General features: G+C 42.1%; 1 protein-coding gene, 1 long non-coding RNA gene and 17 other non-coding genes across 21 annotated transcripts; 12 read left to right on the forward strand and 7 right to left on the reverse strand.

Annotated features, from left to right (window-relative positions):
• Positions 1-59: 59 nt before the first annotated feature.
• On the reverse strand, positions 60-133 carry trnat-agu (transfer RNA threonine (anticodon AGU)). The gene has a single exon. It is a non-coding gene; the product is annotated as a tRNA-Thr (tRNA).
• Positions 134-311: 178 nt separating this feature from the next.
• trnal-cag (transfer RNA leucine (anticodon CAG)) lies at positions 312-394 on the forward strand. The gene has a single exon. It is a non-coding gene; the product is annotated as a tRNA-Leu (tRNA).
• Positions 395-993: 599 nt separating this feature from the next.
• trnam-cau (transfer RNA methionine (anticodon CAU)) lies at positions 994-1,065 on the forward strand. The gene has a single exon. It is a non-coding gene; the product is annotated as a tRNA-Met (tRNA).
• Positions 1,066-1,342: 277 nt separating this feature from the next.
• Positions 1,343-1,416, reverse strand: trnat-agu (transfer RNA threonine (anticodon AGU)). Its single transcript has one exon. It is a non-coding gene; the product is annotated as a tRNA-Thr (tRNA).
• Positions 1,417-1,594: 178 nt separating this feature from the next.
• On the forward strand, positions 1,595-1,677 carry trnal-cag (transfer RNA leucine (anticodon CAG)). Its single transcript has one exon. It is a non-coding gene; the product is annotated as a tRNA-Leu (tRNA).
• A 599-nt stretch (positions 1,678-2,276) lies between these two features.
• On the forward strand, positions 2,277-2,348 carry trnam-cau (transfer RNA methionine (anticodon CAU)). Its single transcript has one exon. It is a non-coding gene; the product is annotated as a tRNA-Met (tRNA).
• Positions 2,349-2,625: 277 nt separating this feature from the next.
• Positions 2,626-2,699, reverse strand: trnat-agu (transfer RNA threonine (anticodon AGU)). Its single transcript has one exon. It is a non-coding gene; the product is annotated as a tRNA-Thr (tRNA).
• A 178-nt stretch (positions 2,700-2,877) lies between these two features.
• On the forward strand, positions 2,878-2,960 carry trnal-cag (transfer RNA leucine (anticodon CAG)). The gene has a single exon. It is a non-coding gene; the product is annotated as a tRNA-Leu (tRNA).
• A 613-nt stretch (positions 2,961-3,573) lies between these two features.
• trnam-cau (transfer RNA methionine (anticodon CAU)) lies at positions 3,574-3,645 on the forward strand. The gene has a single exon. It is a non-coding gene; the product is annotated as a tRNA-Met (tRNA).
• Positions 3,646-3,922: 277 nt separating this feature from the next.
• On the reverse strand, positions 3,923-3,996 carry trnat-agu (transfer RNA threonine (anticodon AGU)). The gene has a single exon. It is a non-coding gene; the product is annotated as a tRNA-Thr (tRNA).
• Positions 3,997-4,173: 177 nt separating this feature from the next.
• Positions 4,174-4,256, forward strand: trnal-cag (transfer RNA leucine (anticodon CAG)). The gene has a single exon. It is a non-coding gene; the product is annotated as a tRNA-Leu (tRNA).
• A 599-nt stretch (positions 4,257-4,855) lies between these two features.
• On the forward strand, positions 4,856-4,927 carry trnam-cau (transfer RNA methionine (anticodon CAU)). The gene has a single exon. It is a non-coding gene; the product is annotated as a tRNA-Met (tRNA).
• A 278-nt stretch (positions 4,928-5,205) lies between these two features.
• trnat-agu (transfer RNA threonine (anticodon AGU)) lies at positions 5,206-5,279 on the reverse strand. Its single transcript has one exon. It is a non-coding gene; the product is annotated as a tRNA-Thr (tRNA).
• A 178-nt stretch (positions 5,280-5,457) lies between these two features.
• trnal-cag (transfer RNA leucine (anticodon CAG)) lies at positions 5,458-5,540 on the forward strand. The gene has a single exon. It is a non-coding gene; the product is annotated as a tRNA-Leu (tRNA).
• A 596-nt stretch (positions 5,541-6,136) lies between these two features.
• On the forward strand, positions 6,137-6,208 carry trnam-cau (transfer RNA methionine (anticodon CAU)). Its single transcript has one exon. It is a non-coding gene; the product is annotated as a tRNA-Met (tRNA).
• A 278-nt stretch (positions 6,209-6,486) lies between these two features.
• trnat-agu (transfer RNA threonine (anticodon AGU)) lies at positions 6,487-6,560 on the reverse strand. Its single transcript has one exon. It is a non-coding gene; the product is annotated as a tRNA-Thr (tRNA).
• Positions 6,561-6,738: 178 nt separating this feature from the next.
• Positions 6,739-6,821, forward strand: trnal-cag (transfer RNA leucine (anticodon CAG)). Its single transcript has one exon. It is a non-coding gene; the product is annotated as a tRNA-Leu (tRNA).
• Positions 6,822-36,670: 29,849 nt separating this feature from the next.
• On the reverse strand, positions 36,671-39,323 carry LOC117439223 (uncharacterized). 2 transcript variants are annotated; one of them, XR_004551135.2, is made up of 4 exons: positions 39,204-39,323; positions 38,142-38,233; positions 37,568-37,760; positions 36,671-37,399 (listed from the first exon to the last, which is right to left on the reverse strand). It is a non-coding gene; the product is annotated as an uncharacterized lncRNA (long non-coding RNA). The 2 variants fall into 2 exon arrangements; XR_011642514.1 differs by lacking the exon at positions 39,204-39,323 and adding an exon at positions 38,588-38,608.
• LOC117439222 (uncharacterized) lies at positions 38,610-59,116 on the forward strand. 2 transcript variants are annotated; one of them, XM_034075032.2, is made up of 23 exons: positions 38,610-39,096; positions 40,220-40,422; positions 41,104-41,208; positions 41,446-41,541; positions 43,367-43,477; positions 49,962-50,085; positions 50,195-50,621; positions 51,075-51,142; positions 51,222-51,459; positions 51,584-51,762; positions 52,107-52,347; positions 52,442-52,590; positions 52,744-52,835; positions 53,258-53,415; positions 53,496-53,641; positions 53,918-54,170; positions 54,246-54,593; positions 55,226-55,365; positions 55,460-55,706; positions 56,119-56,237; positions 56,747-56,999; positions 57,117-57,223; positions 58,297-59,116. In XM_034075032.2, the coding sequence occupies exons 1-23, from the start codon at positions 39,069-39,071 to the stop codon at positions 58,302-58,304; spliced, it is 3,840 nt and encodes a 1,279-aa protein (XP_033930923.1). In that variant the 5' UTR covers positions 38,610-39,068; the 3' UTR covers positions 58,305-59,116. The 2 variants fall into 2 exon arrangements, with proteins under 2 accessions (XP_033930923.1, XP_033930922.1); XM_034075031.1 differs by having other exon boundaries at positions 39,082-39,139.
• The last annotated feature ends 5,884 nt before the right edge of the window (positions 59,117-65,000 follow it).

A 65,000-nucleotide genomic window follows, 5' to 3' on the forward strand; every position in this document is an offset into this window, starting at 1 on the left:
CTGTAACCTTTATAACTTATTCAAGTAGGCCAAAGAGAGAGCATATCTGTGCTACAATAAGGCGCTGCTGGGATTTGAACCCAGGATCTCCTGTTTACTAGACAGGCACTTTAACCAAATAAGCCACAGCACCCTGTTAAATATGCCTTTTTTTTAATCAAAGCAGGGGATATTCCAGTTTGCTTTACCCGTGGAAGGAGGTAAAACAACGCGGGAAGTGGGAGGGGCTGTTCATTAATGGGCCAGTTCATTAATGAGCGTTTCTGAGTTTTATTTTTCAGACAAAATGTACTGTAGAATTGTCTTTTTCAGTCAGGATGGCCGAGCGGTCCAAGGCGCTGCGTTCAGGTCGCAGTCTCCTCTGGAGGCGTGGGTTCGAATCCCACTTCTGACAAATGGTGTTTTTCACTGTAACCTTCAGTGAGACATGATCTTGGGAAAGAAATGTAAGCAGATTGTTACAAGACGACAGCCCATGACCAAATCCAGTGTCGCAAGAGCTGTATTGGTTGAATGCTAAATGCTAAATGCTGCTGCTGCTGACTTGGTTACCACAAAAAAAAAAGACACAGAAAAACCTACCAGGATCTACACGGTCACTCTAAATAGACCGAGAAAAACAAGCATCTGCAGACTTTTTATTTATTTAGCCCAAACCTGTTCATTTTTTTTCACTTCTATTCTGCCCGGCAACAGTCGAAAAATAGTCATATTGAGTAAAGTAAAGCAACACGACACAAATAACCTGGGTTTGGAACATTAACATAATATTGTTAATATTGTGAAAAGAAGTCATATTTTTCAATGATTACTGTTTCTTTCAGTTGCTAACACACTACAACGACACGTACAGCACATGGTTAAAACACACCTGTTAACTATCCTGGTTCCAAAATCCAACATGTCAGCTGCTGAAATGTTGGTTCTCCCAGGTTCCAAAGATTCAAACAATCCGTCATCCACATTTTTGACAGCGTTGGATTCAAAGAGATGAGCAGAGTGGCGCAGCGGAAGCGTGCTGGGCCCATAACCCAGAGGTCGATGGATCGAAACCATCCTCTGCTAATTGCAAAAGCTTTGGGTCACTAGAGTCCTTGTCCTTTCCATCCTTATTCCGAAGGAACCACGTTCACAAGACTCAGCATCCATTATCGAAAATGTTAAATTGCTCAACTCTTTAGTGCCAAAGTGGACACCATATTGTGTCGCAAGAAGCCTTTGCAAACATTGTTGCAATACCGAGGCTTGACAACTTTTTGCTTTCAATGAACCCCTTTGGGTATCTGTAACCTTTATAACTTATTCAAGTAGGCCAAAGAGAGAGCATATCTGTGCTACAATAAGGCGCTGCTGGGATTTGAACCCAGGATCTCCTGTTTACTAGACAGGCACTTTAACCAAATAAGCCACAGCACCCTGTTAAATATGCCTTTTTTTTAATCAAAGCAGGGGATATTCCAGTTTGCTTTACCCGTGGAAGGAGGTAAAACAACGCGGGAAGTGGGAGGGGCTGTTCATTAATGGGCCAGTTCATTAATGAGCGTTTCTGAGTTTTATTTTTCAGACAAAATGTACTGTAGAATTGTCTTTTTCAGTCAGGATGGCCGAGCGGTCCAAGGCGCTGCGTTCAGGTCGCAGTCTCCTCTGGAGGCGTGGGTTCGAATCCCACTTCTGACAAATGGTGTTTTTCACTGTAACCTTCAGTGAGACATGATCTTGGGAAAGAAATGTAAGCAGATTGTTACAAGACGACAGCCCATGACCAAATCCAGTGTCGCAAGAGCTGTATTGGTTGAATGCTAAATGCTAAATGCTGCTGCTGCTGACTTGGTTACCACAAAAAAAAAAGACACAGAAAAACCTACCAGGATCTACACGGTCACTCTAAATAGACCGAGAAAAACAAGCATCTGCAGACTTTTTATTTATTTAGCCCAAACCTGTTCATTTTTTTTCACTTCTATTCTGCCCGGCAACAGTCGAAAAATAGTCATATTGAGTAAAGTAAAGCAACACGACACAAATAACCTGGGTTTGGAACATTAACATAATATTGTTAATATTGTGAAAATAAGTCATATTTTTCAATGATTACTGTTTCTTTCAGTTGCTAACACACTAAAACGACACGTACAGCACATGGTTAAAACACACCTGTTAACTATCCTGGTTCCAAAATCCAACATGTCAGCTGCTGAAATGTTGGTTCTCCCAGGTTCCAAAGATTCAAACAATCCGTCATCCACATTTTTGACAGCGTTGGATTCAAAGAGATGAGCAGAGTGGCGCAGCGGAAGCGTGCTGGGCCCATAACCCAGAGGTCGATGGATCGAAACCATCCTCTGCTAATTGCAAAAGCTTTGGGTCACTAGAGTCCTTGTCCTTTCCATCCTTATTCCGAAGGAACCACGTTCACAAGACTCAGCATCCATTATCGAAAATGTTAAATTGCTCAACTCTTTAGTGCCAAAGTGGACACCATATTGTGTCGCAAGAAGCCTTTGCAAACATTGTTGCAATACCGAGGCTTGACAACTTTTTGCTTTCAATGAACCCCTTTGGGTATCTGTAACCTTTATAACTTATTCAAGTAGGCCAAAGAGAGAGCATATCTGTGCTACAATAAGGCGCTGCTGGGATTTGAACCCAGGATCTCCTGTTTACTAGACAGGCACTTTAACCAAATAAGCCACAGCACCCTGTTAAATATGCCTTTTTTTTAATCAAAGCAGGGGATATTCCAGTTTGCTTTACCCGTGGAAGGAGGTAAAACAACGCGGGAAGTGGGAGGGGCTGTTCATTAATGGGCCAGTTCATTAATGAGCGTTTCTGAGTTTTATTTTTCAGACAAAATGTACTGTAGAATTGTCTTTTTCAGTCAGGATGGCCGAGCGGTCCAAGGCGCTGCGTTCAGGTCGCAGTCTCCTCTGGAGGCGTGGGTTCGAATCCCACTTCTGACAAATGGTGTTTTTCACTGTAACCTTCAGTGAGACATGATCTTGGGAAAGAAATGTAAGCAGATTGTTACAAGACGACAGCCCATGACCAAATCCAGTGTCGCAAGAGCTGTATTGGTTGAATGCTAAATGCTAAATGCTAAATGCTAAATGCTGCTGCTGCTGACTTGGTTACCACAAAAAAAAAAGACACAGAAAAACCTACCAGGATCTACACGGTCACTCTAAATAGACCGAGAAAAACAAGCATCTGCAGACTTTTTATTTATTTAGCCCAAACCTGTTCATTTTTTTTCACTTCTATTCTGCCCGGCAACAGTCGAAAAATAGTCATATTGAGTAAAGTAAAGCAACACGACACAAATAACCTGGGTTTGGAACATTAACATAATATTGTTAATATTGTGAAAAGAAGTCATATTTTTCAATGATTACTGTTTCTTTCAGTTGCTAACACACTACAACGACACGTACAGCACATGGTTAAAACACACCTGTTAACTATCCTGGTTCCAAAATCCAACATGTCAGCTGCTGAAATGTTGGTTCTCCCAGGTTCCAAAGATTCAAACAATCCGTCATCCACATTTTTGACAGCGTTGGATTCAAAGAGATGAGCAGAGTGGCGCAGCGGAAGCGTGCTGGGCCCATAACCCAGAGGTCGATGGATCGAAACCATCCTCTGCTAATTGCAAAAGCTTTGGGTCACTAGAGTCCTTGTCCTTTCCATCCTTATTCCGAAGGAACCACGTTCACAAGACTCAGCATCCATTATCGAAAATGTTAAATTGCTCAACTCTTTAGTGCCAAAGTGGACACCATATTGTGTCGCAAGAAGCCTTTGCAAACATTGTTGCAATACCGAGGCTTGACAACTTTTTGCTTTCAATGAACCCCTTTGGGTATCTGTAACCTTTATAACTTATTCAAGTAGGCCAAAGAGAGAGCATATCTGTGCTACAATAAGGCGCTGCTGGGATTTGAACCCAGGATCTCCTGTTTACTAGACAGGCACTTTAACCAAATAAGCCACAGCACCCTGTTAAATATGCCTTTTTTTAATCAAAGCAGGGGATATTCCAGTTTGCTTTACCCGTGGAAGGAGGTAAAACAACGCGGGAAGTGGGAGGGGCTGTTCATTAATGGGCCAGTTCATTAATGAGCGTTTCTGAGTTTTATTTTTCAGACAAAATGTACTGTAGAATTGTCTTTTTCAGTCAGGATGGCCGAGCGGTCCAAGGCGCTGCGTTCAGGTCGCAGTCTCCTCTGGAGGCGTGGGTTCGAATCCCACTTCTGACAAATGGTGTTTTTCACTGTAACCTTCAGTGAGACATGATCTTGGGAAAGAAATGTAAGCAGATTGTTACAAGACGACAGCCCATGACCAAATCCAGTGTCGCAAGAGCTGTATTGGTTGAATGCTAAATGCTAAATGCTGCTGCTGCTGACTTGGTTACCACAAAAAAAAAAGACACAGAAAAACCTACCAGGATCTACACGGTGACTCTAAATAGACCGAGAAAAACAAGCATCTGCAGACTTTTTATTTATTTAGCCCAAACCTGTTCATTTTTTTTCACTTCTATTCTGCCCGGCAACAGTCGAAAAATAGTCATATTGAGTAAAGTAAAGCAACACGACACAAATAACCTGGGTTTGGAACATTAACATAATATTGTTAATATTGTGAAAAGAAGTCATATTTTTCAATGATTACTGTTTCTTTCAGTTGCTAACACACTAAAACGACACGTACAGCACATGGTTAAAACACACCTGTTAACTATCCTGGTTCCAAAATCCAACATGTCAGCTGCTGAAATGTTGGTTCTCCCAGGTTCCAAAGATTCAAACAATCCGTCATCCACATTTTTGACAGCGTTGGATTCAAAGAGATGAGCAGAGTGGCGCAGCGGAAGCGTGCTGGGCCCATAACCCAGAGGTCGATGGATCGAAACCATCCTCTGCTAATTGCAAAAGCTTTGGGTCAGCTAGAGTCCTTGTCCTTTCCATCCTTATTCCGAAGGAACCACGTTCACAAGACTCAGCATCCATTATCGAAAATGTTAAATTGCTCAACTCTTTAGTGCCAAAGTGGACACCATATTGTGTCGCAAGAAGCCTTTGCAAACATTGTTGCAATACCGAGGCTTGACAACTTTTTGCTTTCAATGAACCCCTTTGGGTATCTGTAACCTTTATAACTTATTCAAGTAGGCCAAAGAGAGAGCATATCTGTGCTACAATAAGGCGCTGCTGGGATTTGAACCCAGGATCTCCTGTTTACTAGACAGGCACTTTAACCAAATAAGCCACAGCACCCTGTTAAATATGCCTTTTTTTTAATCAAAGCAGGGGATATTCCAGTTTGCTTTACCCGTGGAAGGAGGTAAAACAACGCGGGAAGTGGGAGGGGCTGTTCATTAATGGGCCAGTTCATTAATGAGCGTTTCTGAGTTTTATTTTTCAGACAAAATGTACTGTAGAATTGTCTTTTTCAGTCAGGATGGCCGAGCGGTCCAAGGCGCTGCGTTCAGGTCGCAGTCTCCTCTGGAGGCGTGGGTTCGAATCCCACTTCTGACAAATGGTGTTTTTCACTGTAACCTTCAGTGAGACATGATCTTGGGAAAGAAATGTAAGCAGATTGTTACAAGACAGCCCATGACCAAATCCAGTGTCGCAAGAGCTGTATTGGTTGAATGCTAAATGCTAAATGCTGCTGCTGCTGACTTGGTTACTACAAAAAAAAAAGACACAGAAAAACCTACCAGGATCTACACGGTGACTCTAAATAGACCGAGAAAAACAAGCATCTGCAGACTTTTTATTTATTTAGCCCAATCCTGTTCATTTTTTTTCACTTCTATTCTGCCCGGCAACAGTCGAAAAATAGTCATATTGAGTAAAGTAAAGCAACACGACACAAATAACCTGGGTTTGGAACATTAACATAATATTGTTAATATTGTGAAAAAAAGTCATATTTTTCAATGATTACTGTTTCTTTCAGTTGCTAACACACTAAAACGACACGTACAGCACATGGTTAAAACACACCTGTTAACTATCCTGGTTCCAAAATCCAACATGTCAGCTGCTGAAATGTTGGTTCTCCCAGGTTCCAAAGATTCAAACAATCCGTCATCCACATTTTTGACAGCGTTGGATTCAAAGAGATGAGCAGAGTGGCGCAGCGGAAGCGTGCTGGGCCCATAACCCAGAGGTCGATGGATCGAAACCATCCTCTGCTAATTGCAAAAGCTTTGGGTCAGTAGAGTCCTTGTCCTTTCCATCCTTATTCCGAAGGAACCACGTTCACAAGACTCAGCATCCATTATCGAAAATGTTAAATTGCTCAACTCTTTAGTGCCAAAGTGGACACCATATTGTGTCGCAAGAAGCCTTTGCAAACATTGTTGCAATACCGAGGCTTGACAACTTTTTGGCTTTCAATGAACCCCTTTGGGTATCTGTAACCTTTATAACTTATTCAAGTAGGCCAAAGAGAGAGCATATCTGTGCTACAATAAGGCGCTGCTGGGATTTGAACCCAGGATCTCCTGTTTACTAGACAGGCACTTTAACCAAATAAGCCACAGCACCCTGTTAAATATGCCTTTTTTTTAATCAAAGCAGGGGATATTCCAGTTTGCTTTACCCGTGGAAGGAGGTAAAACAACGCGGGAAGTGGGAGGGGCTGTTCATTAATGGGCCAGTTCATTAATGAGCGTTTCTGAGTTTTATTTTTCAGACAAAATGTACTGTAGAATTGTCTTTTTCAGTCAGGATGGCCGAGCGGTCCAAGGCGCTGCGTTCAGGTCGCAGTCTCCTCTGGAGGCGTGGGTTCGAATCCCACTTCTGACAAATGGTGTTTTTCACTGTAACCTTCAGTGAGACATGATCTTGGGAAAGAAATGTAAGCAGATTGTTACAAGACAGCCCATGACCAAATCCAGTGTCGCAAGAGCTGTATTGGTTGAATGCTAAATGCTAAATGCTGCTGCTGCTGACTTGGTTACCACAAAAAAAAAAAGACACAGAAAAACCTACCAGGATCTACACGGTGACTCTAAATAGACCGAGAAAAACAAGCATCTGCAGACTTTTTATTTATTTAGCCCAAACCTGTATTTAGCCCAAACCCTTCTATACTGCCCGGCAACAGTCGAAAAATAGTCATATTGAGTAAAGTAAAGCAACACTAATGTTTTGTCGTCTTCATAAGTGCTTCTCTTTGGGGTTGTCTTGAGGAATTCAACAGAAATATTGTTTCTCAAATGCTCACAATGTGTTGCATCTATTTGTATCTGATTCCATCACATACAATATCATTTCAGTCTTCAGAGTTCAGATTTGGTCATTATGATAACCTTTACAAAAACACTAACTTTGTTCCAATTGTAGTAAGTGCTTTTGTTGGGGTAGTTTTGCTGACCCAGCATCATCCAGCGTGTTATCTATATGTTCATATGCAATGTTACATTTGACGTTTTCTTTAAAGACAAAAAGACAAGTCAGAGAAGATGGTGGATATCCCCACGTGGAAACTCATAAGCCATGGAGAGGTGCAAGTCTTTGATATTGAACCAACTTGAGCATTTGTCTGAGTCTGAATTCAATAAGTGCTTCTCGTTGGGGCGGTTGAACATGACAAATGCTACAGACTGTAAAGGCCCTGTCACACTGTCCCGAAATTGACACCCGATGGACACACGATAAAGGAAATGTTCAAATTCGGCTCTGATCGTAGCAACATCGGGCCATTCGTGAGGGCATCTTAAGCCATCGTATGACCGCCGGTGGAGTTTCTCAGGCTCCGGCAGCAACTTCATGAGCGGCAACTTCGTAAGGCACTCGTGAGGGCATCTTGTCAAATCGTGTCATCTTCGTGTTATCATCGGTGCATTCACCCTCACTCTGATCGGGGCGAATGCCCGATGGCACCGATGATAACAAGATGCCCTCACGATGGCCTTACGAAGGGCAAAATTGACACACGAATTCAACACGAAAATGAACCTTCGCAAGGTCCTTCGGCAATTTTTTGGCATGCCAAAGATGTTGCCACCGCTCACGAAGTTGCTGCCGGAGCCTGAGAAACTCCACAGACGGTCATACGATGGCTTAAGATGCCCTCACGAATGGCCCGATGTTGCTACGATCACAGCCGAATTTGAACATTTCCTTTATCGTGTGTCCATCGGGTTGTTTTATTGCACAACAAAATCATGTAAACATATTATGTAAATAACCCAATTTGTGTTACTGTGAAACTAAAAAGGATATAATATATTATTTTGAAGGAGAGTTGACAGGAAGTTGTTGTTGCTATGGAAACAACATTACGGAGAAAACGTAATATTTTCTACATATAAAGACGGAGAAAGTAAAGAACAAAGTCTGAAAATATCAGTACAGTATCATAGTACTGTAACATAATTGTTTTTGGTACTTTCATTGCAGTTGTATGTCTTAAATGTAATGTAAATGTTGCCTTCGTGTGTGGTTCGGGGCCATCTTCGTGCGAAATTCACAATTCCATATTCGTGTGTCAACTTCGGGACAGTGTGACAGGGCCTTAAAGGAAAAAGTATATGTCATTGAAATCTCATTCAGATTACCCTAAAGCAAAACACTAATGATTGTTTTCTCCATAAGTGCTTCTCTTTGGGGTTGTCTTGGTTGTGAGGAATACAACAGAAATATTGTTTCTCAAATGCTCACCATTTATTGCATGTATTTGTCACCAAAATTACCCAAACACAGGCACTGACTTGAGTGTAATGCAGTAAGTGCTACTTGTTGGGGTAGTTTTGTTGACCTTTATTTCTCCCAGTGTGTTAGTTGTACGTTAGTAGTCAACTTTAGTAAGATATGCACATTTCAACTGTAGTCTATGTCTTTGAGTATGGACTTCTATTGTCTTCTCGTTGGGGCGGTTGAAGGGGACAAATGCTACAGACTATAACTAAACATGTCATTGAAATCACATTCAGATTACCCTAAAGTGTTACGACTGGAGCACACAAAAACTGATGGGACCCAAATGCACGACTCTAGACAAAAGATGATTCAAAAAAAGGTTTTACTGTGATGATAAAACAAGGTAATCCATTCACAAGGTTCAAAACGATCTGGCACTTGGCACAGGGAACACACAGAATATATACAGAAGCAAGGGACTCCACAGGTGCAAACAATAAGGGCGGGGCAGGTAATCAGGTCCGTGGACAAACAGGCAAGGTAGGAATCGAACTACCTGAAATGAGAAATGACAAAGTAAAACAGGAAATGGCAGACACGGACTTGACAATATAGACTCACAGAGAAATAATACTAACAGATCTGACGGGACACAACAGTACCCCCTCCTCTACGGCCGACTCCGGACGGCCCAGAGTCCTGTGGATTAAGTCTGAAAAAGTCCTTTATCAGTTTCTGATCCACAACAAAACTTGCTGGTACCCACGACCGATGTTCTGGACCGTATCCTTTCCAGTCTACAAGGAACTGTCGGCCGCGTCCTCTCTTCCTGACTGCTAGCAGTTTCTTGACGTCATATATCAGACCGCCGTCTAACATCCGGGGGGGAGGAGGAGGCTTGGATGGAGGAACCAAACGACTCTCCCGAACCGGTTTGACTTTGGCAACATGAAAGGTCGGATGGACTCTCAAGGACCTGGGCAGGCGCAGGCGAACAGCCACCGGGTTAACAACTTTCGTTATGGGAAACGGACCCACAAACCTCGGAGCCAGCTTCCTGGAGGCCACACACAGGGGCAGATCTCTTGTAGATAGCCAAACCTTCTGCCCGGGTTTGTAGGCAGGTGCCGGACGACGATGTCGATCTGCTGTCTTTTTCATGCGAGCAGCACTCTTCAGGAGAACCTGGCGAGCTCCTGCCCAGACTCTGTGACACCGCCTCACCAGGGCATGTGCTGACGGTACAGTCACTTCCTTCTCTACTTCTGGAAACAGAGGAGGTTGGTAACCATAGGCGCAGTGAAAAGGGGAGAGACCCGTGGCAGATGTAGGTTGGGTGTTGTGGGCATACTCCACCCATATCAGCTGCTTGCTCCAAGTTGTGGGATTCTGGGACACCAGACACCGTAAACACGTCTCTAGTTCCTGGTTGATCCTCTCTGATTGACCATTAGCCTGTGGGTGGTAACCAGATGTGAGGCTGGGAGTGGCTCCTATCAGGCTGCAGAATTCCTTCCAAAACTGGGAAACGAACTGCGGCCCACGGTCTGACACCACATCTCGAGGAAATCCATGCAGCCTGAAAACATGAGACAAGAGCGCTTCTGCTGTCTCTTTAGCAGAGGGAGATTTGGGCATGGGGATAAAGTGAGTCATTTTGGTGAATCTGTCAACAACAGTGCAAATGGTGGTGTTACCTGCAGAGGGCGGCAGTCCAGTGACGAAATCCAGCGAGATGTCAGACTGGGCGGCTTGGAATGGACAAAGGTTGCAGTAGACCCATAGGAGACTGGGTAGAGGTCTTATTCCGAGCACAGGTAGTGCAGGCTGCCACATACTCAGTAACCTCCTTCTCCATTTTAGGCCACCAAAACCTTTGCTTTATCATGTACATAGTTCGTTTGATACCTGGATGACATGTTAATACAGATGTGTGAGCCCAGTGAATCACATCAGAGCGGACAGATGGGGGAACAAAGAGACGGTTAGGGGGGCCACCACTGGGTACGGTTTTTCCCTCTAAAGCTTGATTTACCTTAGCCTCAATTGGCCATGTCACCCCTCCCATCACCTGAGTGGGCAGTAAAATGGACTCTGTCTCCTTGGAAAGAGCCTCTGGGTCAAAAAGCCTGGATAACGCGTCTGGTTTGGCGTTCTGTGAGCCAGGACGGTAGGAGAGAGTGAAGTTAAACCTATTGAAAAATAAGGTCCATCGTGCCTGTCTGGAGTTTAACCTCTTAGCCTTGCGTATGTACTCCAAATTTTTGTAGTCTGTCCACACAATAAATGGCTGTTTTGCCCCTTCTAGCCAGTGCCTCCACTCATCCAGTGCTACCTTCACGGCTAATAACTCTCTATTGCCTACATCATAGTTCCGTTCAGCCGCAGTCAACTTACGGGAAAGGTAGGCACATGGATGGAGCTTACTGTCTTTCTCTGCCCTCTGTGAGAGGACCGCCCCGATGCCCTCGTTGGAGGCATCCACCTCCACCGTGAACTGCCGCTGGGAATCCGGGATGGTAAGTATTGGAGCTGTAGTGAAAACTTTTTTCAACTTCTGGAAGGCCTGGTCTGCCTGTGGGGTCCACACAAACTGAACAGAAGGAGAGGTGAGTACATGCATAGGAGCGGCAATAGAACTAAAATTCCTAACAAACTTCCTGTAGAAGTTAGCAAATCCAAGGAATTGTTGGACTTTTTTCCTGGAAGAGGGTGTGGGCCATTCAGCCACAGCGCTCACTTTAGCAGGATCCATCATTATCTGGTCAGGACCCAGGATGAAACCCAGAAATGAAGTGGAACTGACGTGGAACTCACATTTTTCAGCCTTAACATAAAGTTGATTGTCCAACAACTTTCTTAATACCTGACGAACATGCGAAACGTGTGAACCTTCATCACGGGAAAAAAAAAAAAAAAATCAGGATATCATCAAGATAGACAAAAACAAAATGATTCAAAAATTCCCTCAACACATCATTTATGAGAGCCTGAAAAACGGCAGGTGCATTTGTTAGACCAAAAGGCATTACCAGATACTCATAATGTCCGCTTGGAGTGTTGAAACCAGTCTTCCACTCGTCCCCCTCCCGTATCCTCACCAAGTGGTAAGCGTTACGCAGGTCAAGTTTTGAAAACACTCTAGCTCCTTTCAACAGTTCAAACGCTGAGGTCATAAGCGGGAGGGGATACCTGTTCTTGATGGTTATGTCGTTTAGGGGGCTGTAGTCGATGCAAGGTCTTAGGGATCCATCTTTTTTCTCAACGAAGAAAAAACCAGCTCTGGCGGGAGATGACGAGGGACGGATAAGACCCGTTTTGAGAGAGCCGTCTATGTACTCTCTCATAGACTCTCTCTCTGGAGCTGAGAGAGAGTACAGTCTTCCCTTGGGCAATGGGGACCCAGGCAGGAGATCGATGGCGCAGTCATAGGTGCGATGAGGAGGAAGGGATGTCGCTTTAGTTTTATTGAACACCTCCTTGAGATCTCGGTAGCAGCTGGGTACGTTCGAAAGGTCAGGGAAGTCTGAGTCTTGATTATCTTCATGTTCCCTGTCATTGTCTATAATGGGCTCTGACAATTTCAGCAGTCTTGCCCCTGAAACACGAATGAGAGCATTCGCTTCCCCACCCCAAAACCTTACCAGTCCGCCAATCAATGTGAGGGTTATGTTTGCACAACCAGGGATAGCCCAGAATTACTGCATGCTGTGCAGAATTAAACAGATGAAAAGTCATATACTCTGAGTGTTCATGATCAATGGTTATTTTAAGAGGCATGGTTCTATGAGTCACTTTGCACATGAGAGTACCGTCCAGAGCGCTCGCTTCAAGTGTCTGAGTCAATGGCACGGAGGCAATTTTCAAACGTTTAGCTAACCCCCAGTCCATAAGATTAGCGTCAGCCCCTGAATCTACAAGTACTTTCAAAGCTATGCTGTGCTCATTATTACTAACCTCAACCTGGGTCATGGATCGTGAAGGGAAATCTGCGGTTGTCAATCGGCTCACCAGCACCCTCCGTCTTACTGGTAAGCCCCGTCTTTTAACGGGCAGGCTCCCAGGAAATGTCCCTGCTTCCCACAGTAGAAACATAAACGCTCCCGGAGGCGCCGCTGCTTTTCCTCTGGAGACAGCCTGGCCCTTCCGAGCTGCATGGGTTCCTCTTCTGTGTTCCCCGAAGCAGGTTTCACGGTAGTAGAGGAATTGTGGGTCCGAAATCCGGGTCGTAGTGGAGATCGTGCAGGAGGTGGCGCTTTCCTGGCTTTCTCCCTCCGTCGCTCTTGCAGCCGAGTGTCTGTGCGTATAGCCAAGGCGATCATACTGTCCAAATCCGGCGGAAGATCAAGAGGAACAAGAAGATCCCGCACAGAGTCACTGAGTCCGCTCAAAAACATATCGTATAGTGCATCTTCATTCCAACCACTGTCCGTGGCCAAAGTACGAAAATCAATGGCGTAGTCAGACACACTCTGATTCTGCTGGGAGATCTGTGTCAGGGCTCTGGCAGCTTCTCTCCCCGGTGTGGTTCGGTCAAAGATCTTTTTTATAGTCTCAGTGAATAGTTGGAGAGATTTACACACCGGAGACTCCCGTGCCCACTCCGCCGTAGCCCAGGCTTCCGCTCTTCCCGTGAGGTGGGACACAACAAACGCCACCTTGGCTAGATCACTGGGGAAAGCAGCAGGCTGGCAGGTAAAATGTAGGTCACACTGCGTTAGGAATGGACTGCAGTTACCGGACTCGCCCGAAAACTTCGCTGGAGGAGCAAGACGAATCATGGAAGCTGGCATGGAAAAAACAGCTGTAGGCTCTGGGGCCGGGGCAGCCACGTTGGAAGGAGCGGCAGGCACACTATCCAACCGTGTGAGTACATTATGGAGCTGTTCAGCCAGGTGATTAATTTGTGTTGCAACTACGCCACGAAACTCACTCTGGCTGCTAGTCAGGGTCATTACTCCCTGGTTTATGTCCTTCATTTCTTCCTCCTGCTGCCGCAGACGTTGAGCCTGAGAGCAGAGCGCTGCCCTCAGGGTTTGAGAGTCGGCTGAGTCCATTTGTTGGCCAGATCGTAATGTTACGACTGGAGCACACAAAAACTGATAGGACCCAAATGCACAACTCTAGACAAAAGATGATTCAAAAAAAGGTTTTACTGTGATGATAAAACAAGGTAATCCATTCACAAGGTTCAAAACGATCTGGCACTTGGCACAGGGAACACACAGAATATATACAGAAGCAAGGGACTCCACAGGTGCAAACAATAAGGGCGGGGCAGGTAATCAGGTCCGTGGACAAACAGGCAAGGTAGGAATCGAACTACCTGAAATGAGAAATGACAAAGTAAAACAGGAAATGGCAGACACGGACTTGACAATATAGACTCACAGAGAAATAATACTAACAGATCTGACGAGACACAACATAAAGCAAGACACTAATGTTTTGTCGTCTTCATAAGTGCTTCTCTTTGGGGTTGTCTTGAGGAATTCAACAGACATATTGTTTCTCAAATGCTCACAATGTGTTGCATCTATTTGTATCTGATTCCATCACATACAATATCATTTCAGTCTTCAGAGTTCAGATTTGGTCATTATGATAACCTTTACAAAAACACTAACTTTGTTCCAATTGTAGTAAGTGCTTTTGTTGGGGTAGTTTTGCTGACCCTGCATCATCCAGCGTGTTATCTATATGTTCATATGCACACTTTATTTTTACGTAATATATTAGAAGACAAAAAGAAAAGTCATTGGTCTGAGTCTGAATTCAATAAGTGCTTCTCGTTGGGGCGGTTGAACATGACAAATGCTACAGACTGTAAAGGAAGAACTATCTGTTCAGATTTGGTCATTACGATAGCATGTCTGCATGTAGGGGAGGAAACTTATACAAAATGTACACCACCCCAAATTGATCATGTTGTTGATAGTGCTATAGATGCGCTGCGAATAAAATTAGACTCTGTTGCTCCTTTGAAAAAGAAGAAAATAAAACAACATAGATTAGCTCCATGGCATAATGCCGAAACCCGCAAAATAAAGCAAAAGTCTAGACAACTTGAAAGGATATGGCGTTCCACTAAACTTGAAGAATCTCGTTTAATTTGGCATATTACTCTCAATGAATATAAGAAAGCACTGCGTAAAGCGAGAGCAGCCTACTACTCTTCATTAATAGATGAGAATAAGAATAATGCAAGATTTCTTTTCAGCACTGTAGCCAGGCTGACAGAGAGCTACAGCTCGATTGAGCCTTCTATTCCCTTAGCACTCAGTAGTAATGATTTTATGTGCTTTTTTAACGATAAAATTGTTACTCTTAGAAACAAAATTAATGACCTCTTGCCTTCGACCAGTATAGTGTTATCAACAGCTCCCGGAATCGTAAGTTCTAATATTACACTAGATAGTAAACTAGAATGCTTTTCAGCCATTAACCTTGAACAATTACATTCAATGATTCTCTCTTCTAAACCATCAACGTGCATGTTAGACCCAATTCCAACTAAGCTGTTGAAGGAAGTTTTTCCATTAATTAGCACTTCTTTATTAAATATTATGAATATGTCTTTATTATCAGGCTATGTTCCACAATCATTCAAAGTAGCAGTGATAAAACCGCTTCTTAAAAAGCACAACCTCGATCCAGAGGTTTTAGCCAACTATAGACCTATTTCTAATCTTCCGTTCCTCTCAAAAATTCTTGAGAAAGCGGTCGCAAAACAGTTGTGTGATTACTTAAAAAACAATGATTTATTTGAAGATTTTCAGTCTGGCTTTAGAACACATCATAGCACAGAGACAGCTCTGGTTAAAGTCACAAATGATATTCTAATAGCCTCAGACAAGGGACTTGTCTCTATTCTTGTTTTGCTCGATCTTAGTGCTGCATTTGATACTATCGACCATGATATCCTATTGCAAAGACTAGAGCACTTAGTTGGCATACAGGGAACTGCTTTAGGCTGGTTTAGGTCCTATCTATCTGAACGCTCTCAGTTTGTACGTGTTAACGATGAATCTTCCACGCAAACCAAAGTTAGCCATGGAGTGCCACAGGGCTCAGTGCTCGGACCTATTTTGTTCACATTATATATGCTTCCGTTAGGCAATATTATAAGGAATCATTCTGTAAACTTTCATTGTTATGCGGATGATACTCAACTATATTTATCAATCAAGCCTGATGAAATTAATCATCTAAATAAAATTCAAGACTGCCTTAAGGACTTAAAAACGTGGATGACCTTAAACTTTTTGATGTTAAACACGACCAAAACTGAAGTTATTGTACTTGGCCCGAAGAATCTACGAAACAAATTATCTAAAGACATACTAACTATGGATGGCATTAATTTGGCCTCCAGTGAGACTGTAAAGAATCTTGGTGTTATATTTGATCAGGATTTATCCTTTAACGCCCACATAAACTCAATTTCAAGGACCGCCTACTTCCATCTACGTAACATTGCAAAAATCAGGCATATCTTGCCTCAAAACGATGCAGAGAAACTAGTCCATGCATTTGTTACTTCTAGGCTGGATTATTGTAACTCTTTATTATCAGGGAGTACCAAGAAGTCAATCAAGTCGCTTCAGCTGATTCAAAATGCTGCGGCTCGTATACTAACCAGAGTTAGGAAAAGGGACCACATTACTCCTGTTCTGGCTGCCTTACACTGGCTCCCTTTAGAACACAGGATAGAATTTAAAATTCTTCTTCTCGCCTACAAAGCCCTTAATGGGCAGGCGCCATCTTACCTTAAAGAACTCATTATACCCTACTGTCCTACTAGGGCATTGCGTTCCAAGAATGCAGGGTTGTTGGTTGTTCCTAGAATCTTTAAAAGTACAATGGGAGCCAGAGCCTTTTCGTATCAAGCTCCACATTTGTGGAATCAGCTTCCAGTTTGTGTTCGGGCGGCAGACACCCTATCCGTTTTTAAGAGTGCGCTTAAGACCTTCCTTTTTGATAAAGCTTATAGTTAGGGCTGATTAGATTCAGCCCCTAGTTTTGCTGATATAGGCTTAGTTTGTCAGGGGACATCTTACTTCTTCCTTCTCTCTGTCTATACCCGTGTACACTCATGTTCCGATTAACCCAGCTTCCCCAAATGTCTTTCTTTTTGGTGTCTATATACGCTGGGATCCGGAGTCATGGATGATCCTGCGGTCCTGTGTCCTGGATCGCGAGCGCTGGATCTTGAGTCGTGGCTGTGGTCCTGGATCATAGGTCCTGGATGGATATCCTCGTGGATTCATCTTCCTATTATACACACATGCATTTCCCAACATTTGGACTACCTATGTTGCAAATGTATTATCTTTTCAATTTACACACGGCATCTATTGCACGTCTGTCCGTCCTGGGAGAGGGATCCCTCCTCTGTTGCTCTCCCTGAGGTTTCTCCCATTTTTCCCTTTAAACTGGGTTTTCTTTGGAAGTTTTTCCTTGTACGATGTGAGGGTCTAAGGACAGAGGGTGTCGTATTGTCATACTGATATTCTGTACACACTGTGAAGACCACTGAGACAAATGTAACATTTGTGATATTGGGCTATATAAATAAACATTGATTGATTGATTGATTGATTAATTGATTGATTGATTGATTGATTGATTGATTGATTGATTGATTGATTGATTATGATAACCTTTACAAAAACACTAACTTTGTTCCAATGGTAGTAAGTGCTTTTGTTGGGGTAGTTTTGCTGACCCAGCATCATCCAGCGTGTTATCTATATGTTCATATGCAATGTTACATTTGACGTTTTCTTTAAAGACAAAAAGAAAAGTCAGAGAAGATGGTGGAAAACCCCACGTGGAAACTCATAAGCCATGAAGAGGTACAAGTCTTTGATATTGAACCAACTTGAGCATTGGTCTGAGTCTGAATTCAATAAGTGCTTCTCGTTGGGGCGGTTGAACATGACAAATGCTACAGACTGTAAAGGAAGAACTATCTGTCATTGAAATCTCATTCAGATTACCCTAAAGCAAAACACCAATGATTTTTGTCTTCATAAGTGCTTCTCTTTGGGGTTGTCTTGGTTGTGAGGAATTCGACAGAAATATTGTTTCTCAAATGCTCACCATTTATTGCATGTATTTGTCACCAAAATTACCCAAACACAGGCACTGACTTGAGTGTAATGCAGTAAGTGCTACCTGTTGGGGTAGTTTTGTTGACCTTTATTTCTCCCAGTGTGTTAGTTGTACGTTAGTAGTCAACTTTAGTAAGATATGCACATTTCAACTGTAGTCTATGTCTTTGAGTATGGACTTCTATTGTCTTCTCGTTGGGGCGGTTGAAGGGGACAAATGCTACAGACTATAACTAAACATGTCATTGAAATCACATTCAGATTACCCTAAAGCAAAACACTAATGATTTTTGTTTCTTCATAAGTGCTTCTCTTTGGGGTTGTCTTGGTTGTGAGGAATTCAACAGACATATTGTTTCTCAAATGCTCACAATTTATTGCATCTATTTGTATCTGATTCCATCACATACAATATCATTTCAGTCTTCAGAGTTCAGATTTGGTCATTATGATAACCTTTACAAAAACACTAACTTTGTTCCAATTGTAGTAAGTGCTTTTGTTGGGGTAGTTTTGCTGACCCTGCATCATCCAGCGTGTTATCTATATGTTCATATGCACACTTTATTTTTACGTAATATATTAGAAGACAAAAAGAAAAGTCAGAGAAGATGGTGGAAAACCCCACGTGGAAACTCATAAGCCATGAAGAGGTACAAGTCTTTGATATTGAACCAACTTGAGCATTGGTCTGAGTCTGAATTCAATAAGTGCTTCTCGTTGGGGCGGTTGAACATGACAAATGCTACAGACTGTAAAGGAAGAACTATATGTCATTGAAATCTCATTCAGATTACCCTAAAGCAAGACACTAATGATTTTGGTCTTCATAAGTGCTTCTCTTTGGGGTTGTCTTGGTTGTGAGGAATTCGACAGAAATATTGTTTCTCAAATGCTCACCATTTATTGCATGTATTTGTCACCAAAATTACCCAAACACAGGCACTGACTTGAGTGTAATGCAGTAAGTGCTACTTGTTGGGGTAGTTTTGTTGACCTTTATTTCTCCCAGTGTGTTAGTTGTACGTTAGTAGTCAACTTTAGTAAGATATGCACATTTCAACTGTAGTCTATGTCTTTGAGTATGGACTTATATTGTCTTCCTGTTGGGGCGGTTGAAGGGGACAAATGCTACAGACTATAACTAAACATGTCATTGAAATCACATTCAGATTAGCCTAAAGCAAGACACTAATGTTTTGTCGTCTTCATAAGTGCTTCTCTTTGGGGTTGTCTTGAGGAATTCAACAGAAATATTGTTTCTCAAATGCTCACAATGTGTTGCATCTATTTGTATCTGATTCCATCACATACAATATCATTTCAGTCTTCAGAGTTCAGATTTGGTCATTATGATAACCTTTACAAAATCACTAACTTTGTTCCAATTGTAGTAAGTGCTTTTGTTGGGGTAGTTTTGCTGACCCAGCATCATCCAGCGTGTTATCTATATGTTCATATACAATGTTACATTTGACGTTTTCTTTAAAGACAAAAAGAAAAGTCAGAGAAGATGGTGGAAAACCCCACGTGGAAACTCATAAGCCATGAAGAGGTGCAAGTCTTTGATATTGAACCAACTTGAGCATTGGTCTGAGTCTGAATTCAATAAGTGCTTCTCGTTGGGGCGGTTGAACATGACAAATGCTACAGACTGTAAAGGAAAAATTATATGTCATTGAAATCTCATTCAGATTACCCTAAAGCAAGACACTAATGATTTTGGTCTTCATAAGTGCTTCTCTTTGGGGTTGTCTTGGTTGTGAGGAATACAACAGAAATATTGTTTCTCAAATGCTCACCATTTATTGCATGTATTTGTCACCAAAATTACCCAAACACAGGCACTGACTTGAGTGTAATGCAGTAAGTGCTACTTGTTGGGGTAGTTTTGTTGACCTTTATTTCTCCCAGTGTGTTAGTTGTACGTTAGTAGTCAACTTTAGTAAGATATGCACATTTCAACTGTAGTCTATGTCTTTGAGTATGGACTTCCATTGTCTTCTCGTTGGGGCGGTTGAAGGGGACAAATGCTACAGACTATAACTAAACATGTCATTGAAATCAAATTCAGATTAGACTAAAGCAAATCACTAATGTTTTTGTTTCTTCATAAGTGCTTCTCTTTTGGGTTGTCTTGAGGAATTCAACAGAAATATTGTTTCTCAAATGCTCACAATTTGTTGCATATATTTGTATCTGATTCCATTACATACAATATAATTTCAGCCTTCAGAGTTCAGATTTGGTCATTATGATTACCTGAACCATGGCAACTGAACTTTTTTACGGTCATCATTATAACAATCATGACAAAGCTACCAGGTGCATGCTTCAAATCATTGAAGGAGAACTACAATCAATGACCACGGCAATGCGCTCAACGATTGCACTTTTGACAGACAAATCAAGCAAGGCAAGAAATCCCTTTATATTTTCAATTGTTACCAGACACATTTTGAGCAGAATGAAAAGAAAGTCATTGGTTGCAGAACTGAAGTACCCTAAGCATAACTGCTATTAACAACCTTCAGTTGTTCATAGGACGACAAGCCTCTTCGATTTGAATACACAGAGAGCCAAAGCCGTACAATTCAAAAACCATGCTCAACAAACAATTGTCTTGCTCATCCAACAATTGTCTTGAAAAGACTCCACATTCAACTGCCATATTTCTGGAAGTGCTTTTTAGTCTTAACTTTTCTTGGTTGAGTTCTTTGAAGTTGATCAGGATCAAAGAAGAGTGTTTCTGCCCGGTTTTGAGCCAGGGACCTTTCGCGGGGACCGGGTATAGTAAGGCTTAACTCCCTTAACTTTTACCATTCATTCTCTATGGTAGTTCTTACACTGTGACTGCAATATATTTCTGGCCACAAGCGAGAAATTGGGGGCGCTGTTGCACCCTTTTGGTAGAAGTAAGGAGACCCGTTTCCGGTGACAGAGTGAGAGAGACGGAGCAACAACAGCAGCAGCAGCAGCAGCAGCAGCAGCATCTTACAGATAGAGAGACGACATTAGCGACACAATTCTAGTTCTAACATCACGTTAAACTTATCAAACGTAAGTGGGGCTTTTTTTTCTACGACTGAATTAACACTTGTGATATTGTTACACTGTTTTTGCAATAGTTGTTAGTTGTTAGTTTGTCTTTAACTGTGTGTTGTTAGCGCTGAGGTACTGTAACTTTTGTTAGCTAACGCTATCGTCATGTATTTACAGTAAATGTCAGCTTTAACAGCAGCTGATTTATTACTCATTACACATGGCAACATAGCTGTCAAATGTGTTGTACAGGTGTATCTTGTTAACACTGATCCAAAATACTGCATCATTTCACTCTTTTCATTGCTGCAGCTCTACTTACTACAGTACATTTTAATCGGGTAAATACTACAGTATTCAGTCTTAAAACTGTTGTTTTGCTATCTTCTATTATACTTTTGTTATTATTTTATGGCTAAAGATCTTACCCATCTGCTTTTCAGTCTGTCTGTTCATGTAATAGAAAAGTTGTTACCTAGGCATTACAAATCCCAATTAATGTAAACATGAAATAAAGTGAGTTCACTCACATTGACAGGCCAATACATAATAAATCTTCCTGCCCACCTGCCCCTCTGTTTGTTTGTTTGTTTGTTTGTTTGTTTGTTTGTTTGTCTGCCTGTCTGATCATGTAATATAAATGTGTTACCTATACGCATCCTGGTTAACGTGAATGAATGAAATGAATAACTCTGCTAATATAACAGTATGATGATTTGTGCACTTCTTAATATATATGTTGCATTGTGTTTTTCTGTGTGCAGGAGATAATGAAGAAAACCATATTCTTCCCAGGAAAGATGAGAGTGTCTTTCAGGAACGGTCCATCTGGCCACCTGAGACAGGACCCTTCAGAGGAGGGTATGATAATTAAAAAAAATCCTTCCCTTCAGGACAAGTCTGCCGCTCAGAAGCATGAGCATGTGAGGGGAGGGGATGTATCCGACCGACTCGAGGTGATGGGGGAGTACGTGCTACAGCTCCAGGAAGCCTGCCCCACCAGTGGCGTCAGAGGGGGAACATACTGTCGGCTTTGGAGCCAGGGCCAAAGACACCTGGAAGCAGATCTGGGATAGCAGGGCTGATGGTTATGCTGCCTTTGTTTTAGGAGTGAAGTGCATCACTAACAGCAAGATGTACACCCTTCAGCAGTACATCCTCAAGCAGCAGAGGGCTGAGTCCTGTCCACCACCGGCTGAAGGCTGCATTGCATCAGCTACCTCCACTCTGACATCCAGCACTCCAGGTCAGCTCACAGTAATATGCAAATACTGCTTTAAGGTGAACATGACATTGACATAATACATGTTATTGTTTAATCTCCTAGTGATGGAGGAGGACAAGGAGCTGGAGAGGGCGATGTTGGATCTGTCTCCTTCGAAACTCTACACTGAACCAAGTAGGTGGATCCAGTTAGATATACAGTGATTATATAAACGCACTGTACATGTTAACACTGTGTTCATTGTCACCTGTGCTTTATAGGGCCGCCAGCAGCAGTCTCCAGAGCCCCGGCTGTGTCTACACCAACAGGTTTTTCTCCAGCAGTGTGGAGGGTTAACTGTTTCCAACAGATTTTCCCTGCCATTATTATTCTCAACTAGTTTATTATGTTGGCCGTGTTCTGGTCTGTTCTGATGCTTGTGTTATTCTGTTCTCCAACTAACTGAAGGAATTAACATGTCAGCAATGATGGGAAGTGTTTTTCCGTTTTTGCATGCTTTTTTTTAGACTGTCATACGAGGATTTGGCATTTTAAATATTGCAGTGGCTTAGAACACCTCGCTTCTTACCCTCTAAGATATCATGCCACACCTTTGAATGAAAGATGTGCTTGCTATATATGTATACTGTTTCTCTGCTTTACCTGTTTCCAAACACATATAGACATTATGTTTTACTATTTCAAATAATTGGGATTCACAAGTAAATACAACAGGGTATTTTCATTTTTCATTCAAAAAACTCAATTCATAATAAAGAATAATAATCATTTCAAGGATTTCTATGGGTCTTCCACTCCAACCTTGTCAGTGCTGGGGCCTTAAACTTGTAATGTATTTAAATGTTGCACTAGAATGTTATATACTATACTAGAATAAATAAGTGAACAATAATTGCACTAGAATAAATCTAATTATTGCACTAGAATACATTTAAACAAATACCAAGTAAGAGGGTATAAATCACTAAAATGAGAATAGAATGCAGAATAGTAACCATACGAGAGCATGAGGTGAAAAACATTTCAGATAATGGATGGTGGTGAGATCAAATAAATCTATATCAAAACAATACACTATCTTCTGCTAAATTATAATATATTAAATATTAAGGTGCAATACAACATATCATATAGTCCAAAAATACAAAGAATATAATATGGTTCAATCCTTTTTTCAGGATCTGATTGTTCTCTCTGTATTGTGGTTTCAGTGTTTTTTATATATTTGTTGTTCTATTTTTAATATTTCTGTTTTTGAATAAATGATCTTGAATGCATCACTGTGGCTGTCTTTACTTGATAGAGGAAGTAATAGTGATAGAAAATGAAACAATGAAACACACTCATATGCTCAATGTAAACATCTATCCAATCAACATTTTAAAATATTAATTATAAGTAAAAATACAAAGATATTATATAAAACATTATTATCACTAATATTAAGATATCATTATTTGTGTTATTATTGCTATATATTAAGATTAAAATAACTATTATAAGAAGCAGCAAGCAAAGAATAATTCATTTCTAACTCCAAATATCTGTTTCAACTTTAACTTTAAACGTTTGAAAAGGAAAATGTAGTGTTTGTGTAAAATGAGCAACATTTTGAAACTGAATGTGGGACATTTTGTTTGGGTCAGGTGGGATTCGAACCATCGTTCTTTTGAAGAGGCTTCTGGCCAATAGAAAGTCTTCTATGGGTATACGCGGCTTACCCTCAGAAAAGTGCCACCCGCGCCCATGCACTACATGGTATGCTCCAATTGCGCACAGGTGTTCCCACTGATTGAGCCTCTACTTAAGGCTGCTTCTTTCTGTGGCTCTGTTTGGCCTTCACAGCCTTGAAGGAGAGGGTAAGCAGGTTACTTGCAAAAAGACTTCCAATAAATTAGGTTTGAACAAACAATGACTTGGGTTTTATTTGATGTGTGTTACCCTCAGTGTGCCTTTTACCATGCCCCTATGCCAACTGTGATGAAGGCTTCTTCTTCACATCTAACTCCAAATATCGGTTTCAACTTTAACTTTAAACATTTGAAAAGGTAAATGTAGTGTTTGTGTAAAATGAGCAACATTTTGAAACTGAATGTGGGAAATTTTGTTTGGGCCAGGTGGGATTCGAACCGGCGTTCTTTTGAAGAGGCTTCTGGCCAATAGAAAGTCTTCTATGGGTATACACGGCTCACCACCTTTTGTGAGGCGAACGTGATGACCACTACACTACAGAAACTGTTGAAAAGCTAAGTACACGTTTGCGCATAGATGCTGTGGAGGAAACTTCTGTGTAGCAATGCTTTGGGAGTCACCGACTCATGAAGGAGACACAGGACGAGCAGGAGTTCTGATGTCAAACACTGATATTTATTAAGAGTAGAATAACGGCCGGAGAGGTCACAAAGTATATCACACTTGCATGTGAAGACACCTAGCAATCTCTGAAGACAAAAGCAGAAACACAGATCTATACATCAGAAAAGGAGGGACCTAAAAGCCCGCCCTTTGCTGCCCTAATCATTCCCAGACATTTGGAACAAAGACCGGTTTGTTATTACCAAGCCTCATGAGCCAAACTTCTCCCCCACAGGAAGACAGAGGACCTCTTGACCTTTTTCCTCCTCAAGTTACAGACAGGGCACATGCGACTCAACGAAATGCATATCTTTGTGATTGGTAACCGTCTACCAGAAAAGCTGAAAACCTCAGAACACAAATAGATCTCCTTAAAATATTCTTTGACAGTTCCTTTCTTTTTATCAATGTATGATAACCAATTAACATTAGTCTAATAATATTTCAGTCAATATTTAAATCAATAAACGTCTTCAGAGGTGTGTGGGCTCACATACATCAATTACATCAAAAAGTAAAACAAGATTGAAAACATTTCAATCACCATGTTTGAAACAGTCAATCATAATGTAAAAAAATCATCTCTCTTCAGTGTTTGGCATCATTTGTCAAAAGCACAATTAAACTCACATGAAATACAAAAATATAATAGCAAAATATATGTTTCAAAAATAAGATGTTTTATAATTTATCACTCAGTTAATCTCATTCATCAAACACAAATTCAAAATCATCTTACATCTCAAAGATTTACTTCAAGGCAATTACTTATTAAAACACAATTAGAATTTAGGATTATAAGAAATCCAATTGAGGTATAAAATCAGAATCATGAGAGATCCAGCTAAAATTCCCAGTTAAGGTATACATTCACAGTGATGAATCGATCAATCTGTAATCTGTAAAGTTGCAGTGTCCTCAATCTTTAACATTACTTTACGTTTACTTCATTATGCTTTATTCAAGAGTAAGACACTTAGTAGTACATATATTTTATTCAAATACATTTGTTCAAAATCTGAAAAGGAAGAATCAGACATTTATTGTATAACAACCTGAAAAGGAAAATTCAAAACGTCTGTTCTTTATTCAAGGAAAAATCAAAACATCTGTTCTTTATTCTGAGTGTCAACTTTAATCAATTTGTCAATCGCTGAATGGGGGTACCCATGGTGCAGAAACTGCGATGGAGACCCATGGGTCTGGAAGCTTGGCGACGTACATCAACATTGTGTCATCTACAGTTGAATACCCCACTAGCCTCTGTGGGGCCTGGAGGGCGGTCTTGACAACCCTGCGTATGGCTAATTTAACTCAACGGAGTCCACTGTTACCAAGGCTTCAACCAACAAAGATGGTGTGTGTGGTTGCATTGTACATATTGCACTTGTAATGTTAGCCGAACAATTAGTCTGGGCTAGAGCTAACTGGAATCTGTATTCAAAAGCTAGGTTAACGTATTTCTTCACATATATTAATTTTAAAAACATCAACCGTTTGAAACCGTCAGGCAGGTAATTTGTATTTACTGTATCAACAATGAGGGAGACTAAGCCCTCGTACTGTAAAGGTTGCTCAGAGTCTATGGGGTAGGAAGGAGTGTAATCCTCAGCCTCATCGCTAATTCTGGATGCTATGTCATTCCAGCTCACTAGACCGTAGTCAGCTTTCGTGAAAGGAATTGGGCTAAACATGGGAGAATGCATGGATTCTGGCATATTTAGGCACAGCCCACAGTTGCTAACATTGCGTTCATGTGCGTAGTCTAACATTAAACTTATTGCAGAATTACTTTTACATTACATTACATTACATTGCATTTAGCTGACGCTTTTATCCAAAGTGACTTACAATAAGTACATTCGACCAGGAAGACACAACCTTGAAGAAAACAGAATCATATCAGTACATCAGGTTTTCATACTTTTAGTTTGTTTAAAACGAGTGATTAAGGCCTTTTTTGAAGAATCTACATCACCTCCTGATTGTTTAAGTGGAGTGGATAGAATATCTGTTTTGCTATCTGGTCCAGTAAATGTGCATGCAGTGATACCTGAATTGGGAGCCTTGTAATCTGGTTTCCTCGTTGTACATTTTACCTCATTCCTTACCAGTGTCTTAAACTGTTCTATAGTGCTACACCACAGTTCTGGGGGCATATTTTCAATGGTGTTGAAAGCTATTCTTACCCCCTCTGATGAGACCCTAAACCAATGGTACTGGTTCTTTGGATACATCACCCACGTCGGGTGACCGTCACCGTTGATTAAAGACCCAGGAAACACAATAATACAGTTGGATGGGTCACATATTGAAGTTGGGCAGTTAAAAGAAATAGTCTCTGATTCATGATCAGGGAGAGAGACAATCCTCCTTATTCTCCCTCCTTTTCTCTCTCTTTGTGTCTCTCGCACCATACTGAATGTCTGTGTGGTGATTGGATACAACCTGTCCTTGTCGCTAGGCACTGATTTGCCCGTCGGTGTTGTTTTGCCCTCAGGGTCTGGGGCCTGAGTGGTCAAGTCGTCTGCACTCTTCGATAAGAGCACCTTATTTTCTCCCTCAGAGGGGCGAGAGACCTCACCCCCTGTCATTGGGATTTTCACAGCAGCTTCATCTAGCAGGGCGTCCTAGCAGGTGTGTGTGTGTGTGTGTGTGTGTGTGTGTGTGTGTGTGTGTGTGTGTGTGTGTGTGTGTGTGTGTGTGTGTGTGTGTGTGTGTGTGTGTGTGTGTGTGTGTGTGTGTGTGTGTGTGTGTGTGTGTGTGTGTGTGTGGGAGAGAAGCTGTTGCAGCTTCCAGCCAAGCATGGCAGTGGGCTGCCATAGCCCCCACCTCCTTAGGACCACTGCCTGGAGTGACAGCTAGTGTGACGTGAGGGATAGTTTCTACAGCCAGAAGGCCCTGCTGTGAGGGTGTGAGCCTAACAGGCAATGCACACCCCTGGGGTCCCAAAAATAGAAACTGCTCGCATTCCAACTGATCTGAGCTGTTGCAAAAACCTCTTACTGATAGCGCATAGTCATCTGACGGGTTAAAAGCAGCTGTGCAGTGACAATTCAACACAGGCCGCATAAGGGACATTAAGGAAGCACACACAGGGGAAATGCTAGCTATTTTCTGAATCCCTGTTGTGGAGAAAACAGAAATCATGTTGAAATCTGGAAATGACCAACAATAAAGGTTGTCTTGAGATGATTGAATGAATTGGACAGCTTGATAGACTTTGCTGTCAGGAATAGTAAAAAACAATCCATCTGGAGTGCAATGTATTGTTGCCTGTAACTTACAAAGTAAGTCTCTGCCCATTCAATTAATAGGACTTCCATCTGAAATAATGAAAGAGTGTTGCACATTTGACCCTTCGATTGAAACATTAGTACTCTCTGAAATGGGCTCGGACATAGGAATGCCAGAAACGCCCATTGTTGTAACAAAATCATTAGTTGCTTCACACACGTTATCCTTAGTACGTAATGCAGACAATGTGGCTCCACTCAATCAAAATATCTACAGCCGTACCACTAAAATCAACGGGCATAATCGGATCTTCACGCGGGTTATTGGAAAGGCGAATTGTTGCTGCTTGAATGGGGAAATGCTGTGAATCTGATCCTATTTCTCCATGGTACCCCTATCTTCTATTAAATCCACTCTGCTGACCGTTTTGCCCATGTTGAGCCTGTCTGTTGTAGTGACTGGTAAGGGGGGGGGCGGCAATAATGCAGGATGCCGGGGGGGCTGGGGGAGAGCAGGCAAGGATTGTGTGTTCTGCTGAGCTCCCCACCTCTTTTCGCACTGCCCCGCCCAGTGGTCCGTTGCACCGCAAACATGACATGGCATCAACTTTTTGGAATTATTGTTCTGCTGCTGTCTGCTCTTGTTTTGATAACCCTGTGATGTTCCCTGTTTTTGATACTGCTGTGTGCGGTTTTGTCCCTGAAACTGCTGGGAGTTATCCGCACCCTGATAAGCCTGTGTATTTTGAGGCAATTGTTGCAGCAGCTGGGCAATTATGGGGGTCAGAAATATCTGGCTCCTATGCAGGGCACGCATTGTGGCTATCGTGAGTTTCCAGGGTTTAAGTCGCCATCATGTAGGCTTGAGCTGGCTCTGGGATTAAGTTATGTAACAAGCTCTGTATGGCGAACAAATCATTGCCCTCCCGTTAATTGTTTACTGTAGTATTGTGCACATTACTTTTCGCTGCTTGTTGCACCTGGTTAGAAGCTAAACTGCATTTCGTTGTCTCAGTAGGCCTACCTGCAATATGTGCAATAACAATAAAGTTGAATCTAATCTTGAGCAGGAACAAATGTATTTAGGCTACTTAGTACATATCTGACATAAATGATTAAACACATTTGTGCATTCTTTAAGCCGAGTCCGGAGGTGGCGGCACATTCAAGTGTGCACCTGATTGTTTAACTTGAAGGTGCCTGATGACATTTAATCATTCAAACAAAATCATATTTCGTTTATTTTTAACGAAATAAATGTGGTTTAATCCACATAATTTAGGCCTACTGTGTTAATTGTTTACTGTAGTATTGTTTAACTTGAAGGTGCCTGATGCAGAGTCCTGCACGGGTCTGATTTTCAAGACCCGCTCCCGCCCTGCGACGTGCAATACCGAACCCGCCCCGCTACCTGCAGATATTGCCAATTAGTTCCGCAACCCGACCCGACCCGTCGGCACAAGATCCGCAACCCGACCCGAACCCGCATAGCCTAGCCTATATATGAGTAGTGAAAACGTGCAATTATTAACACATGCAGTTGCATATTTGTCTCAAAAAGCGTGGGATGTTGGTTATTTCCTCCATCTAGGATGACACCAAAAGCCTCCCAGACGTTGGATTTCGCTCTTAAGGAAGTGTTATTGAAAATGCTGTATTCTCCACTAGAGAGCTTCACCTCAGCCATTTCGAATGTGGCGCGCACAGCAGCAGATTGATGCGCTGCAGAGGTTATGATTATGCACGGTCCCGCGGGGGAGAAGTCTGAGGATTTAAACATTAAACTAAATTATTATTATTTTAATATATTTATTATGCAATACCCGCGACCCGACCCGCATCATCTTTGTTTTACCCAGAACCGAACCCGGAAAAAAGCATTTGAAAAAATACCACCCGCGAATCACCTTTTTTGCGGGTCACCCGATGCAGGACTCTGGCCTGATGTGAACATTTCCAGAAGAACTCTATCTTTAATGGCCTTTGTATGTATACAGTAGGCCTACAGTATAGCCCAACCATGTACACCTTCCTTTTTTCCCGTCCAAAGTTTGAATTGGATAAAGGTAATGGTTATCGATGGTGCTTTTATAGCCTAATAACTGTGTGATTTATATTGCTTTTCAAATGCATATATGGCCACCCATGTACACGGCTCTTCCCGTCAAGAATATGAATAGAACTTAGGTAGATCACTTTACATTTCTGCAAATTAATTTTTAATCACACACGTCTCCCCGTCCCGAAAATGATAAATAAAATAAAAAGAGGAAACAATTTTCAAGTTCAGTTTTCAACGTTTTATTTAAAATAACTGACATAACAGACACCATACTGTAGGCCTATCTGCTGCGGAAACCAGGACGAGCTATTTCGGGATCTGTTTTTCGGGGGCTCCTCAGTCTCTCATTTACCCGGCTCCTGATCTTATGCCACTGAAGATGTTCAGATTTGGGAACCAATTGGAAACATAGGACTCAATCTTTTTCAACCTCTTGACGGGAAAAAAGGAAGGTGTAAATGTTTGAATGATGAATAAACAGTGAGGAGGGGTACAGTATGAATACACTAGATATACACAGCAGCCCAGCCTGTGAGCAGTATGAACACCAATGAGCGCTCAGCTCGAGATACCAGCGAGTCGAGAGAGAGAATGATATCTGCATTTTCTCTTTTGGTTTGATTAGGACACATCCTGGGGATTGTGTTTACAAACATTGACCAGACCGTTCACCAGCCCCCACCCCCCATGTTGCCTATGCTGTCCTGTGTTGCGAACTCTTTGTTTAAAACGAATTGGCCATCGGAATGTGTGGAGGAATTCTCCCAAGGGTCACATTCCACAGCTCTCCCCCCCCCCCCCCCACTCCTGTGATCTCCCATCCCCCAGTCTGTAGGTTTTTGTTTGCATATTATATATTATATTTACAGCCCTTAAGATACACTTTTGTGTTTAACAGCTGACCACCATGACATACTTTGTTTCGCATGAGAGCAAAATATATAAATATGAGCATTACATTATATGAATATGAGAACAAAATGCATGAATGTGTGAGTGACAATATATGAATGTGTGCATTGAAATATGATAATATGAGAGCAAAATGTATGAATGTGTGAGTGTAAATATATACGTGTGTGAGAGTGAAAATGTATGTATGTAAAAGGAGAATATATGTGTGTAAGAGTGAAAATGTATGTATGTAAAAGGAGAATATATGTGTGTAAGAGTGAAAATATGCTGCATTTTGAATGTCCGATAGTCCACCATTTCCACCGGAAATATCAAACATTTAATAAAAGTGAAAAACAATGAACAAGACTTAACGTATTCATCATAATTAATTATATTTATTTCGTTTGGCTGTAGGATTTTTGACTTTGTTTAGAGCAGTGATCTTCTACTATATGAACATTTTGGACCCAAAATCACAAAAAAAACGTAAAAACAGATTTTGAAAATGATATTATTTTTCATATAGGTAACACAAACATACACAACGAAACCATTTAAAAGCTGGAAATATATACATGGGATGTCACTATGATAATGTGAACGTTTGATTGAGGTAGCATGGGATTTCATTCTGATAAGGCAAAAGTGTTATTATAAATATAATACAAATATATATATATACACATTATGTACACAAATCAGTTTTTTCTGTCTTTATCTGTGCCACGCTTCAAAGCGGTTTCTGTCAACTACGACACAGAGGGCAACATCACAGATTCCTCCTCCTCCATGTCAAAAAACAAGCTTAAAGCTTGACTCACGTTCAGAGTTCTCTTCATCATAGTTGAATCTTCAAAACTCTAAATCTATCTAACTATATCTAAATTCTCAATGTTTGTCTGTCACTTTACTTCAATCGCAGTCTCCCCGCCGCCTCTCTTCGTCTCCCGCCGCCTGTCTTCGTATATCTTCGTCTCTCTCCATTTCCCGCAGTCCCTCTTCATCTCTTTTCGTCTCGTTTCGTATCACTCCGTTTACCAGATTACCTCACCCCCTCCCTGGTAAATACATCCTGTTGAGCAGAATCTACAGTCTCCAGTATTTTCCGTTACGTAAAATGATAAAATACGGCGAAGATATTAAAATATGTGCTTCCATTATTCATACTTCTGAATTATATCTGTATTAACTATATATCATCGTATGTCCGTGTTTATTGGGTCTTTTTGCATGAAACAAAGACTGGCATATAGTTTCAAGCCAGTACTTTCGACAGAAATACACATATACATCCTGTTGAGCAGGATCTACAGTTTCCAGTATTTTCCGTTTCGTAAAATGATCAAATACGGCGAAGATATTAAAATATGTGCTTCCATTATTCATACTTCTGAAATATATCTGTATTAACTTTCTTTCATCGTATGTCCGTGTTTATTGGGTCTTTTTGCATGAAACAAAGACTGGCATATAGTTTCAAGCCAGTACTTTCGACAGAAATACACATATACATCCTGTTGAGCAGGATCTACAGTTTCCAGTATTTTCCGTTTCGTAAAATGATCAAATACGGCGAAGATATTAAAATATGTGCTTCCATTATTCATACTTCTGAAATATATCTGTATTAACTTTATATCATCGTATGTCCGTGTTTATTGGGTCACATAAATGATCGTGGTGAAGATGATGATTACATTAGGATTAAAAATCGGGAGTGAGAGCTGCTGAATTTCCTCCCGTCGGATGTGATATAAAAACAAATCGATTATTTTTGTGGTTATAAACTCAAGTGGATGAAACTACATTTATTAGTGCTTTCATGTCAATTCGGCGAACATATGATACATTAAATGATGAGTGAGGATGATGATTAAAAATCGTTTGTTTGAGCCGGTCTGCATTTACTGATGAGAAACCAAACCGATGCTTTTTGTAGTTGTAGTACACCAACGTGGATTAAACGTGTGGTTTTTTACCACAATGTTGGGGAAATTAATGGATAAAATGCACGGATTATTATTATTATTCCCACTCCGATCGGGACACTAGGTCCACCGTTTCCCCGCAGCGAGGCTCCCCCCGTTGACAGTTTACGTGGGCTGGGTGCAGTGGCGGACTGGCCATCGGGACGAATCCCGATGGGCCGGTACCGAAGTGGGCCGGTCGGATAAGTAACTAGCACATCCCCCATAGGCGGCGCGTGAGGCTCAGGTTTGAGAAGGCTAAATAACTTCTTTTACCTGACGCTGCCCGCCTCCGGCGTCTATAGAAAAGAGATGAACTCAGTGTGCGGAGTTTAAATCTCTCAAGTCATATTACAGGATAAAGGAAATACAGTTTAAACTGCCGTATGCAGAGAAGACGCCTACGTGTCGCACTTATCATTCATATTACATCATCAATCAGATCATCGATCATATAATATCATAATATATCATATATTTCCTTATCTGAGTCAGCTTCTCCAGCCTCATCTGGCCGTGCAACACTCACAGTGTCACAGACTGGATGCAGAAGTATTATTTAACACATTATGTTGACGAAACACTCGAGACAAATGTAATTAAAGTCAGATCCACTCGTGTCTTAGACGTGAACGCGCTCTCAGCTGGAGAGAGAAACCCTGGCTTGATTTACCGAGTTGATAACCAGCGTCGTAGGACCGCTTAGCGAGATCTCGTTTGTTAGTTTGTTTGTTACTCAAACATATCCAGGGTCTGTTGAACTGGCTTCGTAGTACAGGGCACAGGTGGCTAGCAGCGCTAATGTCAAAGACACAGACATTATACATTATATTTGTATTTTACATCCCCCCGCTCCCCCCGTTGACAATTTACTAGCGGTACCGAAGTGGGCCGGTCGAGAGTCCCGGGATGATTTTTAGTCCCATTCCACCACTGGCTACATGACCATATGATCGCCCATATTGACGCACCTCATTCCTAAACTTCTAACAGATACAACATAAACCGATCCTTCAGCCTCATATGAGCTCTCAGACACGTTCAACATTAACCTGTCATCGCTGTCTGAGTTTTCTGCTGTGTGCGCCGTCGTGCGTTTACATCTGACTGTATATATATAAAGGTTTACATGCAGACGCTGGGATCCTGAATGGTGCAGCTGGAGCGCTGTGCCCGCAATGACGTCACCCATCATTTGGCGGGACTTGAAGAATCCGCGAGAAGATCCAGAAAATTGTCAACATTGAAGGCAGATTAATGGTTATCAAAGTACAAATATCCAAAATCAGTTCAGTAACGGTTTTCAAGGGGACAATATGTACTCAAATTGATGGGTTTGGATGATGGGGGAAAACCGTGTCACAGGCTCTTTAAACTTGTATGGTAGTCAGGAGCATCACTTTCTAATGTTTATTGATACATTTAGAGCAGTGTTTCTCAAACTTTTTCATACCAAGGACCGCTTAACCAATACAAAAACACTCGCGGACCATTTACTCCACAAATATCCCAAAACACATCGTTTTTCTAGAACAGATTATAAATCGCCTGAAAGTGGTACAAACAAGTGGCAACATGTGTGATGAAGGTGTTGCCCTGGGCTTTATCATGCAATAGAAAGTGAAACTTAAGCTCGTTCCATTGCGGAGAGTGCGGAAAACTGAAATGTATTTATTTATTTCAAATGTGAAATGTTACCAATATACCCACGGACCACTAGGGGGCGCTCACGGACCACCAGTGGTCCGCGGACCACACTTTGAGTAGCACTGATTTAGAGGGAGGGGATCTAAAGTAATGCTTTAAAATTCAGATTAGATTCATTTCTACCATTTTCTTAAATTCATGGTAGCTTCAGTAATCCCCTGGTAATTGAGGACACAAGCTATCTAAATGACTAATGTCATCTTTATGGCTTTCAGAAAGGACAGGAGACCGACAGGTGACTATCAAAGGACTAGCAGCAGCAGCAGCAGCAGCAGCAGCAGCAGCAGCATATGATGATGATGTTAAATGTGTTGCATCCATTGCAAATACATGGAATTCAATAAACATTGAATAGCATATCATGCAGTTTGTCGGTGCCTTTTCCTCCGTGTTGTCCTGGTTTGCTGTGCTGCCTCCTAGTCGCCACCATGGTTTGCTGTGCTGCCTGGGGATGCTCAAATCGCTCAGAGAAAGGAGTACGAATGTACGGCTTCCCCACTGACACAGAGCGGAGGGAAAAATGGCTGGCTCAAGTCAGCAGGAGCAATTTCACGACCAACAGCAACAAAATATGTGATGTAATTATATACAAACACTGCATTTGCACGTTTTCACAAAATGAAAACCACACCATTAGGAAAGCTTAATGTTTTGTTTAATACAAAAAAACAGGGAAAGGCTTGAAAAACACTGAGAGTTGAGACTCAGGGTGCAGGGTGAGGGTCTCAGTGCAGGTATTCAGGCTCCATTGAATCCCCCTCTGGTTCTTGTGCTGAAAGAAGGAGTAACAGACAGGAGAAAGGGTTATACACACACAGCACACCTATTGGATGTTGGACCTATTGGATTGGGAGATAAGGTGTTAACTTATATAAAACAGTAGTATTAAACTTACCTTGTGTTTTCACTCTCACTTAAGTCCCTCTCCCTTTGCCATCAATCCAAAATCAGCTGAGCTGCAACATTATACAGACAGGTAATAATCAACAGAATCACAAGGACACAATATGGCTCTGCTAAAAACACTCACTCTTACACGCACCAAAGTTATATTTATCTAATATTTAACTCCCTCCACCCCCGCATACAATCCCGTTTAGAAGCCCCTCTTCTCTAATTCAACATTTTGGACGAAATGACATTAAGAGAACGGAATTTACAATTAAAAGGCTGTTCAACGTGTGTTGCTAACTTGCTTCGGTATGCTAGCTTAATCTGTTATCGGTAAACGTTCCCTAAATCTACTAATTTAGGGATAATCCACTGACATCCTTTAATACACATGTTAATTTGAATCAGATGTACTGATAATATCCGCAATATAAATCTTTAAACTTCTTCTTACCTTTAAAAGTCCGTCACGAACGGTCTACTATGCTGCAACTCTACAGCTCTGCCAGCCTTGGCGCTAACTTCCGGGGAACGATTGAGAGGCTCCACGATCCGCCATTGCTGTAAAAAAGTGGTCCATTGGAGTGAACGGAGATGTCGTAACTCTTCTATTATATGGCTCTGGCGCAACTTAAAGAGCTGTACAACCATCCATAGATATATATAAACACTAGATGACTCACCCGCGCTGCTGGCCAATGGAGACCGACGTTGCCACTTGGCCGCCATCTTGCTACAGGGAGTTCTCTCATTCATAACATTATGGTTTACTATTTAAATAACCATAGCTTGCTCAATTTTCAACCAATTTTCAAACGGTTTGGTTTTTTATAAACATCAAAGATGTAGTTATGATACTGCATACTTATAATCATGGACTTTCATATGAAAATAACATTAATCAGATAAAGCAATAGCTATACACACACACACAAGGTATTTATATTAAATATTTGCCGGTGTATATATATTTCCATTTATTTTATTATATTGTTAATATTTAAAATAAATTATAAAATTAAAATACATTTATATTTTATATATAAAAATCGGTCTCATGTTACCACTCTGTAAACCAATAGTTGTTAATTTAGCAATACCTTAGCTTTAAGAACAGGGACACAACTAATGACAATAGCATATGTTGGTATATTATTTAGATATTCACACCTTTATCAGAAGAACCAAACCAACATAAAATGTGCTCACAGACAGGTGTTCTGTCTAATTTATCACAATTATTTTTGACATGAGATCTTCATATCATCCTAGTTTTGTATTTAGTTTCTAGATTTGTAAACAAATCCAGAACCTTTGAAATATGTTATTGAAAAAAGACCAAGAATAATATAAACTGTACCATGTGTCCTTTTGTGTCCTTCTGTAGTCCATTTGTGGTTTGTCTTGTCTCACCCCGGCTGATATATCACAAAATCCACTGTTTAAATTGTTCCCTATATTGCCCCTATGCAATATAGGGAACAATTTAAACATAAACTATCCTATGTGTCATTGGGTGTTATGAAAGGCGGCCCCCCAAAATAAATGTATTATTATTATTAAGAAGAACAACTTGGTGTGGTGTGGAGGGGATGTAGGAAGCAGGAGCAGGTGGGGAGAGATGGGACTTCAAGGTTATTTGTTTTAAATGTGTCTTGGAGATAAGGACCAGCTGCACACAATAAAATACATTATAACACAAAACCAATAAGACACACGGTGACACATGGCACACCAACAATCAATCATCGTCCAGCCTCAGCTTTGGTATTCTTTCACAACCATGTTATGGGTTTATTAGACTGAGCAAACATAAACATATGTGGGGAACATAGTGCTGTGTCTCATGGAACATGAAGATTTAATAAATACATAGTAGGTGGCGATATATGCTCCTAGTGGTAGCGATTCGCCATTAATATATAAATATCAAAATATACGAATATATAAATAATAGTAATATGGACATTAATATCCTTCTTCTAATATCCTTCTTCTAATATATTCTTCAGTGTTGATCCTCCAGTTCAGCCCATTGTCTAAGTGCACTCCCAGGTATTTGTAGTCCTCCACAACAGCCACATCCTCTCCCAGAATGCACAGGGGTAGAGGAGACGTCCTCACCCTCCTGAAATCAATGACCATCTCTCTGGTCTTGGCCACATTCAGAATACTCACAACATTAGACTGAGGTTCATCTTCCGCTCTTCTTGAAGTGGTTGTGCTTCTTGTTGCTTCCGGCTAAAATAAACATTAAAGACATGTTGAGTGTTTAAAATGTGCTGTAATACACAACACATTATTTATTCTTAAACTTGCAGAAAGAAAAACTAAAGTGTGACATTTAATCACATATTTATATATCAATCTTATACACCTTGAATTGTTGTCGGCCAATGATACACATACCCTTTGAAGATGAGCTGGGAAGTTGAATATTGTTGGCACAACACCATCTTTAAGCCGAACAGTCTGCCCTGTCCGGTCAAATTCCTCACTCCTGAAGTGCTCACTGCAGAGCAGTGTCCTGTCACAGGAAACAAAACTGTCCCTTCTTAGGGCGAGATCCCACTGCCTCCTCCTCTCTTTGGTTTTGGGAAACCTTAAAAACATGAGAAAGGTAGCCAGATATATAAATTATTGTCAACATGTTCCTCCCTTCTTTCCTTTAACATTAAGGGTAGGACAAAAATACACACCGAAATTATCATATTTTTGGTATGTATGCATGTATGTTTAGCCTACTTTAAGAATAAGACAACCACACTAAGAGTAATAAAAAAGGTGTCCAATAGAAACATTACATAATTGTGTAAAGAAATGGTAACAACATATTCTAAAGAGGCTGGGTCAACAACAATCTTGCAATACTATTATCTCACATAGCCCCACTGATCCTGTGTAGCAGGACTTGTAATGTACATACATCCACTAAGTAATTAACGATTATCCTAATTTTAGTCATAATATTGTCATATCTTACACGTGAAAGGTGATCCCACGGGTTCTTGTTTCCAGACTGCGGTGATTAGAGCATCCGTAGGCTGCACAAAAGTCCGGCATAGTCAGGTACTTCTGTAAACACAAAGCCAGAACATTTCTGTATCATAATGCAAGATGTTTTTAACAAGCCAAACCACTTGGAAGAAATCATGTGTAACTTAAGTTGTGTTGAAAAGAAAGAGCAGTTCTGCCTCTCCCACTGGTGTAAAGTTGCTGGGTCAACTTTGTAATACTAGGTCTCACTGACAGCCTCTTGTTATTAGCCAGCTAATAAATACAACCACATACACAAAGAAAAGCTGCCATTTCAACATGTCCAAGCATCCTGTATCATAGCCATGCTAATCATGTTTATAATAAACCAAACCGTTTGTAAATCAGTCAAGATTTCAGTGAGTTAAGAGTATTTTTGTGCAGATCACTCACCTTACAACAGCTACCATAACGCGAATCAGAGTAACTGTTAACTGTAGCAAGATGGCGGCCGGTCAGCTACGCTGGAAAATCTCCCATGAGCCATCTAGTGTTTATATATATCTATGCAACCATCTACCCGTCATTACACTGGGCGGAGCTTTGGCGCCCTCTGGTGTTGTAAAACAGGAAGTCCGGATCGCTTGGTAGATCCGGTCTTCCTCAGCCAACCAGGAAAGAGGGCTTGTCGGGATCTGGACTGAGGCGGATGAGACCAGAAACCTTTGTTCTGTCTCCTCTCGCTCCTCGCCGTTAAACAGCAGCCTGTCAATGCTTCCGGACAAACTGCTCGCGGTTCTGTGAGTGGGATACCTCAGAAGGATGCTCTCTGAATGAGACATCAGCAGCTACTATTGACTCGGTTTTTCATATTTTTCCTGCTCGCTACAGCCCGAGGGGGACGTCTGCTCGTGTTGTTCCTGTCAGCTGCTAAATGGAAATAAAACGGGGATCTGATCGAGGTGCGTGCAATGAAAACCCGCGTTTTAGTGATCTCTGTGATCAGTGAGTTTACTCTGACCTCAAAATAATTCTGTATACACACTGTAGGGTTTCTATGCATGCTAACCTGATCCACGGTGAACTGTAGCTGTCTGTGCTGTCTTATGTGTATCCCGCCACCAGGGACCGAGCTCCTGTAGTTAGCCTAGTCCTGGTCGGGGTTGTAGTTCTTCTGAGCTTCCTTCATCAGAAATGCAATGGCTGCTCGGCGGATGTGAGTTTGTTTACAGCCTGATGGATGCTGTTGTCAGGGCACCTGGGGGGGGGGGGGATATAAATCAAATTCACTTATGCTCTCTGTCAGCATGCACAGTGTCAGGTGTTGTTAGCACAGTTTGCTGATGAATTAGAGGCAAAGTAGTGAGTAAACTGCCCCTTGTTTAAACAACAACATTGAGCTTACATTATTGAAAACTGCCTCTACCGGTGTCTTGCCAAATATAAGAGTGTGTTTCCTTTTTCCCATGCAACATAATCATAGCCAACCTCTGAACATGTGTTGATGCATGTGAGAGAACCTGCATTATGTAGCCATCATCCTTTTTAAAATGTAGTGTCAAAGCTGAATAATTCTCTTCCACTAGTGGTCATTCTAGATTCTCTAAAACAGAAAATAAAATGTTGTGATATTATTACAACATCTATGTTCCGGAAGTGGCTTCTTATCTCACCATCTCCTCCAGCTGATGGGGTTTTATCACTAAACCATATGAGAAATGGTTGATTTAAATAAATACTAGGGGATCATGTCTGTTTGTTTATTATTGGCAAAAGTTAAATGAATCTGTATATGTTCAAAGTCATTATTTTCTAGAAACAGTATAAGGTCATATTGCCCAGTACTATGTGTTTTAAGGGAAATTAACTATAAACGTGTAATGCAACCAATGGAGGTGTCTTATGTTGACCTGCTCACTGGGGCACCTGTGCTGTTTACTCCTGTTGTCCATCAGGTTGGTTTGAAACACTCTCTTGTGCTGAACAATGCAGAATTGCCTGTTATACTCCTCATTATAACAGGCTGAATGAGACGAGTTGGGAATGGATGAAGTGTTGATAACATCTCTGGCTCCCCCCCCCCAGGTAATGGTCTCCCAGCCCACTATGTGCGCCTCCTGGCCCCGCCCCTGCAGCTCCTGTCAGCCGCAGTGTGGCAAGTAGTGCAGCAGGGACATGTGGACCGCTATGGGATGCTGGAGGAGTTTGTTACCATGGTGACAGAACTGGTCCCAGAGCTGATGAGCTACAGTCAGAGGGCTCAGCTCATCCTGGGCCTCAGGGCCAGGGTCAGTAACAAGCACTGTTCAAAACATACACACACACACGCTGATTTTGCTTGTTTGTTTGTTGTCGGAAAAAAATCCAAAACTCCAAGTGGAAAACGTACTAAGGAATAGAGGCAGCAGATGAACAGCAACTCCAAGTAACTCTGCCAGATGAGATGTGTTTTGTAAACAGAGTCTGGTGGCATTAAGGAGATCATAACAACACAAAGTGTACACCTTAAATCATCTTAAATAAGCTGTAACTCATGTCTGTGTCTCCAAACTGAATCCTGCCGACCACATAGTTGTCTATAAGACACTGACTATGGATAAATACCTCTTACATCTCCACTTGGAACAAACCAAATATCTTTTACTATTTACAAAATGGAAAAAGAGAGCAAAGATAAAACTAAGTTCTCCATTAGCTGTAGTCAAGTGTTTCTCACTGTGTGTGTGTGTGTGTGTGTGTGTGTGTGTGTGTGTGTGTGTGTGTGTGATGTGTGTGTGTGTGTGTGTGTGTGTGTGTGTGTGTGTGTGTGGTGTGTGTGTGTGTGTGTGTGTGTGTGTGTGTGTTGTGTGTGTGTGTGTGTGTGTGTGTGTGTGTGTGTGTGTGTGTGTGTGGTGTGTGTGTGTGTGTGTGTGTGTGTGTGTGTGTGTGTGTGTGTGTGTGTGTGTGTGTGTGTGTGTGTGTGTGTGTAGCTGGTTCTGGAGATGTGTCGGGGTGAGCACCCGGTGGACATGCAGAACATTCAGCCCCACCTGGACAGAATTAAAGCCCCCGTCAGCACTGCCAAGGATCACCATGTAAGTAGACTGTCACTGGAACACACATCTGTTCTCTCTGGTGTGGATGTGTGTGGTTCACTTAGGATTGATTGAAGGTCCTGACTCTAGGGTTGTTTAAACCTGCTAAAACCTTTTAATGTCAAGAGCACACAGTTGATTTGGGGGATTTGAGGTGAATATAGTTGAGGTGGGATAAAGTTCTGTTTTCAGTTCCTTTTGATTTGAGCCTTCGTGTGTTCATATTGCTGTGTACAGGTGACCATCAACCAGGTGGAGGAATCTGAGGTCAACTTTGTGGAGTTGGTGCATTCACTACTGGAGGATCCGTCGGAAAGAACATATTTTTTCCAGGTGAGACAGCACTCGCTTTTGTTTCAGGGTATTTCCTGTTAGCTGGTAGATGGTTGAGAACATTTCACCGGTTACAATGAAACAGTCTTGCAGTTAGATGCAATAAAGGAGCAGTATGAATTGAAAGAACCCTTCTCATTTTTATTTGCCTCTTATGCCGTTTTCATGTCCTATATACATTACGAGAGGGATGTATAGTAACATTAACATAGAGTGGAACAATCCAGCAAGGTTTATAACAGACAAACAAAAACATTTATTTGATTAGGAGCAGTGTTGGGGTAGAGATCGAAATGCTGTTTCTCACAATCCCAATACAAATAAAAATATCAAAAAATGATATATATTCATATAAGTACTGTATATATTCATACATACACTCCTGTACACCCACTTATATATTTATATATATATATATATATACTAGGGATGCCAGCGATTATTCGAATATTCGTTACAGTCTCCATAATCGAATATTATTTTTTTATTATTTATGTTTTGTTTTTTTCTGGCTTAGTTTCAACCAAAATATATATAAATATATATATGCTAATAATAGTAATAGTATTAATAATTGTAAATGGTCATTGGTCACACCACCAGTTTGTTTTACTGTAAACTCGGTCGAATAATCGATTATTATTCGCCAGGGCTGCCGAATAATCGATTTTGATCATGGTCAGTTTCTGGCAACCCTAATATATACCCATCCATAATCAAACATAGACACATATAGGTATACAAAGAGAGAGAGTTCAGCATCCTGACAGCCTAGTGAAAAAAAGCGTTTTCTTAGTCTGGTGGAGCTCGACTGGAGGCTGTGCTGTGGACCCAGCATCCCACAATGCTGAGTGCTTTGCGAGTGAGGCGGGTGTTCTAGAGGTCCAGGAGTGATGGGAACGAGGCACCAATGATCCTCTCAGCTGTGTTCACGATGGGAGTGAGGCACCGAGAATCCTCTCAGCTGTGTTCAGGTTCGATGCTGTGCAGCTTCCGAACCACACCGTGATGCAGCTGCTGAGGATGCTCTCGATGGCGCCTCGGTAGAAGGAGAGCATGATGGGGGGGGGGAAGCTCCTGCTCTCTTTAGTCTGCGGGCGGAGTAGAGGCGCTGCTGGGCGGTAGTCATTGAAGCAGAATGGAGGTGACTACTTCGGGCACTGGTAAGATGGTGGTCTCCTTGAAGCACGAGGGAACAACAGCCTGGCTCAGGGAGACGTTGAAGATGTCTGTGAGGACATCTGTGATCTCAGCTGTGCAGTCTTTCCACAGGAATGTTGAAAATAAGAAAGGAAAGCTTTTCAGGTGTTAATCCTTAACAGTGTGCTCCTCACACTAACTGGGGTTGTGTTCTGCAACTGGTTAGGAGACCAAGCAACCTTTTCTCTGAATCAGCTCATTGTTAACTCTTTAAAGTGTGGCTGTGTCTGTCGTACATAAGAAACCCATTCTCACCAAATCTCTTCATTAGTAGGCGAAGAGAGAAAGTCATTTCTAATATCTAGTCATATCTAATGAGTCATTTTTAACAACCTGGTTGCAAGTCATAATTCAATGCAAATAATTTGTGGTAGATCCCGATACAAAATCAAATTCCCTCTAAATGGTGAGCTTAATAAATAATCTGAATAGTACAATTAAAACAACCTTTACACAGACAAGATAATCTATGTATACTCAGGTTGTCTTGATTGCATTATATAGATTCAGAACAAAGGAGAACCATTCACTATTCTTTCAATTAGTGTCATCCTATCTGAATATCTCTGAAGGTGAGGTCAGTCCCAACGACAACTCTTAAAATGTCCTTCTCTTTCATTTGCAGAAAATCTTCCCCGTCTACTTTGGCTCAAAGTACGATGCTGCACTTGAGATGCTGGTGTGGGAGTTCATATCCAGACTGGAGGAGCTGCTGCCAGTTCCAGACTTCACACAGGTACTCCAGCTTTATTAACCAACGACATGATGGATAATGTTCTGCCAGCAGTTCATTTAAAAATGTACACCCAACGGGTAATGCTAAGACCTACGTTATTACATTACATTGCATTTAGCTGACGCTTTTATCCAAAGCGACTTACAATAAGTGCATTCGACCAGGAAGATACAAACTTGAAGAAAACAGAATCATATAAGTACATCAGGCTTCATAGAGCCAAACATTTCAAGTGCTACTCAACTGGCTTTAGATAAGCCAGCCCTTTATTAGTATATAAGTGCTTTGTTAATAGTTCTATCGCTCGAAGTGGAGTCGAAAGAGATGAGTTTTCAGTCTGCGCTGGAAGGTGTGTAAGCTTTCTGCTGTCCTGATGTCAATGGGGAGCTCATTCCACCATTTTGGAGCCAGGATAGCAAACCCACGTGTTTCTGCTGATGGGAACTTGGGTCCCCCTCGCAGCGAGTCGTTTGGCTGATGCAGAGCGGAGTGCACGTGCTGGGGTGTACAGTTTAACCATGTCCTGGATGTAGGAAGGGCCAGATACATTCGCAGCATGGTACGCAAGTACCAGTGTCTTGAAGTGGATTCTAGCAGTTACCGGAAGCCATTGAAGGCAGCGGAGGGGCGGCGTGGTGTGGGAACATTTAGGAAGGTTGAAGACCAGACGAGCAGCTGCATTCTGGATGAGCTGCAGAGGTCGGATGGCACATGCAGGTAGACCAGCCAGGAGGGAGTTGCAGTAGTCTAGGCGTGAGCTGACGAGAGCCTGGACCAGAACCTGCGTGGCTTTCTGGGTCAGCTGGGGACGTATCCTCCTGATGTTGTACAGCGTGTATCTGGAATGAGGTATTTGCGGTCTACAATGACAGAGAAGAGAATGTCAAGTTTGGCTGTACTCAGCATTGAATCAAAATGCACTAAAGCTTTGGATCTTAATACGTTTGTGAGACGTTTTGCTGAACAAAATGGTAATCGCTGCATTCAGCTGTAATAGACATGCCAACTTGATGCTCTGCTCACGGATGAGCATAAAACACTGTTAAGATGATGACCTTGTATGTGTGTATACATTTTTTTCTTTGTGGGGGTCTGCCCCCAAAAAACAGTTTTCCGTCCTGAGAAAGTCAAATAAGACGGTGTGTAAAACTACACTGCCCAGCCAAAAAGCAGTAACCACTTTGATTTAACTAGGCCAGTAGGTAAGGGCTTTCCACTGGATAATAACTGCAGCGATGTTCATGTTTTGGCTGAATACACGTTTTTTAATCCTAACTGATGCAGTTAGTCCCTTAATGTGTGTTGTTTCTGATGTAAAGTCAAGGTTGTAACTGTTTGCAGTAAAGTTGTGGGGCGCTGAACTGTTCCTTTGAATCTTTTTGAATTTTGATATATGATCGTAATTATTTGTCTTTCAAATTTGAAGGAGGGTGAGCAAGCATCTTGAAGAACATTCATCATTAACTCCTCCAAAAAATATACTTTATTTAATAATAACACTGAATATGTGAATCATAAAAGTGATTGACAGCTGATAGGAATAATATGATAGTTAATATTATCATATTCATTCAGACAAACATCGATGAGACAGTTACTTATTCCAGCAGTCTGCATAGATTTGGTACCCCTGCTGGACTAAGAGTGAAACAAACTCATTCAGTTATTGTTCATTTTAAATTCATTACATTATGTCTGCCACCTTACATATTTATATTTAACGATTCATAATAATAATGTCACCTAATGTTATTGAGTTAAAATATTAATATTGTGGATTTCCAAGTTAACATTGATTGATATGACTGCGATTAAATCAGCATATACTTCTGCCAGGGGATGCCACCCCTCAAAATCTCCTGCCACCCACTTGCCACGCCATGAATATTTGTCTAGATCCGCCCCTGATGATAAGTAATGTGTCCTGTTAATAATAGCAGTGTTCTGCTATTTAGAAATAATAGACCGTAGAATGCCGTAATTAACCAATCAGAGTCAAGGATTTGACAAAGCCATGTAATAAATAATAATAAATAAACTAGAAATCATTTGAGTTACATAGTTCTTGAACCAACTATTGAGAGTTAACTTCAGTTACCCCACTATTTATTTGTTTGTATGTCACCAACATAATAATAATAATAATAATAGATTTAATTTGTTAGCGCTTTTACAGGTGCTCAAAGACGCTTTACAGATATAGTGAAGGGAAAAGAAAAGGAAGGAACAAATAAATATATAGTTAAAGTTAAAGTCAAATAATACAAAAACAATCACACATTAAAAGCCAGATTGAAGAGGTGAGTTTTTGTGAGTGTGTTGAAGGTGGTGAGGTCAGTGCAGTCTCTGATGGGTGGGGGGAGTGAGTTCCAGAGGGAGGGGGCAGCGACGGAGAAGGCTCTGTCCCCCCAGGTCCGGTGATTGGTGCGGGTGGGGATGGATAGGAGGTCGGCTTCAGATGAGCGGAGGCAGCAGGAAGGGGCGTGGTCTGTGAGGTAGGGGGGCGGGGCCTGATTGTTGAGGGCTTTGTGAGTAATGAGGAGGACTTTGAAGGTGATTCTTTGATGGACGGGGAGCCAGTGGAGGGTCTGGAGGATGGGAGTGATGTGGTCTCGGGAGCGGGTGTGGGTTGTAAGGGAAACCTCTGTGTAGCAATGCAGTGGGAGTCACCGACTCAGGAAGGAGACACGGTAGAGCAGGAGCTTTGATGTCAAACACTGGAGGTTTATTTGGAGTTACGGCCGGAGGATTCACATCACAAGTCCCAGCTGTCACGGTCTGACTGCACGGGAGAGTTGCCACGTCAACTCTGGAGAACCTCTCTCTCGTTAGCCCATTGAACTGGTTTCACAGAGTAATCAACATATTTTGATAAGATAGTTTAAACAGTTGGGCACACTGAGTCACTTGCGTCCGTCACTTATGGCCTCGAAGATGTCATACCTTGGAGTCCACAAACAACAAAGAAGGAAGTGTCCCAGTGCACCCACAACAAAGACCATCTGTGACCTAGTGATCTGTGACCGGTCACAGAATGGGAACAATAACATTATGGCTCAAGCAGCCTATGTCCTTAAAGGAGATAAACAGACGTCAGGGTTGGTCCTGTACGTCATATCTAGGAGTCTAGGTCAATCATTTCCCTAACATGGGTGAGGAGGCGGGCAGCAGAGTTCTGGATATGTTGGAGTTTATTGAGGAGGTTGGATGGTATGCCGTAGAGCAGGGCTATTCAATTACACATTCAATTGGGCCAGATTTTATAACTACAAAATTCAGCTGGGCCAGACATTCAGCGGCCTGTAAAAAGCGGGTAATGACACATTTTAAACCAACACATATTACTGCGATGAAAAACATGCCATTTGTATTCATTGTTCATCTAACAAAAGTGCATAAAAACACAACAAATTAGCATTAATTTAACAGAATCTGAGGCATCTCAAAGTGCATAAAAAAAAAAGTGCACAGTTGTAGCATTACATGTGTTCGCTTTAGAAGTAAAATATTCAGATAATTTTTTTAGACCCAGACACATTACAAAGTGCATTTAAATACAAAAATAACTGTCAAACCCTTCAGTGCACAAACCCATAACAAGGGATAAGGGTAACTAACATGAATGAATACTACACTACACGTCTACTATGGTAAACTAGGTGCTTACTATCACCGCATGTGTGATCATGTGTCATCGCTGACTTTCTCAATGGGAGAAGTGACATTTTTAGTTTTGAACAAGAGCAGTGATGTTTGGCTCATAGGATGTCAATGCAATCCTAAGACATTGGTGAAGAGTGCTGTCAGTCAGGGAGCAGCGAGTGCTACTTTTGATTGAGTTCATGTGTGAAAAGCTTGACTCACATTTGTATGTTGATCCAAACATACTGAGCACACAGATCGCTACTTTCTGAACGAAGGGAACTGCTGTTTGTTGACATCACTCCAAAACTTCGCTGGCCCGTTAGTGCGCTGCGCTTGGGGCATCCGGTTACGGATGAATGCATGTCAATAAGTTTCAGTGTACATTTCCCCTCGTCGATGGAGGGGACCACTTCCTTTGCTCTGGTGGATACGCCCCCCCTCCATTGCAACAGTGAAGGGGTCTCTGACAAAGCCCATCACCTCTGTGGGCAGAGCAAGTCCATCCAATTGACAAAAGTTCTCTTTCAACCTCGCAATGAAATCTGTCATCACATCCGTGATTTGTGCCGGGGATGTGATGTGTTTGAGGAGCGTCGGAAAATGCAGCATCCGACCCGTACTCTAGTCGGTCGCGAAAAGGTCCAGCTTGACTTGGGCAATGACTCGCGCATCTGCTCCACAAGATCAATGACCGTTTTGTCTTTGTTTACACTTCAGAGTTGAGAGAGACATGTTTTAGAGTTGCTATCATAGGACCACCGTTACTAGCACCACTAGATGCACTTTCAAAAAACGTGCTGCGTTGTGGTTTGGTGGTTTCTAGCAACGCGGAGTGTTGCGTTCATGGTCTGTACTAGTGTAGGAATTTGGGCACGAGAGGCTGGGCCACTCGGGAGTTGGTTCTGGGCCGCATCTGGCCCGCGGGCCGCCATTTGAATAGGCCTGCCGTAGAGGATGCTATCGCAGTCGTCGAGTCGTGAAGTGATGAATGCATGCATCAGGGCTTCAGCAGCAGAGGAGGAGAGTGATGGGCGGAGACGGGCAATGTTTTTGAGGTGGAAAAAGGCGGTCCTGGTGATGTGATTTATGTGGTGGTTGAATTTGAGCTGACTGTCGAAGATGACTCCGAGGTTACGGATGTGAGGGGGGGAGATAGAGTGTGGCTGTCAATGGTGAAGTTGAAATTCTGGATGTCTTTGATATGGGATGGGGGGCCGATGATGATGATGATGTCTGATTTGGCACTGTTCAGTTGTTCAGTTACATATCTCATTAACTAATGGATGAATTGGAATGAAATATGCTGTGTACAAACTGTTTTAGTGACCCTCTGAGCTTTCCTCTCGTGCTTTAAGAGCCACATTGCTGCTTGCACTATGCTTATGTAACAGGTCCCATTTGGACTTACGGTCCTTTACACACCAAACTGACACCAAAGAACACGTCCCGACGGAACGTCGCCCCACGTCTCCTGCGTCTTGCCCATGTTTCGCACTGGAACACACCGTAAAGACTTCAGCCAACGGCCAAGTTGCACGTACGAACTGCGCATGCGTGAGTGGCAATAACTCTCCTTACCAGCAGGCGGCAGTAGTGTGTATTCGTCATTCAAAAGAGGCAACAACCGAAAGACAGACTGCTTGATAACCGAGAGAAGAAGAACAGACTGCGTGATATAAACAAACAACAAATAGCGTGTGCGTTCCATTTTCACTCTACAACGAGAAGCTCATGGGGCTTTCCCGAACCTGTGTCGAGAGCTGGAGTTAAATAAAATCTCAGATTTGCCTTCTTAATAGTTTGTCTGGGTCCCTCACTTCCGTTTTGCATCTTGTGCACTGATTCGCTAAGCTGAACAGCCAATCAGAGTGATTTCTTTGGCAGACGGCCTTTAGCCTCCCGATTCAACATGTCGAATCGGCGGCGGAAGGTGTCGGCACGGCCGAAAAAACACACCAATCTGAGTAGGGCGACACGACGCTCATCGACGGCCCGACATCTATCGACGCCAAAAATCGGCTTGATGTGTAAAGGCCCTGACACACCTACCCGATTTTGGGAGTCAGAGGCAGTCGGGCATTCGCGGCGCCCTACTCAGGTTGGTGTGTCCCACACCGTCATTGCTTTACGGCACATTTTCACACCTCCCGCGGCCGATTCAACATGTTCAACAAGAAATCACTCCGATTGGCTGTTGCCTCTTTTGGATGACGAATACACACTACCCCTGCCTGCTGGTAAGGACAGTTATTGCCACTCGTCGACTCAAGTCTTTGCGGTGTGTTCGTAGGCGGGCGGCATAGGCGGGCGGCATAGGCGGGCGGCATAGGCGGGCGGCATAGGCGGGCGGCGTAGGCGGGCGACGTAGCGGACGTAAAAGTTGGGACGCCTTCGGTGCTCGTTCTTTGGTCTCAGGTTGCTGTGTCGTGGCCTTAAGGACCTTTAGGTTATATCCATATTGTGTTACCTGGCATCTGCAGCTCTACCTGGGGACGTTATCAGCCCCTGGGGGGGGGTCTGCACTCTGCATTACGTGCTCTACCTCATCCATCAGAATAAACCAAATGCAGCACAGAGGAGTGTATCACCAGGAAAAAAGCTCTGGCATTATTCCAAACTGAACTGCTTGTTTTCCCAGCTGACTGAGGCACAAAGACACATCTGTCTGCACCACTGACCCAGAGACAGACACAGAGAGGGGGGGTTAACATGGTTCAGGTGCAGCACAGTGTCCCAGCAGGCAGCTCCATCCTCTCCCTCCTCTGTGGCTGTTAAACAAAGTCAGACAGGATAGTGAATGCAGGATTACTAAAGCCTGTAACTTGATCTCTCCTCTCAGTTGGCTACTTTGCTCGGAGACTCTCCTTCCTTTCTAGACGACTGTTTACAATCCTTTTTCCCGCCGGAAGACATGAAGGCTGTACTTGAACACCACAGAAACCTTGGGCATTTTGGAGAGAAAGGTGAACAACAACCAGCCTTTGTTTAGTTTCTTAAAGCCTTTTCTTGTTTTGTGATTTGAACCTGGCTTGGGTCTAATGAACCTTTTTATTTTGTATTTCCTAATTGTAGATCCTAGATTATTACCAATGGATGACTGCATCCTCTCCTCCCTGTCTCTGCCCCCTGGGTCCAAACATGTCATGAACACCACCTCGCCTGCTCACAGGGATTTACACATCTCAGAGAGCAAAGGACGTTTTGACGCTCTCTTGAACACCAGCAGCCTGGAGAGGGCGAGCAGGAGGAGCTCTGAGACGGTGAGACAGAGCCTGAAGGACACCCGGCAGGTCAGAGGAGGGAGCGTCTCTCAGGAGAGGAAGCTGCAGAGCTCAGTCAGCGCTGACACCATTGACCTCACTGTGTCCGGGGAGACCGCGGCCACAGACCCAGCAGCCAATGACAACAGCCAAAGTTTGAGAGGAGGGCGGGTTCTCAGGAAGAGGAAGCTGAGCGGAGGCGGGGACGTTCCCACTAAACAGCTGTCAGCGGCTTTCCTGTGAGATTACCACACGTTTGGTTCATTTTTAAAACACAAAGACATTACAGGGGGGTTATAACCTCCTGGCTTTAGGGGTTGCCACTTAGGGTAGCACCAACATTAGATCACATGTTTAATATGTCAAACCCGTTTGTTTTAAACCTGCAAACATAATGACATTCCCATTAGCCTCAGCTGATGCTAATCTTAGCTTGAAGGGCATGCCCATATTAAACACCATTCCACATTATTCAATTTGTGTTTAATGTCTTCTGCTCAGTTGTGTTGCTTCATGTGCTTCTTTTCATTATAACCTTCTAAAACACAATGTGTAGCCAAAGCGTTGACTCAAAACATCCAAGTTTATGTCTCTTTTCATGACATAAACAACTATTTTGTTAAATCCCTCGTTGAGATACACTTTGCATTAAAGAAAACGTTTTAAAGTAAAACATTTTGTTTTCCGAGCAGAAATTCGTCAGTGGAAGGCGGGAATTCGGATGAATCTCCTCTAATCTCGATATGGGGGAAATACACAGGTTGGTACAGTTACTGTACCGATTAGTGGATATGTGTGTGTCTCCGCCTTGACTCTAACACTACCCGTTTCATTTGTAGACTCTCTGGAAGAGTCTCTCCCAGCTGTGACGGACTCAAAGGTTCCCTGGTCGGACGAGGAGACGCTCAATCTGCTGGACATCTGGGGGAATGACTCTGTGCAGCGGGCTCTGAAGGGCTGCTCCAAAAACCGTCACATTTTTACTCAGATCGCTCAGAAGATAGCAGAGAGAGGGTACCCAAGAACCGTGGAACAGTGCCAGACCAGGATTAAAAGACTGAAGAAGAGCTTCCGCAGGTTAGTGTTCAATCAACTTTCTGTCAAGTCATCGCAATCTGAACTCCCCTCCTTGGACCTTGGATGTCATTTTTGTTTTATTGAAGCAAAAACCATGTTGCCTTTCTCCTTTTTCTGACACTAGAGGGAGCTCCAAGCTGGAGAATAAATTTTACGAGCCGCTGAAGAGGGTCCTGGGCTCCTCAGGCCCCTCAGCTGTCCCTCAGGTCACCTATGATGTGGAAGAGGTCATCGATGAAGACGAGTCCCGAGACGGAGAGGATGACCTGCAATTCCTCGGCCATACGAACCAACCGGAAATAGGTACATTCAGAAAGTAGTAAAAAAAACTTTAATTATAATTTCCCGAAACAAATGTCCCGATTTATGCCTGTTTTTTTCCGACTCTGAATATAATCAATTTACTATCTTATATAAAATCCTCACATTTAAGAAGCAACCAGGAAACATATGGCGTTTTTTTATTACAAAATGTCCGCAGGTTGATTCTCTCTCAATCTCCAAATGTATTTTGTCATTTAAATCAAATAAAAGCATTATTAAAGATTTGTAGTGTATTTTATCTATATATGCTTCCCAGAACACAAAAAAAACATATACAAATCATCATCAAAGATAATAATAAATGTCATGTTTTTACTTGACAGTCAATAATATCTCTGAAGGAACGAGAAGCGTTCCATGGACGGACGCTGAGACGCTGGGCCTCATCACCATGTGGGGCGAGGAGCAGATGCAGCAGGAGCGGAGGGGGACGCACCGGACCGGACACATGTTCCCCAACATATCAAACAAGATGGCCGCCCAGGGCTTCTCCCGAACACCGGAACAGTGCCAGAGGAGGCTGAAGAGGCTGAAGGCAAATTTCAGGCAATGCTACCAAAACAAGTATGTGAACTGGCAGAAAGAGGGTGATGGGAAAAGCCTGTGGTAATTGTTGAGTTCCAGTGTTCATCTGCTCTCTTCTTATCCTTTGTTGAAGCCTGGAAGGACAGGAGCACGTTCCCTTCAAGTTTTACAGTGAACTGGGGAGGATCTTAGTGAAGGACTTCCCTTCAGTGCCACAGCCGGAGGAAACAGCCGGAGAGCCTGAACACGACGACTTCCCCTCATTCTCCCATCAGGACATCGGTACACTTCAATGTTCTGTCAAATAAAACATATTTTAGACAATAAATGGAACGTGTTGTGTCACAACATCCTAACACTAAATGGATTGTCATTAATAATGAATAAGTTTTAATGATTTTATTGGCATGTTCTTTTCTTTTTGTGTCTCCTCAGAGTCTGCTGTGGGCGTTCAGGAAGACAGGAGGAAAGTCCCCTGGTCGGACAAAGAGACCATCATCCTTCTGGAGATCTGGGGAGACCCACAGGTAAACAGAAATAATGCCTGATAATAAGGCGGTACTGCCTTTTCAGAAATCATAGATACAGGCCGCGATTCAGAGATCCAGGCTAAACATTTGATCACAGAGGATGCTTTTTGACTTCTCTTGAAGTGGATCTCTTGATTGTCTCTGGAAACAGATGTGGCAAATGTTTGCTTTGTATGGGCTCGAGGAGAGCGGGAGACCCTGCGCTGTAGGCTGCGGTTACCACTCGCAGATACAATACAATATCATTGAATTCATGTCTTGGCTTTTTTGTATTGATAAGTTGCTTAATTTGTTGTCTTTGCAACAGTCGCGCCAACATGAATACCACTTGAAACGATAGAGGGAAGAAAGTTGTTTATTGCCACTTTAAATATATATTTTGTATTGCCACCTTCATTAAGAATGTCCCCTACACTTAGGTCCAGCAGAGCATGAGACGCTACCCACACAACGGTCACATTTTCACGGAGATATCTGAGAAACTCGCGGCTAACGGCTACTCCCGCAGCGCAGGCCAGTGCCACACCAGGATCAAACGGCTGAAGGCTAACTACAGGCAGTGTCAGGAGAACATGAGGTAGGTGCTGCACAGATTCATGTCCCCGTCTGGACTGAAGGTAGGACACGTGTGTTAATACAACCTCCTCCTGTCTGTAGCTCATCTGGGACTGACAAAATCGACTTCAAGTTTTACGATCTGCTGGAACAAATCTTGGAGAAGCAGCCGTCCACATCCTCCACCGTGGTAACAGACTCCATCGAAATATCTGAAGACTCGAATGTGGAGTCGGTGACCGAAACAGGTAAAACATGTCCCCCCGTTTACTATCTGCAGGGGTTGTTATGGCAGCATTACTGAAGAGGACACGCTTATGGACATGTGTATCGGTTTAAAATGTAAATTAACAAAGAATACTAGCATGTACGCTAACATGCAGATTATTAGATTATTTTGCAAGGACGCTGCTAACTCTTCATGTCCACAACTACAGTATATTTGTATGCTTTGCAAAGACAAATCAAATGTCTTCACTTGTGAAATGGTGCATACACTCTATACACTCTGTGTCTGCTGACAGATGGAGAAGCCAGCATGTCGACAGAGAAAGCTCCACCCAGCTTGTGGTCCGACGAGGAGACGCTGGCTCTGATCGAGGTCTGGGGCGACGAAGACGTCCAGAGAGCGCTGAGGGGATTCATCCACAACGGACACGTCTACGCCGACATTTCGGAGAGAATGCGCGACCTCGGCTACTCCAAGAGCTCGGACCAGTGCCGCTGGAAAGTCAAGTCGCTGAGGAACAACTTCCGACAGTGCTGCGAGAGGAAAAAGTAAGACCAAGCCACTTTATCAGCGTGCACATATCATCCAACACGACACTAATGGTTCATATTCACTTCCTATAGGTGTGGAAGAAGAATAGATTATAGATTCTACCCACAGCTTGAAGAAATCCTCGGACAGGAAGCCGGTCCTGTTGATGAGTATGAGGAAAAAGAGGAACAAGCAGACCAGGATCCAGGTCCAGATGGAGTGACCACAGCGTGGACGGAGCAGGAGACGGTGGCCCTCGTGGAGGTGTGGGCGGAAGACGACGTGCAGCACGGCCTGAAGACCTGCGTCCGCAACGGGCACATATTCGCTGACATATCGGAAAGAATGACCGTCGTGGGATGGCCGAGGACGGCGGAGCAGTGCCACTCCCGGATCAAGAGGTTGAAGAAGAGCTACAGGCGGTACTGCAACAGCTGGAGGTAAGTTAAAGGGTTGATTGATCCTTTCTCAGACACTTTTAAGAATACTACGTCGTTCGTCAGGAAATACAAGAGGCCCCGTTATGTTCTTTGGGGTGTTCCCTTCCCTGTAGTGTGTTATGTAGGTTTCTAAGCTGACATCCTCGTGGATTCATCTTCTTATTACAGACACATGCATTTCCTAACATTTGGTCTATATGCTGTAAAATGTATTATCTCTTGGATTTACACACGGCATCTATCGCACGTCTGTCCGTCCTGTGAGAGGGATCCCTCCTCTGCTGCTCTCCCTGAGGTTTCTCCCATGTTCCCCTTAAACTGTGGGTTTTCTCTGGAAGTCTTTCCTTGTACGATGTGAGGGTCTAAGGACAGAGGGTGTCGTTTTTCTCATACTGATATTCTGAACAATCTGTGCTGTTGTATTTGCTGTAAAGTGTCTCTACTGTAGGCTATTTTTATTATATGTACAGCACTTTGGCTCGACCAAAAATCGTTTATAAATGTGCTTGATTTGATTTGATTTATGCATGTAATGGTCTGCAGAGGCTACAATCTCTGTGTTGCCTCCAAAGGGAGTTCCTCTCCCACACACATTAAGACAGTTTTACCCTGGCATGATTGACTTTTTCCAGAAGTGGAGCACGCACCACTGTGTTCCGATACTTCCACCTCCTGGCTCCGGTGCTCGGGGATGACTCTGTGAATGCCGATGTGGACAGTACTGCTGCCGACACCACCTTACAACCTCTTACAGACAATGACTCGGACATGGGTGGGTTCCAACGTGATCGAACATCGGTATGATTGTGCAGATGCTATGTCAGTTCAAAGCTGATTTCATCAAATGAATCTGTTCCTCCTCTTAGCGGAGCAGCCGTCCTCCAGCCAGCTCCTGGACATGAGCAGGAAGACGCCCTGGTCGGACCAGGAGACCCGCACCCTGCTGGAGATCTGGGGGGAGGACAACGTGCAGCTCACCCTGAGGGGCTGCCTGAAGAACCGCCACGTGTTCGACTACATCTCTGAGAAGATGGGCGACGGAGGATACATAAGGTCCTCGGAGCAGTGCTACACCCGCATCAAGCGCCTTAAATACGGCTTCCTGCATGAAAAGTGAGTATTTACAAAACCCCTTTTCTCTTCTAAAGCCATTTCTAATTGTTACAAAATTGCTAATATGTTATTGGTGTTGTCATTAATAGCCAGCATCGAGAGGTTATTTATGTTGTTAATTAACTCGCCAACCAATCACGGAACAGAGCAAAACGTAAAACGACACTGTACACTGTACACTGTACTGTACACTTTATTACTACTTTTAACCTTGACGAAGGCAGCGCTTGGCAGATCCACACAGAGGACACTGAAATGCCGTGTGGCACTTTTTAAATCCAAATGAAAAGAGTTTATCGTTTCTCCTGTGCAACCCAGAGGAGAGGCTCGTGTGATGGCCAATGATGATGTTCACATTTGCTCTCTCAGTTTGTAATTTGGAAACACTGACACCTCCTTTCTTTAAATGCAGAGAGGATTATAAATTCTACAGTGAGATGGATGAAATATTCAGGAGAGAGCTGAAAGTGGACGACTCGGTCGCAGACACGGAGGACACAGAGGAGCCGGAGGACTGCACTCAAAAGAAAGGTGACACTTCACAGAAACATTTCCATATTGTTTAACGTGAAGTGAAAGGATCAAACGAGCCATATAGAGACTCAAAGAAATCCAAATCCAAACATGAGAGCTCCTGCTCAAAAATCAATTTTGATTGTAGAAGCAATATCTGTATAACTATGTCTTGAATGAAAGGATACTTCTCTAATGATATCCCTATTCTTACTTGTTAAGAAGGGGTATAGTCCTGTGTTTTATTTTCCACAACAATATTTGTAAGAAAAACACTATATGTTGCATTTGGGTGTAGGCAGTTTGCTATGTTTCTCATCTTAATGCCTGTAAATTAAGCCGGATGACGGATTTCTTTTAACAATGATGGAACAATCTGAAAGCCGTCCGCCATTTTGACAGATTAGAACAAACTCAGAACAGCGCCAAAGTGTCCCCGCAGCGGGGCTCCGGTGTCATGCCGTGTTATGCATGTCTGCCCCAAAAGGAAATGATGTATATTGATCTCTGAGTGTCCTCTCTGCTAGCGGCCTCAGGTGCTCAGTGGGTGGCCGACAGCTCCAAGCTGCCCTGGAGCGACGGAGAGACGGAGGCTCTGCTGGACCTGTGGGGCAGCGAGGAGGTGCAGGAGACCCTGAAGGGCTGCACCAAGAACAAACACATCTTCATCCAGATCTCTGAGGTCATGGTCAGCCAGGGCTACATGCGCACCCCCGAACAGTGTCAGACCAGAATAAAGAGGCTGAGGGCCAACTTCAGACACTTCCTAGAGGGCAGGAAGTAAGTGTTCACGCTGCACGTCTAAACACCCATACTCTGAATACCTCACAGCATTTGATCCACCCTGGCAACACCTTCCTTCTCCTTTTAACAATAAGATATGTTTCCTGTTTCCAGAGGGGAAAAACAGGAGTGCAAGTTTTTTGAGCAGCTGGTGCAGATATTTGGAAGCAAATATGTATCGAACTCTGACCCCCTGACCGAGGACGCAGCCGACGACGTAGGTAAGGAGTCAGCGTGCTTTACGTGGTCCGTCATGATAGTGTGAGGCAGTGGCTTTATTAACCTGATAATGTACAGGAAAAACCACCAATCAATCAAACTGTATTTATACACAAAATGTTACATAAAGTGCTTCACAAGCCAGAAACGACTAAAACAAAAAATCATAATTGATAAAAACACACAACAGCAGTCTATAAACACAGTACTGAATAAAGACATTTAAAAATGTTGGATAAAATAAATAAAAACCAGTGACCAGCTATGATTTTGTTAGTCTCTGCCATGCAACAGGAATTATTCTATTTTTATATATATATAAACGATTTTGTTTACTCCTGTTAAAACCTCAGAGATCATGTCACACCGACTCTGGGGAGGTTTTATAATTTTGTTTTTTTTACAGTCTCAGCCTCCATTTAAAGCTACAGGCAGAGAATCAGCACTTTTGGAACAGAGCTGAAACAGAGGGGTTTATGGGATGCTACAATGATCTGTTTTGTGTTTCAGCCAATCAGAGACAGGTTCTGTATATAACTGAGACCTGTTATATATTGGTGAAAAAGAGTATAGTAGTAGGGGACCTTAAGCAAACTGATTAAAGCATTATATCTCAATGTCCTAATCCATAAAAATGGTGTCAAGCGTCACATTGTGGTTTTACAGTCACTTGTGAATTTTGTACAGATTATGCCCGTATAAGTTATGCAGCATCTTTTTGTTTTACTTTGTTTATTGGGTTTTACAATAATATACCGTTGTTACATCAGAGCATATATCAAATTAAGAAGACGGATGTTCAGTGTAAAAGACTAAATAAAAAGCAATACTACTGTACGGGGGCTGGCTCTTCCCCCTTTTTTTATGCTAAGCTAACTGGCTGCTAGCTCTAGCTAGTAACCAAATGATCTTCTCTAAATCTCAGCAAAAAAGCAAATAATTTATTTCCAAAAAATTATTTTAAAAAAGGAAACTTTTAACTATAATTAATTAATGTTGAGATTCTCATAAGACAAATCTGAAATGCACTTTCTTCATTGGCAAACTCACTAATGATTCACGTTTTCCTATCCAGAGACCTGAAACTGTCTGTAATCGTGAAGTGAAATAATGAGGAAGAAGCCGCTGCAGACTGAGGAACATCCAGAAGTGAAGAGGACACTGGAGCAGAAGCTGGTGGTGTGCTGCTGTGCACAGATGACGTCTGCCTGTGTACACACACTTCAAATACTTTGACATTCTTCATGCACACAGGTTCTCTGTGTGTGTGTGTGTGTGTGTGTGTGTGTGTGTGTGTGTGTGTGTGTGTGTGTGTGTGTGTGTGTGTGTGTGTGTGTGTTTGTGACTTTCCGTCCCTCCACCAGAGTGTCTTTATATTATTTATAACAGAGCCATGACACTAAAACCAAAAGCTCAGGGCTCAAGGGACGAAAATGAATCTGTGATCTTGACCTGGAGGGAGTCACACATCACGCTGGGCTCCTCCAGAGTTTTTCTTTTTGCTAGTATATAGTTATTTTGTACTTGAACTAAAATGAGCGTATGAAAGCACAGGCCAAAAGAAACAAACACGGCCTCTTTACTGTAACCACATCTGCTTTTTGCTCTTTATTCAGGTCTCACTTCTGTCCGTGCCATTGTTTACACTTTTTTACTGCAATCTGCAGTAAATGTTGAACTCATGAAGCTAATCCTTTTTCCTTATTTTTTACACGGTATAAGTTGATCTTGTCCGCAATTTCAATTATTTATTTAAATTATTGTTTAACTTTGTATTTCAAAAGTTTACTGCTACTTTAATTATGTTACCTTTCAAACGTTAATGAAGAACATTTTTCCACAAGCGTATCAAGGTTTTGTCAAACCAATTAAAGGAACTTGATTTTTTTTAATGATTTGTTGTTGTGTGTTAATTTTGATTGACTAAGATTGAGAAACTACACTAACACCATTATGGAAGAAAAATAATAATCTTCAAATGAATAAAATGCAACGAGAAGGTAAATGTAACATCTATATGGATCACATAGTACATACAGTAAGTACTATAAAGCACATTTAACGTATACTTCTAACCATTTTGAGGCTAATTCAAACTTAGTACAGTGTATATATATATATCACATCGCACAATGACATACTATTCTTGCATATATATGTTAAAATAGTCTTTCAGACAGTACCTGTTTAAAATGGAAACATTTTATTTTCCTTTTTAAATAAATATAAATGTTCAAACAATACACGAAACAAGAGTATGAAACGCAATTTAAAGGGATCCTATTAAGCTTTTTCCCTTTTCTGTAGGTTTCTGTGCATGTAAATGGTCTGCAAAGACTAAAATCCCTGTGTTCCCTCCAGTGGGAGTTTGTTTACTTACTGATGTAACACTTTCTATTGGCTAGCGCTCCAACACATTGTATATGATAGGCTAAGGGGCGGGACATCTCAAAGCAGTTGACCAATCACAACAGAGCCGGCCAGCTAACTAATCAGAGCAGACTGGGCTCTGGTTTCAGACAGAGGGTGAAAAGAGGTGCTGCAGCACAGGCAGTATGAGAACAATAAAGAGCTTTTTGAATATTAAAGCGTGGAGACATGTCCCAGTAGAGACACTACATACTGATATACACCTGAACATCAGCAGGAGAGGACTCTTTAAAGTAGAGACACTACGTACTGATATACACCTGAACATCAGCAGGAGAGGACTCTTTAAAGTAGAGACACTACATACTGATATACACCTGACCATCAGCAGGAGAGGACTCTTTAAAGTAGAGACACTACATACTGATATACACCTGAACATCAGCAGGAGAGGACTCTTTAAAGTAGAGACACTACATACTGATATACACCTGAACATCAGCAGGAGAGGACTCTTTAAAGTAGAGACACTACATACTGATATACACCTGAACATCAGCAGGAGAGGACTCTTTAAAGTAGAGACACTACATACTGATATGAACCTGAACATCAGCAGGAGAGGACTCTTTAAAGTAGAGACACTACGTACTGATATACACCTGAACATCAGCAGGAGAGGACTCTTTAAAGTAGAGACACTACATACTGATATACACCTGAACATCAGCAGGAGAGGACTCTTTAAAGTAGAGACACTACATACTGATATACACCTGAACATCAGCAGCAGAGGACTCTTTAAAGTAGAGACACTACATACTGATATACACCTGAACATCAGCAGGAGACGACTCTTTAAAGTAGAGACACTACATACTGATATACACCTGACCATCAGCAGGAGAGGACTCTTTAAAGTAGAGACACTACATACTGATATACACCTGAACATCAGCAGGAGAGGACTCTTTAAAGTAGAGACACTACATACTGATATACACCTGAACATCAGCAGGAGAGGACTCTTTAAAGTAGAGACACTACATACTGATATGAACCTGAACATCAGCAGGAGAGGACTCTTTAAAGTAGAGACACTACGTACTGATATACACCTGAACATCAGCAGGAGAGGACTCTTTAAAGTAGAGACACTACATACTGATATACACCTGAACATCAGCAGGAGAGGACTCTTTAAAGTAGAGACACTACATACTGATATACACCTGAACATCAGCAGCAGAGGACTCTTTAAAGTAGAGACACTACATACTGATATACACCTGAACATCAGCAGGAGAGGACTCTTTAAAGTAGAGACACTACATACTGATATACACCTGAACATCAGCAGGAGAGGACTCTTTAAAGTAGAGACACTACATACTGATATACACCTGAACATCAGCAGGAGAGGACTCTTTAAAGTAGAGACACTACATACTGATATACATCTGAACATCAGCAGGAGAGGACTCTTTAAAGTAGAGACACTACGTACTGATATACACCTGAACATCAGCAGGAGAGGACTCTTTAAAGTAGAGACACTACGTACTGATATACACCTGCACATCAGCAGGAGAGGACTCTTTAAAGTAGAGACACTACATACTGATATACACCTGAACATCAGCAGGAGAGGACTCTTTAAAGTAGAGACACTACATACTGATATACACCTGAACATCAGCAGAGAGGACTCTTTAAAGTAGAGACACTACATACTGATATACACCTGAACATCAGCAGGAGAGGACTCTTTAAAGTAGAGACACTACGTACTGATATACACCTGAACATCAGCAGGAGAGGACTCTTTAAAGTAGAGACACTACGTACTGATATACACCTGAACATCAGCAGGAGAGGACTCTTTAAAGTAGAGACACTACATACTGATACTGTATACACCTGAACATCAGCAGGAGAGGACTCTTTAAAGTAGAGACACTACATACTGATATACACCTGAACATCAGCAGAGAGGACTCTTTAAAGTAGAGACACTACATACTGATATACACCTGAACATCAGCAGGAGAGGACTCTTTAAAGTAGAGACACTACATACTGATATACACCTGAACATCAGCAGGAGAGGACTCTTTAAAGTAGAGACACTACATACTGATATACACCTGAAAAAGAGCAGAATATGTCCTCTTTAAGATGTCTGACCTCACTGAGTCTCCCTTCATTACCCTCACATATTCCTGGTTGTAACATCATCTAATAGTGATGCTTGCACTGCAACTTGCTATTATTGCCCACTTGGTGGCACCAGTGGATAAAAGGTGATCTTAGTTGTCTAAAAAACTATTTTTAAGCCATAGTGGTTGTAATGAAAATAAAACAAAATAACTCTTAGAAGCCGAACAAACTTATTTGTATTATGTTTTTCTTAAATCTCGTTTGTAGTTGTCTACAATCTCCTTTGACTGTATGTCAGGTCCTGACACATTATGGGACACATTCCTCCCATAATGTGTCAATATGCAAGCAATATGGGAAGATGTGTACCAGTGTCACTGACATAAACACACTCCATGTAAAACACACACACACACACACAGATTATTTAAATAGACACAGAGACAAAAACACACACGCAGCTCTCAAAAGCTAGGACAGTAATTATGTGTCTAAATCTGACAGAGCGTCCAACCGCCAATGTCTGGCTGCCTGCCAGTGTGTCTCTGTGTGTGTGTGTGTGTGTGTGTGTGTGTGTGTGTGTGTGTGTGTGTGTGTGTGTGTGTGTGTGTGTGTGTGTGTGTGTGTGTGTGTGTGTGTGTGTGTGTGTGTGTGTGTGTGTGTGTGTGCGCGCGTGTGTGTGTGTGTGCGCGTGTGCATGCGTGTGTGTGTGTGTGTGTGTGTGTGTGTGTGTGTGTGTGTGTGTGTGTGTGTGTGTGTGTGTGTGTGTGTGTGTGTGTGTGTGTGTGTGTGTGTGTGTGTGTGTGTGTGTGTGTGTGTGTGTGTGTGTGTGTGTGTGGTTGTGCACTTGCATCGGTGTGTGTGACATTGGTAGAGACAGGCTGGCTGGAATCTGTTGAGGGAAGGGTTACTGAGGGTGTTGCTGTACTCAAGAACGCACAGACACACAAACACACACACAGACACACACACACACACACACACGCAAGAAAGGGCCAGGCAGTGCCACATCACCCACCTCACCCAACGGCCCATTTCACACCAACTCTCACCCTCACACACTGTTTAGCGTCCTGCAATACCACATAGACTCTCCTATAAATGTGTGATACCTATGTATTCTACTGCCAGCCAACATCTAATTGGGTTGTGTCTCCAACTGATAATGGAAGTCATATTTTAAGGTATTTCTGCTTAAGTATTTAAATGTTACTTCTACTTCACTACATCTCATCTCAATACTACTTTTGGAAAGGTTTAATTCAGTTTAAGATATATGGCATTTACATATTCTAGGCCTCTAAACTGAAACATGTCCCTGTCTCCTCTTTTCGTTCTTCCTGGTTTGTCAATCAGATACAGATAGGCGATAAATGGAAATAAAAACCACCATAACATGAGTTCTCCAATTCTCATGAGCTCTACTCAAGGAATGACTATCTTTCTTCCCCTTTATTAGATGTCAAATCTCCAAAATCAGCCATAGCTGTTCCATTTGGGTAATATCGGATGACTTCAAAGACCGTAGCATGTAGTTTTCATACTACATTTCAAGGCAAGGCAAGGCAAGTTTATTTATATAGCACTTTTCAACGCAAGGCAATTCAAAGTGCTTTACAAAAAATGAAAGACATTAAGCATTAGAAAAGAAAAGCTAATAAAATAAACATTAAAAGGAAAAATACATGGTACAGTGCAGTCTAAAATATGAATAGTTCAATTAAACATGAAAAGAAAAAGTACATGGATAAAAGTTAAAGTGCAGTCTAAGATATGAATAGTTCAATTAAAAGCAGCGACAAAAAGAAAAGTCTTCAGCCTGGATTTAAAAGTAGTCAGAGTTGCAGCGGACCTGCAGGTATCTGGGAGTTTGTTCCAGATATCTGGAGCATAATAACTGAACGCTGCTTCTCCATGTTTAGTTCTGACTCTGGGGACAGAAAGCTGACCAGTCCCTGAAGACCTGAGAGATCTGGATGGTTCATCATTTAGCAGGAGGTCAGAAATGTATTTTGGGCCTAAACCATTCAGTGCTTTATAAACCAGCAGCAGTATTTTGAAATCTATTCTTTGACACACAGGAAGCCAGTGTGAAGACTTCAGAACTGGAGTGATGTGATCCACTTTCTTAGTGTTAGTGAGGACTCGAGCAGCGGCGTTCTGAATCAGCTGCAGCTTTCTAATAGATTTTTTAGTGATACCTGTGAAGACGCCATTGCAGTAGTCGAGTCTACTGAAGATAAAGGCATGGACAAGATTTTCCAAATCCTGCTGTGACATTAGTCTTTTAATCCTAGATATATTCTTTAGGTGATAGTAGACTGATTTAGTAACTGTTTTAATGTGACTATTGAAACTCAGGTCAGAGTCCATGACTACACCTAGATGTCTGGCTTTATCTGTTCGTTTGAACATTGCAGACTGAAGCTCAGCGCTAACTTTTATACGTTCTGCCTTGGCTCCAAAGACCATTACCTCAGTTTTATCTTTGTTTAATTGGAGAAAGTTCTGACACATCCAGTCATTGATTTGTTCAATGCACTTACTCAGTGTTTGAATTGGAGCATAGTCTCCTGGTGAAATTGTTACGTAAATGTGTGTGTCATCTGCATAGCTATGGTAACTTATTTTGTTGTTCTTCATTATCTGAGCCAGTGGTAGCATGTAGATGTTAAAGAGAAGAGGCCCCAAGATGGAGCTTTGAGGAACCCCACATGTCATATTTGTCAACTCAGATGTGTATTTACCTATAGAAACAAAGTTGTTTCTGTCCTTTAAGTAGGATTCAAACCAATTTACTGTTTCCGAAAGTCCCACCCAGTTTTCCAGTCGGTCTAGTAATATGCTGTGGTCAACAGTGTCAAACGCAGCACTGAGATCTAATAATACTAACACTGAAGTTCTGCCACTGTCTGTGTTTAAGTGGATGTCATTAAAGACCTTTACAAGAGCAGTCTCAGTGCTGTGGTTTGGACGAAAGCCTGACTGGAACACATCGAAACAGTTATTTAAATGCAAGAAATTACTCAACTGTTGAAAAACAACTTTTTCAATGATTTTACCTAGAAATGGAAGGTTTGATATGGGCCTGTAATTGTTCATTACTGAAGCATCTAGATTATTCTTTTTTAAGAGCGGTTTAATGACTGCAGTTTTTAGGATCTGTGGAAAAATACCTGAGTGAAGAGATTTGTTTACTATATGAAGTAGTTCTGAGGCCATGCAAGGCAAAACATCTTTGAAAAATCC

The sequence above is a fragment of the Pseudochaenichthys georgianus genome, chromosome 23 (assembly GCF_902827115.2).
Source record: "Pseudochaenichthys georgianus chromosome 23, fPseGeo1.2, whole genome shotgun sequence".
Taxonomy (NCBI): domain Eukaryota; kingdom Metazoa; phylum Chordata; class Actinopteri; order Perciformes; family Channichthyidae; genus Pseudochaenichthys; species Pseudochaenichthys georgianus.

What these genes read in the sequence shown, in the direction of transcription:
- LOC117439222 (XM_034075031.1), top strand. Translation starts at nt 39,106, where the DNA reads ATGAAAACCCGCGTTTTAGTGATCTCTGTGATCA. An exon ending in AGGCAATGCTACCAAAACAA is followed by an intron (nt 52,348 to 52,441) that starts GTATGTGAACTG and finishes CCTTTGTTGAAG; the next exon opens with CCTGGAAGGACAGGAGCACG. An exon ending in GGACTGCACTCAAAAGAAAG is followed by an intron (nt 56,238 to 56,746) that starts GTGACACTTCAC and finishes CCTCTCTGCTAG; the next exon opens with CGGCCTCAGGTGCTCAGTGG.